The sequence below is a fragment of the Carassius gibelio genome, chromosome A18, assembly GCF_023724105.1.
Source record: "Carassius gibelio isolate Cgi1373 ecotype wild population from Czech Republic chromosome A18, carGib1.2-hapl.c, whole genome shotgun sequence".
Taxonomy (NCBI): Eukaryota; Metazoa; Chordata; class Actinopteri; order Cypriniformes; family Cyprinidae; genus Carassius; species Carassius gibelio.
The window spans coordinates 5880177-5952265 of record NC_068388.1 but is presented as its reverse complement, the minus strand read 5'-3'; the positions used below and the strand labels follow the sequence as shown (position 1 = coordinate 5952265).

The window sequence follows — 72089 nt, the reverse complement described above, 5'->3', positions numbered from 1 at the left end:
AGATTCAGCGTATATTTATGATCCAGAATCAGATCCAGAGGCTGAAATTGAACAAGAGCAGCATCAGCAATCAGTCTCTATGTGGTATGTACTGAAACTGTATATATTTGCTTAGCGGTTTTGGAAAAGTTCCACTTTGTCATCTTTTTTTTTTTTTTAAGCTGGAAAGTGGAAAGTGCAGTTTGATGACAACATCGCATGTTGTTTACATGATGTGCTTATGCGCCGATAGCTAAGTTAATAACACAGAGATATTTTAAGCAGTTTACTCACCGCATGCGGTTGCAACACACGATCGTGACCCTTTTTCCTTGGGACTGCATTATCCTTAAGAAATAAACGATGTGCAAATCTGGCGTCAAACTGGACCTTGTTTGTAAAACAAGCATCTTCGAAATGCAGGGAACAAATAAAAACACTTGCACAACTCCGTTGATGCTCTGTAAAAATAAACTCCATCCACTGGTCCCTTAATGCTGTTTCTCTTTTGGTAATCTGTGCAGGGTTGTCTTGCCCTGGCAACCAAAAACACACTCCTTTTGTGACATTTTGTGACGCTCTCGCTCTGATCAATGAATGCCTGTTGTGCTCTCATTGCTCTGCTATACGGGAGCGTGCGCTCTTCCGGGAGAAGTGCCCTCAGGACCCATATAAGGAAATTCCGCTCCATCTAACGTCACACAGAGCCATACTCGAAAAAAACATTCCGAAACTTGTGACAAACCGGAAGTAGTATTTTTGGAACAGAAATACTCCTTCAAACGTACAACTTAATTTTTTTAACTTTGTCCATGTTTAGCATGGGAATTCAAACTTTTTAACAGTGTAAAAAACTCAGTATGCATGAAATAGCATTTCACCCCCCCCCCCCCCCCCCTTTAATATATATATTTAACTTACCATTCATTTCAAGTATCGAAAATGTGTGTGCTGTTTTGGGTTTTTAGTTTTAGTTTATGTTTTACTTTTAGTTGATACCACTGCAACAAATACTCGCAACTTTATTCTTGATGTGAAAAGACCATACAGCTGGAGTTTTTGGTTGTCCTTACAGCAGAACTATAGCAGACTTCACACAAGGAACCTATCAACTCAATGAGTCAAATTAGAGTCTCTGTAGCCAATCAGGCAGCATGTAAGTTGGATAGAAAAAAAAAGTTCACATTAACTTAACTAGAGCTATGTATATACTCATCCGAGAAGTACAAAATTAGGAACCTCTTGCAGACTGACAGCTCGGAAAAGCCATCCAGAACAACAGCAGTGTATATTATGTAAACAGATTGGCAGCTCAATCTAGTTTTGGCCTTGCATAAGAAAGTTATAAACAACCAATTTATTCTGCCGCAGCCCAAGACATGTCGCCCACCAACTCCTATAAAGATTCATTTCCTCCGAGTTTATGTATAATCTGCCAAAATCTTTGTGTTTCCAAAATATTTCTTTTTCCATCGTTTTTTGGCTGCTCTCAGCAGCTGTCTGTATCTAAAGAATATTCATGTTGTTCTCGACCTCACAACACCTTTGATGAGCACACAGGTAGAATTACAATATTAACCTACAGCATGACTTGTGAATGAGCTGTGGGTCAAAAGCCACAATCCATCACAACTAAAATTCAATAATATGTGTGGAGACTCTGGTTTGAGGTTGTTGGTGACATATTAGTTTTTCTTTCCCAGCAAATGTCAAAATATTCAGCTCACTGCTTATTTAGTACAGTGAACATAGAGCAGGGGTATCCAATCATGCTCCTGAAGAGGACACTGTCCTGCAGAGTTTAGCTCCAACCCCAATTAAACACAGCAGCTAATCAAACTCTAACCAGGCATACTAGAAACATCCAGGAAGGTGTGTTGAGGCAAGCTGGAGCTAAACTCAGTGGCCCTCCATGACCAAGTTTGGACACCTCTGACATAAACCCCTTTCACATTGCATACTTGTCCTGGAAAATTGTGTGTCGTTGTGATGACACGTTATCGTGCAACTCTTTTACCGGGTGTTTTGAAAGCAGGTCAAGGTTCACAAAGAGTGTCAGTTTCCCAAAATGAAATCTTCTTGAATAGGCATTTACCTCCAACCCACAAACACTGCTACCACACTGAGTATCTCACTGGCTCCTATAAAAAATGACAGGGAATAACAACATTAGTTTGAAAAAATTGAGTTTGAGTTTGGTTAATTCTGAATATATAGATTTTTTGCAGAAAAAAAAAAATAATAATTTCAAAAAATTACATTTCACATTAAACTAATCATTTAGTTTTAGTTTTTGTTTGTTTGTTTGTTGTTGTTTTTTTTTACAGTAAATGAGAGCTAGTCCTCTCCTAAGTTATTCAGAGTCCCCGGCTCAACTTGAGTACAAACATCAATTGAAGCGTGGAAAGCAAACAAGTCTCAGCCAAACATTTGTTTTCACTTTAGCCTTTTAGTTTTTTTTTTCAGTGTTAAAATACTTTCACATATAGAGTCAACTATAAAGCATTTGCAGGTTGGTTTCTTGAAGAAGTGTAGCTGGTTATGTAACTACAATGGTTTGTGTGCAGGACTAACTGTTTGTCTGACCAGTGGAAAACTGGCAGGCATTATTTTCTGTAATTCCATTTGGTAACGCTAGTGGAAAGGAAAATTTATTTTTATTCCATTTAATTCACAAGTATGCCACATAATGGGGGAAAATATGGTTGCAAATACTGTTTCATAATTACTTCTCCCTTAATATTCATTCAATTCATTCAGTAAACCAACAGAAGTCATTTAAATACAATTTAAAGACAAAAACTAAATAAATTTTAATGGTCAAAGAGGAGGAGGAAAATGGCAATGGGTAATGTTGTATAAGTATACATTTGTATCTTCATATCAATACTGCCAAAAGATTATGTTATGAGTCCTTGTGTGATACCCTTATACTGCATTATCGGTACCACATAATAAAATCAGGCCAAAATCAAACAATGGTAAAATAATGAAGCTTTGCATTTTAATGAACCTCATTTTATTCATTTGCAATCCTCTGAATATATCTTCTTGTCATTTATGGACCACATAACCATCTCCAAGACACCATTAGTAATATGGACAGAAACTGTAAAAGAACTAAAAACTAAATTTGAAGCGTCATATTCTCCATCAAGCTCTCTGCAGAAATCTGTGTGAGTTACAGCCCATGTCTTGACATTTACAGAGTCATCCCCTGAATCCAAAATTTACTAGGTCCAATTGTTTAAAATTTTCTTTAAAGGTTGCACTAAGACAAAAGACCAGTAATCTAAATCAAGATTGGTGTAAGAGCAAGAAATGCTTGAGTAAATTAATAATAATAATTAAAAAAAAATCATCAGTTTGAGTGGTGTGTTTATTGTATTGTTCTTACTCCTGAAATATTTCACTCATGACAAAGCAAATACTGTATATGGCCACAAGCTTTTGTCTGAGCTGCAGCCTTGAGAACAGCTTTGACGCTGACGTTACCCTGGACCACAAAACCAGTCTTAAGTGTCAAGTTTTCGAAATTGAGATTAAAACATTTTCTGAAAGCTGCATAAATAAGCGTTCAATTGATGTATGATTTAATAGGATCGGGCAATATTTGGCCAAAATACAACTATTTGAATATCTGGAACCTGAGGGTGCAAAAAAGTCTAAATACTGGGAAAATCTGAAAAGTTGTCCAAATGAATTCCTAGCAATGCATATTACTAATTAGAAATATTTTTTATATATATTTATGCTAGGAAATTTACAAAATATCTTCATGGAACATGATCTATACTTAATATCTTAATGTTGTTGTTTTTTTGCTTTTTTTTTGGCTATTGCTAAAAATATATCCCAGCAACAGTTTTAAAATAACATTTCTACTATTATTTTTTCAGCAGTCATCTCAGTCTTCAGTGTCACGTGATTCTTCAGAAATCATTCTAAAATGCTGTTTGCTGCTTAATAATTATTTCTTCTTATTGTTGAAAACAGCTGCTTAATATATATATATGCACATAAAGAGATATGTATTAGAAATCTGTTGACTTATCGTAACACAAAATCCACTGCAAAATAACTACAGTATATACAGAAATATAGGCTAGGATGACATGGCAGTTTTTCATGGACGTCACTTGTTTGCAAAGTCTGTGCTAACTGGGTTACTGTACTTCAGTGATAATCCTCACAACCTTAAACAAGGTCACTCCTAAATGTCTGCTGGGCTCTAAATCATAAGGGGTATTTCCACTTCTGTCTGAATGACAGCCTGGCGTTCACCAACCTCGAACCAAAACAGGGATTTCAATGGATCGTGGTGTCTGACTGTCAGCAAAACCAGGGAGTTTACCCATGCCACCCATACTACTAGCAATGCCTACTCAGCACAGCTCTGGGTGGTCCACCATTATCTGGACAACCTTGAATCAAGCTCTAAGATGCCTCAAAGCAAGAACCACATTTAGAGCAAGCGCTTGGTACAATGAGACAACCTGAACATTAGGCCTAGGCTTTAAATGCCACTTGGATTACGTGAAACAGCAACATGCTTTCAGCCCAGACACAGACCTAAAGCCTGTGATGGAAAGAATTGTTTCAATCTGAGAAAGAGAGAGAGAGAGAGAAGACCTAGACATTAAACAGCCATCACCCACCCTCAGTTTCTGGGGAGATACACTTCTCAACACACTTGCACTTCGTTAGGTTTTAGCAAGACTCAAAACCTTTTGTGACACTGAGGAATCCGACTGAATTTAATACCTCCAGGAGGTGAACGAAAGCACAATTTACCACTTCTGGCAAGGAAAATAGAAGGCGCAGGAGTAAGATGAACCACAGCATAAATGCTGGCCAATAGTTATTGCCCTCAGAGAGCAAGAGGGGAAAAAGACAAATGAAAATAAAATAAAAATGGCAAAGATTATGGCTTGAGGGGAGACAGAGAGAAACAGTGGAACAAAACAGTGGCTTACATTCCAGCAGCAACCAAGAATCCAAAATATGTTTTGTGCTCCTGAAGTTTTTCCCTTGCATCAGTGCTGTCAATCATGATGTCTGCACACTAGAAATAAAGGGGAAGTCGTGGCCTAGTGGTTAGAGAGTTTGACTTCTAACCCTAAGGTTGCGGGTTCGACTCTCGGGCCAGCAATACCATAACTGAGATGCACTTAAGCAAGGTACGAACCCCCAACTGCTCCCCAGGTGCCGCAGAATAAATGGCTGCCCACTGCTCCGTGTGTGTGTGCACATTGTATGGGTTAAATTTGGAGTATGGGTCACCAAACTTGGCTGTATGTCACTCATAAAATGTTCCAATTTAATATTTTACTCTAAAGGTGCTGTATGTAAGTTTTTGACTCTACTAAAGCATAACAATACCATAATATGTTTGCAGAAAATGTGCCAGAATGTCGGTCTCTGTTTTGGTTTGTGAAACCCGACCAGCCTGTTTATCCACTTGTATTTCCGCATCCCGGGTTGCCAGTTGGTGGAAAACACAGCATATTTTTTATTTCATTCACTGTCAAATGTGCTCATTTCTGTTGGTGTCGAAAATCTGGCAACCTGTGTGTGTCAAGTCTGAGGAAATGGGACTGGGTGAAAAAAAACCCTCTCCAATATTTTGAATTTGGACTGCAATATCTAGTTCAACCACTGGTGTCAATCCTACATGCAGCACCTTTAAAGTTGAAGTGAATATTTTTTGGTGTTAAAGCAAGCAATAGTTCACCCAAAAACGAAAATTCTGTCATCATTCACTCAGCCCATTGATGTCCCAAATCTGTATGGCTTTCTTTCTTCTACTGAACACAATGTAGACTTAAATAGTTTATATTTAGCTTGGTGATTACAGAATGACCTGATGATGTCTGCACATTAGATCAGTCATGGTGCTCTGCTCCAAAAGAATCCTCATGTTGACCACCTGATGCTTGAATACGGATATATGAGCCCATTTATTATCCAACACTCAACTGTTAGAAGTGCATTCCTGAGGAAAAATAAACTCAGTTATGGTCATTCAAGGCAAAAGAAAAGTGATTTTCAAGATGGTGTACAGTATATATATACAGACCAAAAGTTTGGACACATGAAAATTGTAGATTCACACTGAAGGCATCAAGGGCTATTTGACCAAGAAGGAGAGTGATGGGGTGCTGCGCCAGATGACCTGGCCTCCACAGTCACCGGACCTGAACCCAATCCAGATGGTTTAGGGGTAAGCTGGACCGCAGACAGAAGGCAAAAGGGCCAACAAGTGCTAAGCATCTCTCGGGGAACTCCTTCAAGACTGTTGGAAGATAATTTCAGGTGACTACCTCTTGAAGCTCATCAAGAGAATGCCAAGAGTGTGCAAAGCAGGAATCAAAGCAAAAGGTGGCTACTTTGAAGAACCTAGAATATGACATATTTTCAGTTGTTTCACACTTTTTTGTTATGTATATAATTCCATTTATATTCCACATGTGTTAATTCATAGTTTTGATGCCTTCAGCGTGAATCTACAATTTTCATAGTCATGACAATAAAGAAAACTCCTTGAATGAGTTTTATATATATATAAATGCAAGGCAGAGCTCAGTTTTACAGTAATGAACATTGAGAGCTGCTCAATTTTTCCTGTGTGGCTCAAAGATCACCAGCTGAGAGATGAATTCTTTTTTAAGTTTTGCGTTACAGCTGTCAGGTGTATCTACGAAACAGATGATATTTGGACACAAACTCTATCATTCATAATAAATCTGATTGTTTAAAAATTCATAAACTGTACAAAATTATTAGTGAAAGGGGATCTCTAAGACCATTAAATAGAACACGGACTCACAGAATTGCAGAAGCTATTATGGCTAAACGTTTGAGTATTCTCTCACATCTGGTCTTAACACCTCTAAACCAGGATGCATATGCAGTTGTCCGTGTACTTATTTGGTTGCTAGGTTACATTGGTTGAACTATATTTAGAGGTTTCAATTATATTCATAGCCAGGACATTAACTAATTTAGAAACTAATTATAATGTGAGCATGATATCACATAAGTTTGATGGTTGAAATGCGCCTCTTCTCTGTGATTACGATTCATTTAAGGACTAAACTATCATGTCAAGAGCCTTATTATACTGAAACTGTTCTCCTTTTGGTTCGATTGCAGTCTCTTTCACAAACAACTATGTAATCTTTGGTCACACCATAGCAGTGTGTGTCATTTGGTGACTCAGCCACCAATAAAAACAACATTAATACATCAGCATACGCAGTTCAATGCAGATTTTCAGCCGTAAAACCAGACTCAGCAGTGGCACAAGGGACTTAAGCTTTTAATTTGGCCTGGGTTCTGCTGATAAATAAGTTCTAAATCTGGATAAATCTGGATGGCTGACATTGGCGGCAACAAGCACACGCAAGGTAGTGATTACTTTTGCATTGTTGAACCAAATCCGCTGGAAAACAAACTGCCCTTGCATCTGACCTGCAGTGACCATAAACAAATATCACGAAAAAAACACTTCAGCAAATGCTGGCCTTATTTACACACACACATTGTGGCTTTTGTAAGTCTCCACAGCCATTTTTTTTTTATTGATAGAAAAAAAGATAAGATAATATCAATTTAATGCTCAAAAAATATAATTCTGTATATTACTGAAAAACTGTATCATTTTAATAAATCATAAAATGGCAAATATGTTTTTTTCTGTTGTTATGCTTCTCATTATATGGTTTATAATATCATTTCTCAATAATTTGTCTCTTTTTTAAGCAAAATATATAATGGTGGGTCAAAAATAATACACAGTAAATACAAATCTGCAATGGTCTTTTGTAGTCGGTGCTATTGATGATGGATGTTTAAAAGAAACTGCTTAATTTTGCGTAAAAATTGTGTCATTTGGAAAGAATTGGCAATATGGCTTTCACACTTTGAAGATTGGCAGCACAGCTTGACAGATAGACGACATACTGTGACTGCTTTTAGCTGCTCATCAGAGTGTCATCTGACTTTCTGTGGTAAGCAATAATGGCACTGACTCTCACTCCTGATGAATTTGCACAGTCACTTCCACTGCCATGGGTGAATGCCTCACAAAATGAAAGAAGACTGAGGTGTCTGACACATTTGAATTCACAATCTCATTCCGAATTATTCACAATAACAATAGGTTTGAAAAAAAATATCATGCCAATTTACTGAGGAAATGTTATATATGCAATGTGCAACAAATGAAATAAAATACAATGTTGTGTTACATTCCTAATTGATGGTCTTTTGTGGTTCTTTTTTTTTTGCTTTTTCTTGCATTGCCTCAAAAAATTGTGGTTGGGAGTTTTTTCAATTATGGACGCTTTTATGTCCTCTTTTATGAGGATTATTCAAACTACAGAAAAAGAAAAGGAAACTTTTCTCCATGCTACATAAAGGTTATATAAAACTTGTTCTTGGACACTTTTTAATGTGCCGTCATCGTTTATTACTACTTATCAAATGCTATCAAATGCACAGATTGCATTGTTACACCCTCTTCCTGTAGACTTTCAAGATGAAAATATGAAAATTGCATATTAAACAAACCAATTACTGTGTGAAGAAGAATTACATTTTTACACAAATTAACTTTTAATGTAATTTCAACCGCAACCAATTTTGCTTCAGTTTTAAGTGAAAAGCTATTTTGTCTATTTTATTCCAAAAATGTTTAAGATGCCGTTGCCAAAAATATAGTTCAAATTATTCTCTTAGGTTCAATTGAAAATAAGCACTTACTGTTTTTCTGTAAAGCACATTGATTAACATGCAAACTAGATTATCTTGAACCTAAATGATACTTACTGTGTACAAAAATCAATCAAGATTCATGTTGACGCAAATATACTTTCACTGCTGAGATTGATTCATAATTTCATTCAAAGATCTTCATATCCAGGCAGCTTCCCTCCAAGTTAAATATTGTCTCTCAGACCAAGTAATGAACTGAAGAAAAATATAATTAAAATGACATTTAAAGGCCAAGCTGACTAAAACATGTTGATAAATCAATCTATTTTTTATTGCAGGCATATATTATGTCTGAAAATTAATTTCCATTTTGGAACAGCTTGTGAAAATCAAAGGCAGCGCACCTGTCCTGGGGGATTTGAAGAATTATAGGTCAGATTAGCCAAATATTTTAGCTGTCCTGGTCAGTAGTTTAAATGACACCATGAAATATTACTAAACATTTCAAATGTGAATGACCAAGAAAAAAAAATCTTTAGAACAACATTAAATTGAATGTTCTTTGCCCTAGTGTACGTGCATTGGTGTATTGCACATTTTTTAATTAAGATATATTATTATATAAATACCTACAGTAGATGGTTCAGTGTTAAATTATTTATACATTTGTAATTGAAACTAATATGAAGACAAGTAGAAAAATAATAAAGTCTGGAGTTTCACCTGATGTCATTTACTTTATTTAGAGAGCCAAAACACAGACAGCAGTCTGAATGGTTTAGCAAAAGCTTTAAATAGTAATCTAAAAATATAGACAGTGGATTCATTAAAATATTATAACTACTATTAATTTATATTTGTAACGTTTATATTTATATATTCTCTTTCCTTGGGCTCTGTCTATATAAATGCATTATTCATTCATTTATTCATTCATTCCACCAACCACATATCTACTATATTTCTTCAAATAAGATGATGAGTGAAAATTTTGCAGCCTTAATGGACACTGCAGAAGGGTATGGAAGCCGGGTTTTGCCATGGAAAAATTAATTAATTTAAAAGGTATTTACAAATTGTTACATCACAATTCTATTTTTCCCCCTCATGATATTTTATCTCAGAATTAAGAGAATTAGTTTAAGTCTCAGAATTAAGAGGGAAAAAAGTTAAAGCTGTGAGACGTTAATCTGAAATTCACCTTTGCCATATATATATATATATATATATACATTTTTTTTCTCTCTGAATTCTGATAAGAAAAGTCAGAGTTGTGTGATACAGAATAAACATGAAATTGCACGAACAAAATTGAGATAAAAAGTTGCAATTAACTTATATATAATAAACTTATATATAATTATAGAATAGTTCGTTTATAGCAAACAATTCTGCCTTTTTTTTTCTTATAATGGCAAGTTTATGTCTTGAAAAAAAAAAAAAACAGTGTGAAAAAGACAAGCAACTCCAGTCTTAAAAATTCAACATCCATGGAACTGTTCCATTCCACAAAAGGTTCTTTACTGGAAAAAGGTGGTTTAGGTTATTATTATTATTACTAAGAATGATTGCATGGGAAACCAAAATGCTTCTTCTATCTTTTCTTTTCTCTTTTACCAAATGTCTAGGCTACTCTGCATTAAAAATAAAAATTGCCTTAAAATTATCATTGCATTCTTACGTCACATTAAAATATATATTTTAAAAAATACTCTTTTTCAATTGCAAGCAGCTAAAAAAATACTGTTGGCCTGATCTTTAAAATAAAAAGTGCCTTTCAATCACAAGGCAGGCTAATTAATTATAAGTAAAAAGCCTGTGCTAATCTCAATTGGAAGCAGGCAAGGTTTTGGACCTCTGACAGCTGGTTGGGGCAACTCAGACTTCTTATCATAGAATGATCTGGCAACCCGCCCTAACTCCAGCTTGCCTGAAAATGGGGCGTATAATTACCTTGTCCAGCGCTGTGAGGCAGGACACACTTAGATAGTAAGTGACAGCATCACCAAGAAAAAATTAAAAAATTAAAAAAAAATAAATAAATCCTTACAAAAGATTACATATTTTATTCTTTCAAAATGTTATGGCATTCTGCTCCATAAAAGTATTAATGTCTACAACTGCAGACAAATGCATAAGCATCAACTCACGTGGTCTTGCCCACATTTTCCACTTAAAGGTTATTTACAGGTAATTTCTTTACAGCATAACACTTCATACACATTACTCAGGTCGGGCTTATATAGATATCATTATCATACATGGAACATATTTCAAGTTTTGCAGACCTGAAATCAGAGCAGACTCAGGGATACACACGGCTTGGCATAAGACTTGGCATTCTGTAAGATAAAACACTGCAAATACAAATATCAAAAAATATAATTATAATATAAAAAAGGCTTCATAAAATTTCACAGAGAAAATATTTTCAAAAAGACAGAGATTGATCCCATAGTTAAATCAATATGTAACTACAGGTAGACAGGTACAGGTAGATAGATAGATAGATAGATAGATAGATAGATAGATAGATAGATAGATAGATAGATAGATAGATAGATAGATAGATAGATAGATAGATAGATAGATAGATAGATAGATAGATAGATAGATAGATAGATAGATAGATAGATAAAATACCCTTCATGATAAATGATATTTAAATGATGGACGTGATCTATCACTCTCAGGTAGATCTTTGCCACATCAGAAAAGCAATAATGACTTTCCCTTATCTGAGATTAGCTGTCATCATGGAAATAAAGTACAGAAAACTGGGAATGTTTCTTCTGTTCAAGCCCATCAGGACATTTGATTGGTTCTGAACTCACTAGGCATATCAGACAAATATAAGCACTCATTCACCATTCAATACACAGTCAAGGTCTCACATGAGGCATTTCTAACACAGATGTAGATTTTCCTGATAATAAAACAAACGACTGGAAATCTGACTTCAGATGGCGTCCAATCGGAAATGCCTTTCTCAAAACTCAGATGCCGAACTCTGTATGCATTTCATGTGGTTTTTGCTGATCAGACTGCAGACAACCAAACAGACTAAAGTTGAATAAACAAAAAGAAACAATTTTTGTGGCCTGTCTGATCAAAGGCAAAGAAACCAATCTATTTTCTCAGAAGGACAGACCAATGACTTGTTACAGACGACTCCTTTGCTCCCATGCAGTCTGATTGCTTTCGCTCTTTCTTCTTCTCATTGTTTCCATGCTGTTCCTGAGCTTCTAGGTTTGTGGAAACTGCTCCCATGGGCACCGTTTCACTCTTCTGAACTGTTGGGTGTTGGTGCTGGAAACAGCGACAGTTACTGAGCTTGTTTAAAAGCATAGATGAAGAAAAAAAAAAACTTTTAAATAAACCATTGCTTTACATTTGTATATTTCACAAAGCAACATGTGATTCATGAAGTAAACCAATGCTTTTATGTGAGATGATTGCTATTATGTTGAGACTGAATCGACTGGCACACTGCATCTTTTGATGAAAGGTAAACATTTCTTTCTGTCAAACTAAATCAGTGGTTTTCATCGTATTGCTACCAATAACATCTGAGGAGCTGATCCACCCTTAGCTCTGAGCAGCTTGTCAGTAAACATCTGCAAGCGTTTTCTTGCAAATCCACATTTGAATGATCTAGTCATGTGGCGCCACCAAGCGGAGGGCTGATGTAAGCTCAAGTTTAATTCTTAAAGGTATAGTTCACTCAAAACTGAAGAGGCTGTCGTCATTCAAGACTTGTCCAAATAGCCACAAAGCGGTCTTTGCACTTTATCACTTGACTACTTATATGACGTATTTCCTGTATTTGGCCCAAGTGTTTAAGTTAGCATGAAGACCACAGGTGTGTGTACAACTTTTCATTACCTGATGGGACACACTTTAATTCCTGGTGCTTCTAATTAAGTGATAAAAAGCAGTTGCAAATGATGTATAAAATCAATATAGGCTACTCACCTTTGCACCAATAAAACATGTAGCACTTTGTTTTACTACCAAATTATTTGTAATATCTAATTATTATTCAATATTAAACTTACATTGGAAAGGTTTCTGTGACTTCTCGGGATCTTGGCAAAAAGTTGCACGATTTATTTCCACAACACGATGCATCATGGAATACAATTGCCAACACTTGCGGTCTTGGCCACTTGAGAGAGCGTGCGGGCGACAGGAAGTAAGTGTGCAAGACTGTCCAGATCTTAAAAATGCCAAAGCACAGTGCCCTTAACGCACACTAAATCCACACTATCTTGAATACTGCTCCAGAGCGCCATTCAAGGCTTTGTGTATCCCATCATGCATCATGTTGTGGAAAATAAATCGTGAGACTTTTCGCCAAGATTGCGAGAGGTCACGGAAACTTTCCAATGTAAGTTAAATATTAATAATAACTAGATATTACATATCATTTGGTAGTAAAACAAAGTGCTAAAAATTTTTATTGCTGCATGGATTAGTATATTAATTTTGTTCAACATTTGGAACTGCTTTTTGACACTTAATTAGAAGCACCACAAATTAAAATTGTCATGTTATAGGGACTACTGAACAGAAATTTAAATAAAATTAAAATAAAGCTATGTAAACACTTGCATTTTTACAATACTATAAGTGTGTCCCATCAGGTAATGGAAAGTTTGCCACACACTTGAGGTCCTTATGCTCACTTGAACACTTGGGCCAAATACAGGAAATATGTCATATAAGTAGTCAAGTAGTCAAGAGCAAACACCGCAAGTGTGGGTATATGGACAAGGTTAATAAGCCTCGAATACCGATCTGGAGTGGGCAATGCGCTTTGTTGTTTTTAAGATCTGGACTGTCTTGCACACTTACTTCCTGTCGCGGGCACACACTCTCAAGTGGCAGACCGCAAGTGTGGGTGTATTTGGATGAGGCATTACTCATCCTTACGTTGCAAACAAGAAGATTTCTGAAGAATGGTTTTCGTTAACACAGTGAATGTGGGGTCCAAAACACTATTTGACCATTGAACATTTCTGGTTACTTAACATAAAATAAATGTTAATTGACAAACTTATTAAAATTATATATTTATATATTCCGGCTAGTTGCCAGTTTAGCAACTTTTGTCCTTTTTATTTAGTTTAACCTGATGTACAGTACTAGCTAAAACTGAAATAAAAATGTATAAAAACTATAAAGATATATTTAAATAATAAAAAAGTATTAAATCTGAAAATATAAAATACAATCTTTGAAAATATAACAAATATTATAGTACCTCAATTATGCTACAATATAATTAACAACAACAATACTAGAGAAAAATGTCCAGAAATAAAATTCCTAAATTTGCATACTATTTTCTGACATAACCCAATCAAAATAATCTGAACAGCAAGAGAATCCAATCAATTAAAATGAAAAGAGTCACAAACAGATGTCCAATGTACAATGTACAATTTATTCTGATCGCAGTGCATGCTGGGAACTCAAGTAGGCTTATGGCATAATATTTGATTTGCATTATTAAAATCACTACAGTTTATTTGTGATTAAACTAATGAAAGTCACTCTGTCTATTGAGAATGCACAACCACAGCTGCATGTGCATATGCAACTGCGAAATTACTATTGTCAAGAAAGTAGTTCATAGAAACCATGCCATGGGTAGAAGGGAAACATTTGCATTTTTGTGTTCAGACACAAAATGCTGGCTTATATGCTAAGACGATCTCAGTTGTACTGAAACATGTGGTGCAGGTAAGCAGCTCTGATGCATGCTGGCCACACGTACTGTATAGAAGGGTCTGTTTTTCCAGAAAGGGAACCAAACATGGCCCTGTCACTGAAACACTACTGCTAAATGAACTAATGTGTTCATGCATTAAACATGAATGTAGAGTCCAAACTTTCAGGGCCTATTAGCACACAAGCATCTGTAACACCTAAAAAACAGACATACTATTTCTCAGTTACAATATCAGCAATTTTAACAATATTAGCTCAACACAGAAGTATTTTTTTCTAATTGACCTTACCTTCAAACTGTGTCATAGCCTATGTAAATTATTAATGTCTGCTGATTGCCTTGTGAATCTGCTTTAAAAAAAAAAAAAAAAAAAAAAAACACTAGATGGCACTGCGCATTACAAAAATAAAAACATTTAAATGTATATATTATATTTCTATTATTTTAACAATTCTTGTTTTTGTATACTGTTTTGTAACATTGGAAAACATATTTTAAACCTACTTTAAATAACATGCTAAATTACAAGCAGGTGTAAAATGTATATATTTTAAGAGACATATTAATGTGTTCTCATATTATTATTATTTAATTGTTTAAATGTATTTTAACTTCGTTTTGATTCATTTGAAAATTATTATTATTATTATTATTCCACCATGCGTCCATTTAAATTAATTCACATAACTACATTTATTAATTATTGATGTATAATACTCTTTGTCTTCGTATTTAGTGTTTGTATGTTTGTTTGTTTTCTATTTTAATTTTACATGTTCACCTTGTTGTTGTTATTCGTTATTTCACATACTCTAAACTGTACAACCATGGCTTATATCTGACTCGTTCTTTTTGGATTGTACTTTTTTGTGATTAAAAAAAAAATCTAAATCTAACTTCCGCATGCGTTCTTCGGTTGCTATAGAAACAGACGGATGCAGGTCCACGTGGACGCGAGTCCCTCTCTGTGAACGCGCACAAGTGAGTGTTTGATCAAACTTGTCGGCAGCTTTCTGTAGTCATGAGACCTTAACGCGAGCAGCTCCAGCTTCAGAATCTTCTGCACGTTCAGTTAATCTTCAGTCTTAGTCTTTGCTTGAACTTAATGTCCAATTGTGGAGAGTTTCACGCTTAACAGTACTTTTCAACAAGAGTTTGTCGCTTAATGGGTGGACTTTATGAAGTAACATCAGCAGCTGCCTATTTAAAGGTACAGTAAAGGTTGTTATTTTTTACCTTGATCTGCCTGTTTAACTTGACCATTTCTGTGTTTTGTGCTTTGGCAACTGAGAGCAGGAAGTGTGAAAGAAAGTGTGTGAATGAGTCTCCTATTGAGAGGAGGAAACAAGTGTTCCTGTTTTCATCAGCTGCTACAAGTTGCATGCATATTGTTTGTTTTCATGTAGTACATGACTTTTCTTTTCACTATGGTCCCTCTGTGAAAGTGTATTGCCTTTGTTTTTGTCCCAGACATTACATTTCACTTTAAGGGACTTTCAAGAACAGTATATTTAGTGACGCAATAGATGTTTTGTTCTCTTTTTTTAAATTTAGAAACTATTCAAGAGTTGATTCACTAAGCAAAGAAGCATTGTCTTTGACTATTGTAGATGCAGTCTAACTGGACTGACAAGAAATGCTTTCCATTTGGGTTTTGATACAACAAAATGTTTGCATAGTGTAAGAACTTTGTTGAATCTACAGTGACACACAAACTACTGTTTGCACTAAACTTCAGAATCACAGATAGCATTCCAGTAGGTTTAGTGTTAAATAGATCCAGCCGTTCGCCAAACCGCTTATCCTCTGTAGGGTTGTGAGGATGATGGAGCCTTCACTGGTTATATACCTCAAATGTATTCAATGCTGCTTAAAAACATCTGCCAAATGCTTTAAATGTAAATGTTTGCATGAGGTCATGCTTTTTGCTGTAATATTCTGGGATAGCCTGTGTATTTTTAGTAGAAGTAGAAACCTAAGAGACTTCTTGTCAGATCAAATACATTGCAAAATGTCTAGTTAGAAAAGGTTAGGCTGAATCAGAAGTGCAAATGGTGCCTATTTGTAAAAGTGTTCTTGTACATATTTTATTTTAAATGCATTTATGTGAAGCTAGTAAGTCTGTCCATGCACCCAAACAGTTTGAACATCGTGGCACACTGCACTGTTCTCTTTATTGACTTGGCAGCAAAGATAAAGGTTTCATGCAAAACAGTAGTGATATTCCTTCTGAAGGTCGTTCACAGAGGGAGGATTAGGTCAGGCTAGTGCAATACAGTATTGTATTTTCCTGTAATGTAGTAAAGAATTTACAAATAATTTGAAATAATCCTTATTTCAGAGAAAGAGAGAGAGAGATGTTTGAGACTGCAAACTTGTGCCTTTCCCGGTCAATACCCAGAGGAAATGTGCATCACTACTCTCATATATGTGGCATGGCTTGTCAGCTCCCATCAATCCCATCAACTTTTAACTTGTGGTCACTGCACAAATAACATCTGTATTCCACTAAATAAGAGAGACGTGCTCTCTAGTATTCCAGTCCACTAGTTTCTGCTATTCTCAACGGACGAGGACTTAAAGGGGTCAGTAACTGAGAAGTCAAAATTCCCTTAATCTTTTGACATATAAGAGGTCACTATAACTTTTTGTTGTTGTTGTAAAATTCACATTTTGCTGAAAAATGGTGTCATGCTTTTTAAAATAAAGGATAGTTTCACTTGTCACCGTTTCACTGCTCGTGTGACAGTTTATAGGAAAAACAAATATTCAATCGATATGGAACCTAGATAACTTATCATGAGACTTTGACCACCGTGAAAATATAAGGAAAGAAACATTTTTGCCTGCGCATTTTTAAACACAAACACATAATTGTAGGATATAGCCGACTGCGTTCCAAATATTACAGCCAATTAACTCGATTTGTAGCAATCAAAGAGCTGTTGTCAGTGAGATGTGATGCTTTGCGGTCTAATGGGCTTTACAAACTTTGAAATTACTTTTGTGCAGCAGGAATGCCAAGTTCGTTCGATTTTTCTTCTTAGACAAAGGAAATCAATATTGCACCCATTCAGGCTTTTATGACATGTAAACAAAAAGTTTAATCAACACATCTGCCTAGAAACCCAAAGCTGCGATCATTATCATGGATTTATTTATTTCTTCTGTTTCATCTGCTTGTTTCATTTTGCATCAAAGTTTCTTACCAAGCTGATTAGCATTTTTAGTTGTTAGTAAGTTGTTAGTAAGAACACACTAAAGTGGCTAAGACTTAGAGAAATCATTCTTCTTACAATGATTCAAATATGATATTTGAGAGTACATCGATGTCGGGGGGGGTCAAACTCAATTCCTGGAGGGCCGGAGCCCTGCAGAGTTTAGATTGATACCTGATCCAACTAGTCAAGTCCTTCAGGGTTATTTGAAAACTACATGGTACAGTATGTGTGTTGGAGCAGGGCTCCGGCCCTCCAGGAATTGAGTTTGGCACCTCTGATCTACGGTCACCGTTGGCTTTATCCTACTAGCTGTCTAAGGACCGAGACATAGTAGGGACTAGAATATCATGTTGAGGTGGGATTATTTGACTTGGCCCAGTAAACTACAGCATGGTGACATGTTACAGTGGGGGAAATATTTATTTGATCCCCTGCTGATTTAGTAAGTTTGCCCACTTATAAAGAAATAACGGGTCTGTAATTTGAATGGTACGTAGGTTTATTTTAACATATAGAGACAGAAAACTAACCAACCAACAAAAAAAAGAAAAAAAAGAAAAAGATTCAGGTTGTACGGGGCTCACGCGATATAACCTATTTACACACTAAACATGTTAATATAGCAGGATATTCTACAAATTACTTATTGCAAATAGTGGCAATCATCTGAACCTCAACTTTGTAATACATTGTAAAATTATTTAAAAAATATATATAAAAAAAATCAAATTATTAAATAGATGCCTCCTAACTGGAACAAAGAGGCCTAGACCTACATTAACCCTACCCGATACTTTATTTTTAACTTTTTGATATTTTCCTAATTTTTTATAAAAAAATTTGAAAAGGGAGAAAAAAAGTTAGCCGAAAGACAGATTCGAACCTGGGTCAATTGCGTCAAAAAGAGCATGACTCACACATTATCATCTACACCACTGAATCTGATGATTCATAAACGTCTTTTGTAATCTTGACCAGCCCAATCACACATTGGTGGGTGCAGCTGGTGTCTGCCAACAAGGCGACCTCTTAGCACTTAATGTAAATAGACACCTCACACTTTTTTATTATTTCCAACAGTTAAACAGTTGCCCACAGAAAAAAAGGGGGTGCTGCAGCACCCTCAGCACCCCCACTTCCTGCGCCTATGACTCAATGTGGTGAAGTCGTCCTGTACCCTTAGCAGAAAAACAGCCCGAAAGCATAATGTTTCCACCTCCGTACTTGACTGTAGGGATGTTGTTCTTGGGGTCATAGTCAGCAATACTCTCCCTCCAAACACAGCGAGTCGAGTTAATGCCAAAGATCTCAATTTTGGTCTCATCTGACAACAGCAGTTTCTGCCCAGCCTTCTCGCAATAATTTAGATGTTCTTTGGCAAACTTTAAACAGGCCTGTACATGTGCCTTCTTGTTCAGGGACCTTGCGGACGCTGCAGGGTTTCAGTCCACTGCAGCGTAGTGGGTTACCTTGTTGGTTTGCTTGGTGGCTATGGTCCCAACTGCCTTAAGATCATTAACAAGCTCCTCCCATGTAGATCGGGGCTGATCCCTTTTTCATGATCATCTTTACCCCATGAGACGAGATCTTGATGGTTGTTTTGTATTTCTTCCATTTCCAAATAAGCTCACCAATAGTTGTCTCCTTCTTACCAAGCTTCTTGCTGATGGTCTTGTAGCCCATTCAAGCCTTGTGCAGATCTACAATCTTGTCTCTGACATCCTCTGACAGCTCTTTGGTATAGCGCATGGTGGTGGGATAAGTTGGAATGGAAGATACAGATTGTGTGGACAGGTGTCTTATATACACCTATTGAGCTGACATTAGGAGTAACTGGCAGGACAAATCTTTTATATAATGTTTAATCTTTTTTTACTTTTTTTATTTTTTTTTTATTTTATATATATATATTCTGTCTGTATCCATTAAAATAAACCTACCATAAAACTTACACACCCTGTAGTTTTTCAATTCTCTGTAAGTGGGCAAACTTACAAAATCAGCAGGGGATCAAACAAATATTCCCCCCACTGTACCAGTCACACTTTAGACATTAGCAACTACATAGAAACACCCTGGTAACCAGTTTTACCTATCATTTGTTTTTGAAAGAAGTTTCATAAGTGCCAATATGTATAAATAAATAAATAATAACAGTAATATAATTTTTTGATGAATAGAAAAAGCTTTTTTTTTTTTTTTTTAGTAAAATTCTTTACTGTCACTTTTGATCAGTTTAATTCACTTTTGCTGAATAATAGCAAAAGTTTTGATTTCTTAAAAAAAAAAAAAAAAAAATCAAGATTATAATGACTCCAAACTTTTGAACAGTAGTGTATATTCCTATCCCTAGCAGATCTCAATGTGGTTTAAAGAGGTGGTTGCTAATTAAAGAGGTGGTTGCTAAGAGATGTCTAAGAGGATGTGATGTGGTGTAACTCAAAAGCGTTCTCTCTTCTCTTCTGTCAAGGGCTGACCCATGTGAGGAGAGTGGAGTTCACACATACACATACACACACACACATGGACGGCATGGCGTCTTTCTCCAGCACCTGTGGCTCTACGGTGGACCGGGCATCCCACCGTAGAGGAGAAGACAGACAGGGGACACCCAATGACAGTGACTGCAGTGCTGTGCTTGAGAAGACCAGAGAGTTCTTCCAGATTTGTGACATCGAGGGCAAAGGCTTCATTACACGACGCGACATGCAGGTAAGGATGTTGGGAAGGGCATTCATGTGATTTGTCATTAGGCAAGGAGTTTTATTGGTGAAGAAGTATGAAAACCCCAGGAAATGTCTCTAGTCATCTGGTCGTCCTGGCATTGTATCATCTACAAACCATGGGCTAATTGAGCTAATTTGTGTTTGATCACCCTTATAACTTGTTTACTTACAACAGAAGACAAGCAGTAATCTGAATAAAGTAATTAGCTTACAAAAAATTACATGCCTCTGTTATTAAGCGCTATTCTTTTTTTTCCCACACTGTCGTGAAAAACCTGAAAATATTAGGAAAATATTATATATATATTATATATATATTATTGAAATGTTTAGTAAAAAAAAAAAAAAACTAAATAGTCAATAAATATTTTCTAATTATTTTAAGGTCTAAAATATTTGATCATCTAAATATATATATATATATATATATGTATGTGATCACTCTTATTTTGTTAAAATGAATAACATTTAGCTGTTTCTGCAAGGTCTATGTAAACTAACAGAACCGTATGGTATGTTTTATCTTTTTCTTGCAAAATGAATAAAACTGTATATATATGTATATGTTTTTTATTTAATTACAGTTTTTGTTATTTTTCTGTGGACTTGTAAAGTAGTCATGCAAATACGTACATACATTACTATAGTAATAATTCAGTAGCCTCATATACTTTCTTTTAAAATATCATGATATGGCATCAGATACCATCATTGTACCATGGTACCACCACCATGTTTTATTTATTTATTTTCAGTTACACCAATTGGTCATAGTGTGTGTGATCCATCAGTCGTCCATAAATGTGGTTGATTTATATAAAATGTTCATTTTCAGTACAGCCTCTTTTCGTGGAGTGTCACAATTGGAGGCGCTTGTGAGATCATCCTAAAATTGTGGTGGGCATTTTGAAACCACCCCTTCAGTTGTATTATTGTGCAGATTCGATCACCTCTTAGATTTTCCATTCATTGCACAGGTTTCCTTTGAAGTCTGGCTCTCGGGCCTTTCTCTGAAGAGCCTTTTTCAAAAGCATCACACCTTTGATCCAGTGTCTGTAGAAAAAGCATTAATAAACATTGGTTCCTAATCTATATTTAAATGATGCCTTTTGTTATTTCAACCCATTTGGATTAAATAGATCCTATAAATTCATACATATTTAAATCTTAAGTGATTGTATATATGATATTGTGAAGACCGTGACAAAACATTTGCATGAGTAACTTGCAAGTAACTTGCATCATGGGTCCACCACATGTTGGTCTGGCTGAAAATGCTGACAAAACTATTGGGGTTTCAAAGTGCTGCATTTTCTAAACCTTCGGCTGTTAAAAAAGCCACAGGAGGAGTTTTATTGCTGTTTTGAGAAGCTGTCACTTTGGTTTACCCAAGGAACTGGGTGATGGTCTTGCAGTTTGTGCTCATTTTTACGCAAAGGTTTTCACATGTCCGTTAGCTTTTACAACTGACTTTTACAAGTACAGAAATGCCAAAAGTCCATGCTAAAGTCGCACATAGAATTATACAGTATGAAGTGTTTTATGGGACATTTCTGAGCAAACATGTGTCAGGTTCCCACACAGGGTGTGTTGTTTGCTCTCTAAGAGTAGTAGCGTTCTTACTGTGTGTTTTAAAGTTGTCAAACGTCACTGAAATCTACAGTCAGCGTCATTTTAAAAGTGTCAAAACATAGTTTGAGACCCTACTCTTGACACAAATAACCTGGCAAAATATGTATGTAAAGATAGTTATATAGATATATAGATAGATATATTACACACACTTACACTCACTATATATACATACACTTTATATGTACATACATACATACATACATTCATATATATATATATATATATACACACACACACATATTTATAACTATGTATGTTTGCTTGTGTGTAATATATATACAGTATGTTTGTTCGTTTGTTTGTTTGTAATATATAGTATATACAGTGTGTGTGTGTGTGTATAATTTGCTTATTTCCAGGTGATGTAATATGCTTTTCATAACATGTCTGTATCATTTGTCATTTGTTGTAGAGGTTAAATGGAGAGCTTCCTTTCAGTTCTGATGAACTTGAGAACGTCTTTGATACTCTGGACGCAGATGCCAACGGATATCTGACCTTCGAGGAGTTCTCCTCCGGCTTTAGTGTGTTTGCATTTGAATCTATACAGCATATAGAAACCATTAATAACAATAGATAGATAGATAGATAGATAGATAGATAGATAGATAGATTATTGTATCTTTCAAAAGTTTGCTAATGTATTTATGTCTCCCATTCAGGTGAATTTATGTTTGGTCCAGGTGTGGTGTCAGTAGATCCACATGCAGATGAGAAGCCGGTCTCAGGAACGACTCCGGAAGTGCTCTATGAAAGCCAATGGGAGGAGAGACTCAGCAGGGGAGAGGATGACGAGGAGAAGCACTTCTGCATGCTAATGGATAACCTGGGGGCAAGCAACATCTTTGAAGAGTGAGACTCATTCCAGTCAGCCACACTATTACAAACCGATAGTGTGATTGTGGTGCACTTCCATGCAAGAATATTTCCACTAATGTATAAATTCATTTTTAGGTTGTTATACATTTCAGTTGTATGATTTGTACATTCTTAGAAGTATTCTTGCATGGAACTACAACAAGATGCTGTTTTCATGCTATAAAGCACAATATATTAAAATATCATTTAGATTTCATTTAAATGCGACACAAAATGGAAAAGGCATGAGAATTTAATCAGCTATGTGTACAATACAAATATCACCAAAACCAATCGATAGTCAAAGACGCCATACTCTTTTCTTCTTCTCCTGAGAAAAATGTAGGTTTTCTATCAAGTATCAAATTGTTAAAGCTTATTTAGTTTAGATATTTCTAGAAAAAATATTATTACATTTTTATACAGTATATATGTATATACATACACTTACACAGTATATAATAGTTTCATTTAGTAAATTTTGATTGTTATTATGATTATCTTACGATCTACTTTAAGTTTGCCAATAAAATAATGTTGCTGCTGATATGGTGTTAAATAAATAAATTAATTAGACAGAGCACATTCCCAAAGGAAGACACAACATTTTTGATAAGACCAAAGGAGTTTGATAAAGATCTGTTCTTGTCATCTCATTGACCATATGGTGTGTTAAGCCCATTTTTGTAACACATGACCAGATGCACTTTCAGTAAATACCGCCACTCCTAAAAGGCAAACGGTGATGGTGGAAGCCATCAGTTATAAATGTTCATCCTTCTGACGGAATGTAATCCTTATGTACGGTTAATGCTTTTTCAAAGGGGATAGTGTGGATTAGATTCTGGTTCCATCTTTTATACAGTCAGTTTCATTTTGCTGTGTGATAAAAGCAGCATTGTTGTTGTTTTTTTCTTCTACTGTATTTCCACAAAATCATGATGTGCAATTTTCATCTTCTTTCAGGAGACCTATTGCAACAGAAAATTACCAAGACCTGTGTTACTGTACTGAAAGTATTTTTTGTAAAAACTAAATTTTTGAATTCATCAGACTGTGGCCAGACATTTATAGTTGTTTTTAACAGTGGAGCACATTTTTGTGGAGTTTTTTTTTTTTCTCTTTTTTTTTCGCAAACTATAATTTGGTGAACTAAATGATGCTGTTCTTGTGTTTTGATGTCTCAGACCAGGAGAGGTGCGGAGTCTTTGGGTGCAGCTTAGAAAAGATGAGCCTCACCTCCTGTCCAATTTTGAGGAGTTTCTTGCCAGGGTCACTTATCAAATCAAAGAGGCCAACCAGGAGAAGAAAGAGATGGAGACGGCCCTTAAAAGGTCAGATGCCAATTAAGACGCTAAACTTAATAAATAAATGTTTGTACCATTTAAGGTCAGTAAGATATTATTCTTATAATTTTAATTCAGCAAGGATCCATTCAAATTGACCAAAAGTAATGGTAGAGACAACTAGAATATTACAAAAATCACAAAATCAGAAAGCATTTCAATACTTTTTGCAACCTTTCTTTTGGCTGATTTTTATAGTGTTCCTGTAGCTCAACTGGTAGAGTATTGCGTTAGCAAGCGCAAGGTTGGGGGTTTGAATCCCTGGGAACACGTTAGGAGAAAATTGTTAGCTTGAATGCAATGTAAGTCACTTTGGATAAAAGCATCTGCTAAATGCATAAATAAATATATAAAATATTTTATCTATTCTGTGACATTCATACATTTTTGAGTGTCAGCCCACTATATGAATCCCATTTTGCTTGTCTACTGTGCCTTTGCCACTTGATTTGTTATGCAAGTTTAATAAGAAAACTTAAAATGTCTCCTAGCAAACCAAAAAAAAAAAAGCATTGGAGTAAGTTAACAAAAGATAAATCACTTCTGAAACAACTGGCAAAGAATAAATGCTTTTTGAATGACGTCTGTTCCATTGACCCAATGAATAGTGTTTCATTCTTTCATTTGACTAAGTGACTAAAAAGCTTTTTGAGTGATCCTGACGTCTTTCGTAGGAAAGCGGCGACACATGATGATGAAATCCAGAGGCTGTATGAAGAAATGGAGCAACAGATCAAGAATGAGAAAGACAGGATACTTTTAGAGGTGAAACAATTATTGCAGTTGGTCATTTGAACAAATTCCAAACCTTGAGTGTTACCTTAAGTTGTGTACTTAATTAAACCTAATGAAGACTATAAAAAGATAACTCTTTTACATATGACTTTCATTAAAAGTCATATGTAGAGACCAGAATATAATCCAAATTTGGGAAAAGGGATCTTTTTTGTTGGGTCAAGAAAGAATCACCCAGAACACCCACTGTCAATATCAAACTAAAACAAAATAAATAAATAAAAAACAGTTCTGAAAGGTTCTTAGACTAGCAATCCCAATATGTGATTGATCATTTATGATTTTACAGTAGAAACACTAACTGTTGCTATGTACCAGGGTAAATTGTATGGGTCGTGTGATCTGTGTATTCTCCAGGATTCTGAGCGGTTCTTGTCTCGCAGTCAGGACATGGAGCATCAGCTTTCCACCAAAGAGAAAGAGCTGGAAATTCTTTCTAACAAACAGAAACGGGTGGGTCACAAGTTCCTTTGCTTGTCGCTAAACCAGTTTAACTAGTAATAATTATGAAGACATTGCACACCTAGTAACTATTTTAATAATGCATTTTGTATATAATAATACATCTAAGGAAATGACAATCTACCGCAGACCTCCAACATGTACACATTTTGCATAGCAGACACGCATTTTGTCCTCAAAGTACGCTGGTATGATTTGTCACTCTAAACTACGCAAAAATCTAGTGACTCCTCTGTCCACGCGCATTATTCAAAACAAGCAACACAAAAAGATGAAGAGTGCAACCAATCAGAGCATTTTTATTTCTTTTTTTTTTTTTGCATTAAAATAATTTCTGCGTTTCATTTCTCTCTTAATAGCCTATAGTTTATAGTAGTATAGGCTCGCGCTCGGGCTATAATTACTTTCTTTTTTTTACTTTTAAAGGATAATTTTAGTTTTTAGATTGCAATGTTACATTTAGAATGTAATATGATTTATTATACCAAGATATATAGGCTATAATATTCCACACATTTTAGCTCCTATTGCCCAGCGTTATTGCTCATAATACCCCTTTGATTTATTTTAAAGATGTTTGGATAAGAATTATACAGATGGGTAGATTATTTCCTGTAAGGGTTTAAGTCCTAGTGAAAGATCAAGAAAAGGCTGTAACTTGAGCTCAAGAACAAGCTAACATTGACTTTTTAAGGACTTTTACTCAAATATAAGTCTTAATGCTCAGAAGTTTCTCTTGTATTACTCTGATTGTTTAACATAATCGCCAGGTGTTGATCATTTGGTGGAAATTTGTGTTCAAGTTTTAGAAAACCACACCTGATTGTGCTGACGCACACAAAAATAGATGCTGATCTATACACACAATAGACACAACCCAGCAAAACCTTTCCGTGCTAATGAATTAACAGGAAGTAACAAAGTCTTAATGCCTCATTTGCCTCTGTCATTAAAAGCTTCATTTTCTTCTCTTCTCATTTGTGAACAGCTAAAGCATATTCGTTCTATTATTGGTTATGCAGCGTTGTGCAAAAGCAAGCAGAACTGCTTTTCTGCTGTGAAGAGCTGAAGTGTGGTGCTGTATGTTTGCTCCTGTTTTTGTCTATATTTAGCAACATAGCATGAGTGTTAGAGCTTTCTTATCAATTCTTTCTCTCACAAAGTCCCAGCCAAACACTCACAATAACACTTCCAAGGCCATCCTTCCAAGGACAGTGGTGTTAATATACATGGCTGGTATGAAGGCCACACATTTGTGTAAAACCTGATGGTCATGTTATCCAGCACGATTTGATTGTTTCATTAGTACATGTGTGTTTGTGTGATGTCGGTCAGCTGGAGCATCAGTGTCGAGAGCTGCACAGCGAGCAGCGGGAGACGGCCGTGGAGAATGTTAAACTAAAGCAGTATAATGAGGACTTGGGCCGTGAGCTGGAGCACACCACCCAGGAGCTGAGTCTGGCCCAGGAGCAACTCATGCTGCTGCAGGAACAGGCCTCGCGCCTGAACGAGGAGAGAGAGATGTGAGGAAGATATATATATATATATATATTGCATATATGCATGTTTTGGACATAGTGTATAAACGTAATCAATCTCAAAAAGTGAAATTTTTTAATTTTAATTTTTTTTACATGAGATAAGCGTCTTCCTTTTTTTTTCTTTTTTTTTGTGAAACTTTTTTTTTTTTATATATATAATATAAAATGTAATACAATGCAATTTAATATAATATAATTTAATATTTTTTATTTCTAAAACATGAATTTTACACTGTTCAACGCATATCAGGGTCACATCTCCACATTTTGCACATGAGAATATATATATATATATAAAATTTAATTTAACCTGTTAAATGTCATCCCGTCCCGTATACGGGACGCCTACGTTGACTATACTATATTACAATCAAATTTAATCTAATCTTGACAAACTATATATCGTTGGAAAGGTCTAAGACTCCCAAATATATATTATACCAATATTTTTTGTTAAAAATTATGTAGGAAAAGTAATAGATTAATTTATGACAAGAGTGCACCCTCAGAAATCTACATTACAAAAGGAGCTTTGACCTTTGTTTAAATATAAGACTTCCTCTTTGCCTTTTTCTCTATCACATTTTAGAAATCATCAGAAGTTATATATCACTTGAAAACATAAAATCTCAAAATTCATCCTTCAAAACCCATTTTAAAATCAGACATTGCATTACCATGTAAATGGCACATCAAAATCATGTTACAAAATGTTTTCAAACATGAAATATAAAAATTTAGGTGTGTATCATGCACATTCAAGTCTATCTTCAAAAAGTGAGTGACAGTTATCAGGTTAAAAATTAAATGTATGCATTTAGCAGACGCTTTTATCCAAAGCGGCTTACAGTCCATCCAGGCTAACAATTTTTACCTATCATATATTGCATAAAGAGAATTAAGTCTATCTTATATCATTACTTTCACGACTGTATTTAAAATCATTACTCACAATTAATGTTATGTTTTTGTTTTGTTTTTTTTGTCATTATTTATTTTTCATTATTTTTGTAATTGTCATTATTTTGTCCCTTATTCACATTAGTGTATTTGATACAAAATGTAAAAAAAAATCATAAGTAATATATCATCATTTATTTCACATTAAAATGTATTAGAAGTACAAATGTAATAATGTATTTTTTAGTTTTTGGAAAGCTGGTGTTTCATAATGGCCACTTAGTGAAATAGTACATTTTGTCCCTTGTTTGATGTGTTGTTAGTACTGCACACAGTATCATTAAAAAAGTACTAAACACATTATCATTAAAAGAGTTTGTGTTTTCTCCAGGGAGATTTATAGAGTTACAGAAAGCCTACATAGAGAGAGGGCAAGTCTTCTTAAGCAGCTTGATTTGCTACGGTAAGAAATAACTACAGTACAATATAAAGAAAGGTGCATGTCTTTGTGTCATCCCAGATTTTACATGTGTTCTGTTTTATTCCTCCTAGAGAAATGAACAAACACTTACGAGATGAAAGAGACATGTGCTATCAAGTAGGTTCTTGTGGACGTTGTATTAGACATTGTTGTAAATACTGATCCTGCATTTGAACGATTTCAGTCAATTTCAAATCATCGTTTTCTGTCTTTCAGAAACCAAATACTTCTGCTGCAAAACTCTCATGGAAACAGAGGTCTGAATCAATTACTATGAAGCACTCTGAGCGGAAGCAGTCATTTAAGAGGTAAGGCTGTGTGAAAATGTCATCTGTACACTCCTCAAGATGAAAAGATACAATGAATCTGCAAAATCTAAAAGGTCTGATTCTCCTAAGATAAAAGAGGTAGTCATTTTAGACTTGAGTTTAATCAAAGCTTATTGTGATGACCACAATGAGATGTTTTCTTATTTATTTTTGGGATGAGTAATCTAAAAAGGTATTATGTGGTTGTTGTCTTCTCAAGCGATGAGGATGAAGAGGTTCTGCCGCAGTCGAAGCGGAAGAACGTGATTGGCGTAAATGGCCACAGTATGGACCTGGAGGACATGGTAGATGCACGACCTCCATCAAAACACAAGCTCCAGAGGATCATCTCCATCGAGGAGGACCATCTTCCTCAACTCCTTCAACAGGGTTATCAGGCCCAACTCCGAGAATGGAGTGAAGATGAAGAGTTGGAAGAGGGCATGGACCTCCAAATGAGCAACATTTACCCCACAACCAGCACTCCGACCTCCGTTTCACCTCCTCCAGGAGTCGCACCCACACCCACCTCGCCCAGAGGACAGCCTGTGGGCAAAGAGACAGTGCAGTCGGTGAGAAAACAGCTCGATTTGGTCTGAACCTCAGAAATTTGTTGAGGTTTCAAAATGAGTACACTCTGAAAGTAATGGTTCTTGATTGGCATCAATGAGGGACCTCGAACACCCATGGAACATTTTCATTGCGCAAAAGGTTCTTTATAGTGCAATAAAGTTCACTATTGAAATACTTCTGCACACTAAGATCAAAAATAGTTATTTTAAGAGCTGTTCACAGAAAGGCTTTTGGGGAACCTAAAATGAACAATTTGGAACTTTAGTATAAAATATAAGCATTTGGGACACATGTATCCTACAGACTTATGCTTTTTTCCTCTTTCCTTAATCATAGTATCTTTTTGTCTTTTTCTAGGAGGAAGGGGCCAGTTCAGGTCCAGATCGTCTGTTCAAGATTGTTATGGTGGGGAATTCTAGTGTGGGAAAAACATCTCTTCTACGTCGCTTCTGTGACAACTGTTTCCACTCTGGTACATGTGCTACTGTAGGTAAGTAGCCTTTCTTTACATATTTACTAGTGTCTAGGGGTATTTTTCATTTAACCTGATTAGCCTCAGTTTTAAGGCAATTTGTTAACCCAAAATGAACATTTTCATCATGCTCCTCCAAAGCTACTGTATGTCTTTGAGTGTGAGTTCACAGGTTGATCACAGTTTGACGGTCTGTTCTTGGGTCTGTTATTTACTGATTGTAAACATTTATCAATAACTTGGTATTGACTGATACCACAAATCAACTCCGTCTGGCCTTTAGTCAGGTCTTGTATGTATGGAGCTTCTTCTGGGATGGAATCAAAAGCAGGAAAACATTAAATGGCAGAAACTTATTTCCTCCTTCAGACTGACTTTCTTGTCTTGACGTATGCAGGTATTGACTACAGTGTGAAGACTCTGACAGTGGACAGTAGCCAGGTAGCCTTGCAAATGTGGGACACAGCAGGACAGGAAAGGTGAGTGATGTTTTTATTGGATTTCTATTAATAGTCTTAATGTGTGTTGATTGATTGCTTCGTTGCGTCTTCTAACTGCTAAAAGAAGGGAATGCTGAAGATGGTTTCATTCTGGGGATTGCAGGTATCGCAGCATCACTAAGCAGTTTTTTCGTAAGGCTGATGGTGTGGTAGTGGTGTATGACATCACTAATGAGCAGACGTTCACAGCAGTGAGACAGTGGCTGGTCAGCGTGCAGGCGAGTGATTCATATCCACTTTCCTTCTGAGTAAATGATCATATTTAGACATATGTACACATACACCTAAATATTTCATATTTATGTGTTTTAAATTGATCAAAAGTGTAAAGACATTTATAATGTTACAATAAATATCTACTAATTATATTCATCAAGAGATCCTAAAAAAGGTGTCATGATTCCACAAAGCTAAGAAAAAGCACACAGGTCTTCAACATTGATTATAATGAGAAATGTTTCTTGAGCACCAAACAGCATATCTGAATGATTTTTGTTTGTAGCAATAGCCAAAAAAAAAATTAAATGGGTCAAAATTATCGTTTTTTCTTTTATAGCAAAAATCATTAGGATAGTAAGTAAGGATCATGTTCCATGAAGATATTTTGTAAATTTGTAAATATAATTTTTGATTAGTAATATGCATTTGCTAAGAATTCATTTGCACAACTTTAAAGGTGATTTTCTCAGTATTTGGATTTTTTTTGCACCCTCAGATTACAGATTTTCAAATATTTGTATCTCAGCCAAATATGGTCCTATCCTAATAAACTATATATTGGAATATTATATAATGGAAATATGATTTATTCAGCTTTCAGATGATGAATAAATCTCAATTTCGAAAAATTGACACTTAAGACTGGTTTTGTGGTCCAGGGTCATAAATTAGATATATCTACCGTATTTTTTGGACTATAAGTCGCACCTGAGTATAAGTCGCATCAGTCCAAAAATACGCCATGACGAGGAAAAAAACATATATAAGTTGCACTGGACTTTAAGTCGCATTTATTTAGAGCAAGAGCCAAGAGAAAACATTACCGTCTACAGCCACAAGAGGGCGCTCTATGTCTTCAGTGGTAGACTACAGGAGCACTGAGCAGCATAGAGCGCCCTCTGGCGGCTGTAGACGATAATGTTTTCTCTTGGTTCAGGTCTCTTAGTTCATTGCTCTTGGTTCATGTCAAATTAATTTTGATAAATAAATCGAACCTGACTATAAGTCGCAGGACCAGCCAAACTATGAAAAAAAGTGTGACTTATAGTCCGAAAAGTATGGTATTTGTATACAGTGCATTAGTTTTAATGGGAAGTCTTTCTCTTTCTCCATCTTACAGGAGGGAGCAGGTGAGGACATTCCCATCATGCTCCTGGGGAACAAGACTGATCTAGATGGACAGAGAGAGGTTCCATTGGGATTGGCTGAGAAGTTAGCCAAGGTGAGTGAATCTGGGCCCTGGAGTGGCACTAATCGATCACCAATAAACATTTTAAGCATGGCGGTCTTGAAACGAACAAGTTAAAGAACTGACTCAGGGCTGAATGAGTATTCGGCTGTGACGGGCATTCTGTGGAAGTTTTCTGTCCTTTACGTGTGTAGTTACAATGAAGATGCAATATGTGGCTTCCTGTCCGTTACTGTTGCAAGAACTCAGCAGATAAAAAAACCCACACTGAATGACAAAGTAAGAATTACTCGTTATTCTAAAAGTACCTTATTTTGACATTTTCTTGTCACTCTTTCAGGACTTTCAGTTAATTTTCTATGAGTGCAGTGCTTTTTCAAGCAACAATGTGACCGAGTCCATGATCCACATGGCAAGGTAAGAGGTGGTTAACCAATTTATTTTCTGCTGAGTATACAAAAGAATGCTTTTGAACACAGGCACACCAGATTTTTGCCAACAAGTATAAAAGTATATATGTGACCCTGGACCACAAGTCTTAAGTCGTTGGGTTATATTTTTAGCAATAGCCAAAAAAAAAAAAAACATTGTACAGGTAAAAATTATTGATAGTTTTTTTTTAAATGCCAAAAATCATTAGGATATTAAGTAAAGATCATGTTCCATGAAGATATTTTGTAAATTTCCTATGGTAAATATATCAAAACTTAATTTTTGTTTAGTAATATGTATTGCTTAGAATTAATTTGTATTTTCTCAGTATTTTGACTTTTTTGCACCCTCAGATTCCAGATATTCAAACAGTTGTATCTCAGACAAATATTATCAGATCCTAATAAATCATACATCGATCTTATCAAGCTTATTTATGCATCTTTCAGATTATGTATGAATCTAAATTTCGAAAAATTGACACTTAAGACTGGTTTTGTGGTCCAGGGTGACATATGTTGGTCCACTTTGCAGTTTAATCTGGCCAAGAACTGCATTGCTGTAATTCCTTAAAACTCAATATCTTTCAAGCATTCTATGCCACCAACCTTACTTTGCAAGTGCATTTTTAATTACTATTGTAGTAGCTTGTACTTTGTAAGCACATCTGTTCTTGTGTTGTTATTAAAGGGGTCATGTGACATTATTTTGTGTATTTGGTGTAATGGAATGTTTTGGGGTTTTTTTATGTTTTTTTTTCCTACATACTGTATATTATTGTTGCTCCTCTATGCCCCGCCTTTTTAAAATGCTTCAATTTTTACAAAGCTCATCGTTATGAAAAGCATGGTGTGCTCTGATTGGCCAGCTGTCTAATGCATTGTGATTGGCCGAATACCTCAAGTTTGTGACGGAAATGTTACGCCTTTAAAACTGCTTTTAACACTCCAAAGACAAAAGAAAACATGAAATTGCTTCATATGAACCCTTTAGCTAAATCTCTTCAAAATCTTTTATTTCGGTAATTGAAATAAAGCTGGAATAAAATATAAACTACGATATATAAGATGAATGTAGTGTTGGCTTGGCAATAACTGAAATAAGTTCCACCTGAGACTAAAATTACTACAACTAAAATGAATAAATGTAAGCGATTATATATACTAAGAATTACAAAAGCATAAAATATTACTAAAACTAAAAACAACACATTTAAAATAATGAAACTATTGTAATATAGTATTTGAACTTTATAACTATAACACAATAAAAAACAATAACCCTGACTATTATGTGTTAGTTCAGGCAGTATTATTGTAAGTTTTTAAATAACATTTCACCATTGTATTCCAGTTTTGAGTGCAATATGCACATGAATTGACTTCTGGCATAACAAATTGTACTATCAGTGCATATCCAGTCACATTAACAGCCAGGTATTCTCTGTACAATTTTATTTTGGTTGTACTGCAACTTATAAGTGCTACTCTTTTCTCTCTGTTAGAGTTCTGAAAGACCGAGAGGACAGAGAAAAAGAGAAAACCGTGTCACTAGTAGATAGCCACGCTAAGAAGAAGTCCTGCTGCTAGTAGAAAGTCACCCATAAACACTACAGATCTTTCCAACCTTTTTTGCTTCTGCATTTTAGTATGGTTTGGTGTTAATGCTGATCTGTCCCCCCCCCCCCATTCTCTTTTTGTATGTCCACTGTGGAGTTCAAATTGTTTGTTCTTTTTATATACCAGTACCGGTACCTCTTTACAGTGTGAAACAGACAATTTTTACAATATCAATTAGGTATAGGGCTTTAAGTAGAGCACTATAGTTTTGTATATTACTACAGTTGTCAAACGTTTCCCTGTTAAGGTCATTTAAATCAGCCATCACACTATTGAAGTAAACAAACCTTTATTTTTGTATTGACAGTTGTTGTAATTTATCTTTTTAATATGAAGGTCTAAGAAAGTATGTTTTAAATGAGCAAAATAAGCTCCTACATGCTAGTTTGTTTACAGCACAGTCATTTGCACAAATGTGTTATTTATTACTTATGATGAATTGACTTATTCCTTTATTATTCCTAGCAAGAAGACATATTCTGAAAAATGGCTCTAATTGCTGTAATCAGCATGAATATTTTTAATACACTGCCATGCAACCAACATAAGGTTTGCATAAGGATTCGGTTTTAACAGGATTCAGTGTTGTTCGCTTTACAGTACTGAATAAACCAATGATCTGTATAAATAGATTTAGTCTAATATTGATTTCAGATTACTTTTTGTATTTTATGTATTGTGGCAACAGTAATGTGTGTTTGTGTATGTATATATATATATATATATATATATATATATATATAATATATTAGTCTGTATTTAGTATTTAATGTATTCAGTGTTAAATCAGTTCAAAATGTCTCACAGCAGTTGATGTTCATCGTTAATCTAAATTATTAGAAATGCATTAATTGTAATTGAGAGTGGATTTATGCACATTTGAGATAAAGGCTATGATGTGTTTTCTCAAGTTTTTCAGTAATCACAATATGATTCTTGATCTGTAACTTGAGATTTCATATTGATTCACACATAACCTATCACAACTACTGTATGACACCTGGGCAGAATAACACTAGATTTAAGCACAGTTTTTCCACTCTGTCATTTAGTCTTATATATGATCCTGCTTTGTTATGTACATGTGTAATGTGTAAATACTAAATAGAAATGTATTTTGAGTGAAATGTTATTAAAATAAAGAATACTTTGTTTGCATTAATTCCAGTTTGTGCTTTCAGGGAAATTGCAAGAGGAGACATTGCATTCCAGCTAACAATATATTATATATTATATTCAGATATTTAAGGCTTTGTTCTGAATGCTCAGACTGAGGTTCAACAGGTTTTGTCAGTGTTTAAAATGCAATGGAAAAAACATTTAATCTTTTTCTTCTTGAACAGAAACGTAATATTTCAAGAGTGATGAATGATCTAAAAGTAATATCAACTGCTTTTTTAAAATCTCTTTTTAGTCTGATTATTTGATTGAACACGCAAAATGGGATTAGAAATGCAACATTACTGTATTTATTTCTTAAATTATATTTGACTTGCTAGATAAAAGAAAATATTCAATGTGATGAGGTCATGTGCCAATATATTTGAAACATTTAGCACTGCATATCACACTCTATTATTTACTAACAAATTTACCGTAAGCATTCTGTGAAAAATGGAGTAACCAAAACAGTATTCCATTTTAAACACAGCTAGTCTGTCCAATTTTTCATAATATTTTCAAGTGGCACTACATTAAGAGCACTATTAAGTATTTTTACACCACACTTTAATGAACAAATGACTTCTATTTGCTTTACCAACTTACATCACCAACGTTTCAGAAATGTTCACTCTTTTTTTGTTTCACTTTCATGTTTTATCACAACAGCAACAGGTCTTTAAAAACCACAAAATATGCTTCCATCATTCTTTGTTTTAATTATTTTTAAGCATTTGTGTTTACTGTCATCTTGATAGATGCTCAAATCAAGGCAGAATAATCATATTAAAACATTTTTAACATGTAAACCTCAAATTTCAATACTAAACACCCTATCAATATTGGATGAGGAAAACCATTCCTTGCACAAAGATAGTTATTCACATTTCCCAATCCACAATAATCCACTAAGATATCAGATAAATATCTAATAGTAAAAACAATGAACTATAAATGTAACACAGGACAAGGAAAATGTGCTTTGCAAGTGGACTGAATGTCTTTGGTGAGGACTTGAACAGCATAATCAGCAGTGACTCGGGGGTCACCGGGACCGGGACGATCCCAGTCATGGCCTTGGCGAAGACTCTGATAAGAGCACGGGTGAAGAGCAGCAGGTGCCATCTGAGTCCAGCTCATCAAGATCTCACCGCAGACCAAGCCAGCATTTCACTTGCCATCTATATTTTGATATGTATTGAGCGGTTTCTCTTTTTCTATTTTCATCTCTGTGCTCAACGTGGAAATGTAATTATCACACATCTAGAATCATAATTAATACTACCACTACATATTATGATATGATATTGCAGTCTCATCAAGTTACTAGAAAAAACACATTTACAATTATAACACATCACTGTTTTGCAATCACACTTTTTTTTTCTCTCTCTTGGAATTTCCATTAGTAGCATCTGAGTCGGTTTCCTCTGATATTCATGGGCAAGAAACTGTTTAGAACTGTTTACGATGCCCCAAATCTTAATTTTATGATATATATATATATATATATATATATATATATATATATATATATATATATGGGTCATATAAAATATATTCTATTATTAGCCATGATATTTAAGTATGCAGTGGATTATGTAGTATTTCAATAAAACTAAAATATATATTATACATTATTTTAACAAATAACTGTGCCATTTTCTGAGAATGACCTGGATTTCTTTAAAACATAATTTTAAATCTATGAGGTCACTTACTTTTCTGAATTGAAATAGTTAAAGTCCTGCAGTGATTAAATTTGAATGAATTATTACTATGTCCTTGGAGTTATTCTCTTAATACGATACATTAAATAAAAATATTCTTAATGCCTGGGACTTGGAAACACAACCTTCAATATTAAATATCTATATTATTATTAGATCTATGTGTATATATTAAATAACTCACACCCCTAATGTAAAAGCAAAGTAGCAATAAACTAACACTTAACATTCATAAGAGCATGACAATCTTTTGTTTGCAGTGGGGTGTAGTCAGAGTTGGCCCGTGAACAGTCAGAGAGTTGGTAAAGACATGGCCACCCTGCTCCAAATACGCTGGCAAGACTCCCAGAGATAGCAGCGTCTGTCCTGGTCTTTCTCTCTGCCTTTGTCTCTGTCTCTGTCTCTTCCCAGCAGCAGGGCTGTGATCCAGAGCCTCTTCTTCTCTGAGTGCTGTCAGAACCGTCTCTGGCCACTGCTGGCCACTTAGCGCATCTTGTAGTCATGAGCGATAGCTGCCTCACATAGCTGACCTTTAAAATCCAGCTCGAAGGTAAAGTCCAGATCACGCTGGGTAGATAAACAAGAAGCCGAAATGTTAAATTGTGTTATAAAAATATATAAGAAAGTTGCATTGAATTATACAGTACCATTCAAAAGTTAGGGGGAATTTTTATTAGTATTTATATATATATATATATATATATATATATTTTTTTTTAAAGAAGGTATTTCTTAAGTATTCAGTGGGGAGGTATTTAAAAGACTCATTACATTATATCGAAATTCAGTTTCAGAAGAAAAAAAAAATTGCAGGTTTCCACAAAAATATTAAGCAGCACAAATGTTTTCAACATTGATAATAAAAAATATATAATATATTTCTCCAGCACCAAATCAGCATATTGCAATGATTTCCGGAGGATCCTGTGGCACTGAAGACTGGTTGCTGAAAATTCAGCGTCATTATCACAGGAATAAATTACATTTTAAATATATTCAAATAGAAAACAGCTATTTTAAATGCTAATTATGTTTCACAAAATATTTTTTATCTACTAAATCCAGCTTTGGCAAGCAAAAGAAACTTGTTTCCAAAATATTAGAAAATCTTACTGACCCAAAACTTTTGACTGGCAAGGTATAAATATAAATATTTTTCCTTATACGTATATTAACCAACTGACTATTGTTTTGAATGATTAATTAGGTGGGTTCTTACTGCGTTCTTCTCGTTTGGCTTCATGCTGACAGTGCCGACTATCTCCTCTCCTCTTTTCACAGTTAAATATTCCTCCAGATAAAACACTGTCTGCTTCCAGTGTGTGTACGGGGCATCTGGTGCTATGGAAGAGTAAAAATAAAACTATTTATAAAATGCATCCATCAAAATATTAAAGCTATAACACATCGTTACGTGGCTCTCTGAAATGCTTGATTCTGTTTGCTGGATTGTGAGGTCAAATATAATGACCTGGAAACACCTGGGAATCACGTGTAATGTTAAAACATCAATATATGTAACTGGTTTTCATTTCAGAAATCTGTTCACCTTATTCTTGGTGCCTGTTTTGGTTTAATTCAGTGTCTTTGGAAGTGCTGTGTCAAAACCGAGCCACTAGAGAGCAGACATCAACCACAAAGTACACATTCACACACACTGGGATCCGAGAAGCAGAAGGTAGAGAGGTTTTTAAACAGGACACCTGTAGAGAAGCCCGTCTTTTTATGACACTTGGTGAATTCGATATTGAAGTAGGTGACCAGAGCGTGGACATAATCGTTCCTCTGGATCTGCAGACAGAAGGAGGAGCTGAAGGACAGTTCCTCTGGCTTCACCGTGTAGATGTCCACTTCCTGAGAAAAGACGAGGAAAGCTTAAAGTTGTGATTTCCTGGTCTAAGGAACTTAATGACATTCTCACCTCGGTTTCTTCTAAAGTTAGCGTTTAGCCAACTATTTCTGAAAATTTACTCACCATCCACCATCAAGGCATTTTAACATTAAACCACTGCTTTTAACCAAAATATGAATTTTCCTCCATTGGAAAAGTCCATCCCTTGTTGTCCCCTCACATCAAAATCCACTTCTATTTTGTTAGAGAAAGCAATATTATGAATAGAGGAAACAATTTTTAGAAGTTAAAATGTCAAAATGACACAGCTTTTCACTTTATAAGTTGCTAAATGATAGACTGTAGTCATGTGGATTATTGTTTTTATCATCTGATTAGACTCTCATTCCGATGGCACCCATTCACTGCAGTTAATACATTAGTGAGCAAGAGACGTAATGCTAAATCTCTCCAAATCCATTCCAGTGGTGAATCAAACTTATCAGATTTTCCTTTTTCAGTAAATGCTCATTTTTGGGGATCAAACCATTACTTGAATTATGTCTCAGAATTTTCTTCTAACATTCCAAATTAGACAATTGCTCAAATATGGTACAAATATGGAGCTATAACATTGATACGGATAGCATAACTCTGATCATTTGATCTTAGAAATGTTTGAGTTCATACTGAGGTCTCTGAGTTTTGATTGCAGATGTTTTTATCTTCTGAGCACAGTGTGTGACATTAGAGGATATGCATGTGAAAATACTGGGGTCTTTTCTAGAGATAAGTCTGAGCAGCTGGAAACTTCTACATTTAGTCTCCATTTAATCTCTGTGTTGTCTAGATTAAATGAAGACTAAATGTAGAAGTTTCCATAAGAAACATGAATATTAAAGAGATCTCTTTAGTAATTTCTCTTTACTGTGGGAGAGAGTAAAAAGCGTGATCATTTCTCTCTCTCTCTATCTCTTCTTCTGAAATGTCATCCTGGACTGCTATCAGGTTAGGATGTTATTACTGCTCTTGGATCAGTATGTTCAGACAGCTGTTTCAGATTCTAACATTTCCTGACAGTAAACTAAGCTCTGCCTCCAGAACTGATATATTTACCTGAAAAACAATAGGAAACTGTTACTTAAATGTGTACCTTTCTCTCTTTTCTCTCTGTGGTTTTATATTCCTCTCACTCTCACTTCCATTAGACATCAAGTCTCCCTTTTGTAAACATGTCCAATCTACTTTAGATCAAGTTACAAAGCATAAAGTCTGAAATGGAGTATTAATCACTGTATCAAACAAACCAACAGTGTGTGCGCCACACTTCCATTCACCACTTAATTTAAGTGACTTCATCCATTATCTCCCAGCTAATAAATAAATAAACATTACCTTGCCTTGCCTAAAGAGTTGCTCCTCGTGACAAAATTGGAAGAAAATTCTTAGAATAGTTAGCATTTTCCCTTCAAATTAAAGAGCAGATCCTAGTAAAGGTAAAAGTTATCCAAAAAGGCCCTTAAACCTTAAAAGAGCTAATAAGGTCAAAAAGTGTTAGGAGTAGGGAGGATTACTTTCAAGAAGCTTGAGATTTTCTTTAGCAGAGGAGAAAATAACTTAAAGATGAAGAGGGAGAAGAAATGGATGACAGTGACTAAATAAGACTCTATTAGATCATCCAGGAATCATGTTTGACACCAATCTTATTAGAGACATATATATATATATATATATATATATATATATATATATATATATATATATATATATATATATATATATATATATATATATAGTTATATAAAAACATATTAGTTAAAATCATATATATATAAGTTTTTTTTGCTAAAATATAATTATTGTTGGGATTTAAAAATAAATAGCACAAAGGGTTAATCAGAAACAGAGTATCATGTTACCATGTTATCATGTTATCATGATTTTGAACAGTCAGAGACTGTGGAAAGGTACACAAAAACAATGCCAGCAAGAATACAAGCTCTTATCAAGACCAAAGGAGGCCATACAAAATAAAAATGACTATTTAATTGTTTCAGTTTATTTGTCCAATAAATAACAATAACATTTTTAGTTTACTTATTTTTTTTGACAGATTCCTAAAATATTTGTAATACTTGTTAATATACTGTTTGCTTTCTGACAGGTGGTCTAATAAAAGAAAATATTAAATACATAAATAAATACATTTATGCATATTGTATACACAGTTTATATATATATTTTTTATTTTATTTTATTTAAATTTATTAGACCACCTGTCAGAACTCCAACAGTTTTACCATTTATATCACTCTGCTTGCAATATTTCTCACAGTGTCATGGCGGACGTATTAGATGCAGGTAATCACACTCTCAGTCCATCTCTCTCTCATAATACTCGACTCTACATAATACAGTGAGGTTATAATACAGTAATACAATAAGCTTTTTATAAAGCAATTAAAGTTCTGTTGTTACTGGTTCTAAAGTGACATTTTAGGATTAGTAACGAAGGCTTGAGTTCAGCTGTCAAACTGGCAAACTGAGATTTGCAATTGTATTTCTTGGACGACCAATCACAGTCTTTTAAAGAATGTGTCGTACCTACTCTAGCAACGGGGTCAGCCCCGCTCCTCACTATGATTAAAGGTTTTGTCTTTTCCTTTTCAGGGTAGAAACAGGAATCACAGAGTTAAATTTAAAACCTTTTAAGACCTTTTAAGGACTCTTTCCATATGTTTTATGACCTCATCACCACTCCAAGTTTTAACTGGTTAAATCGGCAACACTTTAACTTACATTTACAATACTGTTTGTAAGATAGCACAACTAAACAGACTTACTTTGTGATAAATCCTTATCAATACAACATAATTCAGAAAGGGTGAAAAACCAATGCGACCAAATAAACAAGAATTAGACCAATAAACATAACAACTGACAAAATGACTTTGCACAGTATATTCAAAAGATGTATTTGAAACATCAACATAATAACTGTCTGCAAACCATAGCTGTTTTGTGGAACACTTCTCATGACAAACATCTTACTGTTCGGACAGTTTACCTGTGATTACGGATTGCTTGATTTGATGCAGACTTGAAGAAGAGTGTCAGTAATTCTGCACCCGATCGTGTCTGAATGATCATTGAAGGTAAAATAATGATCACAACTATTATTATCGATCTACTATTAACTGTGCATCCCAAGCCCATGCCAGTTAAAAACAGCCCAAAATAGCGCAATTACTATGTCCCAAATATAAAAATGTAATTTCCATCCCTAAAATACAGATTTTACAATCACATTAATATGATTTATAAATGTAACACAATATACTGTATTATTGAATATTCTATTAGTCTTTAAATAAACCATCAATACCATGTTTATAAGTGTAACATAATAACATTTCTAAATGCATATGTTTTTCATTTGATACATCATAATGTAGTGATGTCAAAATTCACTTGTAGCAAATGAAATGTTTGATTTTACTTGAGAAAATTCCTTTATGTACGGTAGACTGCTATAAATCGAATTATTTTCCAGCTCTAATTTGCATCAACGTTTTAAATTGGATTAGTTGTGACAGAGGTGCTAAATTTATATATATAAAAAATAGCTGAAAAGCCTTTTGTTTTTAAATATATTTATTTCATATTATCTTTTAGCAGTTAAAATGAGAACTTTGCAGACTTCACAGTCCATCTGTGCAGCAATAAACTTTCCCGACTTCATGATTCCGATTCAGCCAATAATCATCTCATCAGCACCTTCTCCAGTGGTTTATAATGAAATGAAATTACATTTCAACAGATCATTATGTAACTGTCACACTGAGTGATAGAGCTAATGATCAGTTACATGCTAATGCAGCTGTATTCTCTGTGGAACTCACTTGATCTTCTCGTCTCCCACGCATGCGGTGAGAAACACGCACATACATGATTTCTGTGAAGTGTTTTAATGACTGACCTTGATCAGGCTCGCATTGGATACCATTTGTTTCGAGTCCACGATGTCCACCAGTGGTTCTTTCATAGCTACGTTCCTGATGCAGGTCATATCAAAACCATAAACGTTCTCCCACCCTGTTGAAACATAAAATCATTCGAAAAATTTTAATTTACATGTGCATAAAGTTGAATACATCTCAGAAAGTATTCAGAATCACCTGCATAAGTGCATGAAATATGAGTTGTAGAATGCATTAGCATAAACTCTCCTTATACACTTTAACAGCTCTAACCAAGTAAGATCTAAAATTTTTGTTACTTTTCATCTACCATCTATTCAAACAAAACAAACATTTTTTTCATATATTTTTAGTTAGTTTACTGAAAGAAATTAGTGCTACATTTCACCAAGGATTAATTAAATTGATCCAAAGTAATAGTAAAGACGTCCACACCACAGACTTATAAAATATTTGTCTTTCAAATAAATGCAGTTCTTTTGACCTTAAATAAATAGTGCTGAAAAATTATCGCCACAAAAATAATAAAGCTAGGGTAGGCAATTTACTTCTAGATACATATATACATAAAAAATATAAATAGTATAAGTAGTAATAGTATAAATAGTAGTGCAGTTCACAATAAAAATTCTCAAAAGAAAAAGTGCATATTAAATACTCAGATGATGCACTTAAATAACAGAAGAAAAAAAACAAAGTGTGGAATGTTGGACACTTCATGCACTCAACTTTCCCAGCTTTAATCGCATAGCAAAGGGGGAGGGGTCCCGATTACGAATATATATAATTCAAACACTTGGTTGATTACACAGTGCATACAGTAAGTACATAGTGTACAGTGCATCATTTGGGATGCAGCTACTGAGACGGACAACAAGGTAAGACAATGGTAAACACTGGCAGTGTAAGATGGAGGAACTTGATGGAATGTTTGGGTTTTAATCGATAAGACAAACTTGTGGAGTTTCTTCTCGACAGGTAAGATAAACTTAAAGTTAAAAGCATTCCTAAAATGTTGGACCTTTTATTGAAAGTAGCTTACTTTTACCTGTTGAGACATGCCTTCACTTTTCTAGAGCTGTAGGAGCTCTGTTTGTGATGCTTGAGTTGGTGGAAGTATGATGTGTTTGAAAGCGTGCTTTCATAGAACATTCTCCCTATGGCCAATCACGTTTTACTTTACATACATTTAGGGCAGTTTCACCCTGAAATAAATTCATTCAAAATTAAGCAAGACAAATATACACTTTTAAGATAGTATTGTAGACCTGTTTAAGTGTAGCATCTAAGAAACTTGTAAACATGACTGTATAGATGTGTGTTTTGAGACTCACAGTGAATCTTGAAGTCCTTGTACTGCCTGTCTTCAATGGCCACCACATATAGAGCAGCCCTGTCTGGGAACATCAGACCTCCAGGTTTCTAATGATGAAGAACACAGAGTGTTTGCTCATGCTGTAGAGCCATTGGCTGTTTATACACTACACACACTCACGTGTGCGTTCTTTACTACACAAACACACATAAACACTGACCAGCCACTTATCTCTGGCATAGATGACTGTGTTGAGCATGGACTCATAAAAAAGGCAGTAACCCATCCACTCTGAAATGATAATGTCCACCTGATCTACCGGCAGCTCCGTCTCTTCCACTTTCCCTTTAAAGATGGTTATAACTGGAACACACAGACAGGATAAGGCCACAGAGACACTTGACAGATCTTTTTTATTCTTTGAATTTTTAAGGTCAGTTAAAAGATGCGGGTCAAACCATGTGTGCAGAGAGAGAGAGCGTCCGTCCGGCTAATATTGTTAAATCACCTTTAGTTGAGCTAATATATATATATTGGGGTGGTGTTGGCACAGTGAATAAGACACATGCCTTTGGTGTGAGAGACCTGGGTTTGAATCCACTGTGAGACACTAATGTGTCTCTGAGCAAGACACTTAACCCCTAGTTGCTCAGAAAGTGTCTCTTCCGTGGCTCATCAACCGTGGCTCGTGCTATCAACGGTTTTTTTTTTTTGTTGTTTTTTTTTGTCTCATTTAAGACACATGTAGAAAATCTTACTGACCCAAAAACATTGGTGTATAAATACCAAAAAAAAATATATAGAAGGCATATTTTTGGCTAAACTTATATTAACAATTGTACTGCTTTATTTGTGCCATGCTAAGCATAAAAGACTTCTTTAAAAAGAAAAAAAAAGAACAAAAAAATCTTTGAATGGTGATGTATTTTTTTTTTTCTGGAAAACCAAAACAAAATAATTATTAATGTTTTTTGGGGGGGACAGTGTCCTTGATAGTAAATTTATCATTTATGTTTATTATAAGACATTCTGAACATTTACAATTTAAATTCTTAATATTAAAATACTGCTGAGGTTTAAAATTATGTATAATTAGGAGGCTGAATAGAAGAACGCTATTTATCCTGTCAATATCTCATCCTATTTGTCATTCTGTTTTTCTCACACACCCACATAACCAAGCTAACTACACAGCAACAAACACACATACAATATCTACACACATTAAATCTGCTCACCACTGTCCAGATGATTGGCCTTGATGATTTTCTCAGAGTGTTCTGATATACTTGAGCATTCAATCTGAGGAAGGGCAGAAAACAAAAACGGCAAAATATGAGGATTTAAACTTTCCTGTTGGTTGATTCTGGTTTAGCTGACAGTAGCGACACCAGTTCAGCCAATGGCATGAGTTTGCGGTGGGACTTTTTTGCTTTTCAGACCAATGTCACTAATTGTGCTTGTTTTTAATGGGTTACATTATTTAGAGTCTTTCAACATTGAGAGCTTCTGATTCTTGTACCCTGCAGTCATGCCCATTAGACATGTTCCTCTGATCAGCTTCCAGCCACCCGAAGAGCCCTTTTTAGCATTCACAAACGGTCCAGATTTCTGTCCCATTGTCAGACAGAAATATATGTAAACAAGCACACAGAGTGATGGGCTGTCAGTGGCCCGAGGCTAAAGGGAAGAGGAGAGATTAAGTAGGAAGCCGTCAGCTGTATAAATGAGAGACTGATTCCAGACAGCACAGATCCTTTTTGCTCGTGATGTCCCTTGTGTTTACCCCAGCCATCGTTAGTGTCCACAGCGATCGCCATCAACAGTGTAGCACATGGAGTCAGTAAGCATCGCTTCAACTGACAATTAATCAGAACCGTTGCTTTCTCCTACATGGCAGCCCCACCTGTTTCTGGAAAAGATTCACATACTGCTGTGGATCAGAGAAGACCATAACACAGTCAGCACATTTCCACTCTCAGAAGAAAAGTGCTTGATGTACATGAAGAGGAAAGTGCCAGGACCTGAGCTACAGTAAACAGAGATCATGGGCTAAACTTTGCAAACAAATTTGTATGATTTTATCTTTTTTTTTTTTTTTCATTCACAGTTTGAGTAGTTTAGTGAAAATATCCAATTTTGTGATTCAGCAGCTCCTAGCATGCTTTATATGTTAATTCCAAAATAGTTTGCTAAGCATTAATGGATTTTTCCTGGCTCAGTAATGGTGTTTGCATCAGCATACATGTTCAAATAGATACGGTTTCAAAAGTATAGCCGTAAAGGCTAGTCCACACCGGGACGAATATCGCGTGCGATTTTCGCCGACGTTTAACACCTCGTGACTAAATAAAGGGTGCCAATGTGAGTGTGTGTAGATCTGCTGGTCTCATTAGTGTCTGAACACAAAGGCCTTTATGACAAACACTACAGCAACTACAAAAATCTCGATAAGGAGTTGTTATGGAGAGGAATTGCACATTCAGATTGTTTTAGGCATAAGGAGGGCCGCCCTCTTACCCCATACACGTGCTTGGCTCCGGCCTTAGCAGCAAACATGGAGAGGATGCCAGTACCACTCCCCACATCCAGCACAATCTTGTCCTTGAAGATGTGTTTGTTATGGTACATGGAGTTCCTGTACGTCAACGTCCTCACTTCGTCCTTCAGCATTTCCTGTACATTCACACACAGATATACACACATGGTCACACTTTATTTTATGCTCCAATTCTCACTATTAACTAACTATTAACAACAACTTTTGCCTTAACAAACTCCTAATTTACTGCTTATTGATAGTTAGTAAGGTAGTTGTTAAGTTTAGGTATGGGGTAGGATTAACCTGTTAACTGTCACCCATCCCCTTGGTGGGACGCCTATGTAACAGAGGCCAACGAGTAGGTGCTGTGCAGGTAAAACCTCACTCCACGATCTCAAGAGATGTACTAGCGACCGACGGATACCATTCTACAGCATGCTATATATAAACAATACCATGGTATTACTAATAGATCACTATAGCATGGGTTTGCTAGTTCTTTTTTGTAGGGCATATACAATGTTGTCTAGGTAGGCAGCTCACTTTTTGTATTGAAGCACACCCAATTATTCAGTCTTCGCCTTTAAGCAAAAATGTACCATGGTGTTGTTTTTGGACATGGACATATCTTGGTATAACTTGATAAAATATACAGTCTCAATAGATACAGTATCACTCAGTTAAAAACACAGCCAACTAATTATTCAGTATAGTTTTAAAGATGTTTAACCATTTAAAGGCTTCTGTATCATATTTGATACACACACATTTCTAAGTGCTCTAAATGATCAACATTTAAATGTCATCTTACTGTGACATTATTAGGAGATATAGGGTGACAAATAATGTTTATATGCATGTTATGTAAGTAGTCTGCTATACTGTTTTAAAGATCTCATTGATTTACATATACAGGGTCATCTAATCAATGAAAATTCAATACCTAGTGATCTGTCTATCTAGGTGACTATTTAGGGCATTATAAGTGCGTTAAAAAAAACATACTGACAAAGCATAATGTATTATCTTGTTTTTTTAAGAACTTTGCATTAAAAATATGTAATTATTTAGTTTGCAGTATCATAAAACATATATTAATCAGGTAATCATTTCACAACCACGGTTATTATTACAGATCTCTGACAACCTGTGAGAATGAAAAACTTGCTGTCACCATTACATGTCTCCTCAGATCTATGCAGCATTTTGGGTATACGCCTCTGTCACATGGAGAGGAAGGAATGGGAAAATAGATCTGACCTATATACTAAAAAAGAGTAGGAACAAAATTAATCTTGCAGGTCTCATCTGAACCTCATGTATTCCGTGCTCTCTCATCCTATAATTCAGTGACACCCCCAACCCGTCTCTCTCCTGCTCCATTTCTCTGCTTACTCTGCATTATACATAACATCCAGCATAAATCAACATGAGTGATGTCGATAACCATGAGTGCTTATATCCTACATACCATGTCTCAGCATCTCTGTTAAATGCAAGCATACCTCATGAATGCCAAAGTGGGCGTACGAGTCAAAATAGTAATCCCTGGAGGTCATCTCGTCGGGGTTGAGGAACTTGGCCATCTTTCCTCTGCCAGGGCAGCTGGGTAAGTTGGCAGAATGAGGAGTGTGTGGCGCATGGGATGGGTGTGTGGGCCGCTGGGCATGATGGACCGATGACACTGGTTTGGGCAGAGGAGATGGCTGGACCGACTGAGACGGGGCGGCACTCAGAGGCTGTTGCTAAAACAGGAAAACACCAAACAAATATTCTGATGCTTAAACCATTCTAAACAGTGTATTAATGTCTAACAAAATATTGAACTATGAAATAAATATATTAATGAAGTAATTAAAATAAAATTAAAATTAAAGGGGGGGGGGGGGTGAAATGCTCGTTTTCACTCAATATCCTGTTAATCTTGAGTACCTATAGAGTAGTACTACATCCTTCATAACTCCAAAAAGTCTTTAGTTTTATTATATTCATAAGAGAAAGATAGTCTGTACCGATTTTTCCCGGAAAAACACGACCGGCTGGAGGCGTGACGTGTGGGCGGAGCTAAAGAATCACGAGCGCGAACGCTTTTGTGTTGAAAGCGTTTGGAAGCTGTGAGATTACCGTGAGGAATAAAACATCCAAAACAAACCATGGCTAACAGTCAGATTCAGCCGTTTATTTATGACCCAGAATCAGATCCAGAGGCTGAAACTGAACGAGAGCAGCAGCAGCAACGACTCGCTCCGAGCGGGGCTCGAACCCGGGTCTCAGCATGGGAGGGGACGCACTAACAAGAAGGCAGAGATATTTTAAGCAGTTTTACTCACCGCCTGCGGTTCCAACACACGATCGTGACCCTATTTCGTTGGGATTGCATCATCCTTAAGAAATAAACGATACGCAAATCCGTCGTCAAACTGGGGACTGAACGACGTTTGTAAAACAAGCATCTTCGAAATGCAGGGAACAAACAAAAACACTTGCACAACTCCGTTGTCTTGCCCTGGCAACCAAAAATACAATTCTTTTGTGACATTTCCCGACGCTCTCGCTCTGATCAGTGAATGTCTGTTGTGCTCTCAGTGCGCTGCTATACGGGAGCGCGCACTCTTCCGGCAGAAGTGCCTTAGGACCCATATAAGGAAATTCCGCTCCATCTAACGTCACACAGAGCCATACTCGAAAAAAACTTTTCGAAACTTGTGACAAACCGGAAGGAGTATTTTTGGAACAGAAATACTCCTTCAAACGTACAACTTAATTTTTGAAACTTTTTCATGTTTAGCATGGGAATCCAACTCTTTAACTGTGTAAAAAACTCAGTATGCATGAAATAGCATTTCACCCCCCCCCCCCCTTTAACAAAAATGTAAATTATTATGGAAGGCTATTTCCAGCATGAAATAAAAAATAAAGTTAATTGTGGAATTTTATCTTACATTTTAGACTTGTTTTCTCACAATTCTGAGCATATAATACTCAAAGATAAAAAGAATTGTGAGATGTAAAGTCAGTTTTGCAAGATATAAACTCAAAATTGTGAGAGAAAAAAAATGATATCACCCCAACTGACAGATCCATGTGGTGTATGATCCTTCAAAAACAAAACTAGGCCCTTCATCTGACTCGCAGAGAAAATACGGATAAACCATTATACCACATTACAGAAAAACAAACGGGTATGAAAATGCCATTTGAGCCACTGAAAGCTTTGACATATGTATAATATACATTTTCTTTGATAAAAATAAATAAATAAAATAATATATTGAATATAATATTACAATTATTATTTTTACATAGAAATATATATTTGAAATGTATTGTATAATTTATATTTTTAATATACAATAAAATTAAATTTTATAAAATGTTTTTTTTTAAAGGGTCCTGGAATTAATTCATTGGCCCACGGCTTTGTCAAGTTTATAAACAACTTATCTAGAACACTTTTGTCAAATAGCTAGAAGCATGAAACTCTTAAATATGGGCCCTAATATCCTATCTCATATGCTGTTTTGCAATTTTGTGATATTGAAGATATGTGGGCCTGTATTTGTATTTGCGTAAGTGTACCTATTTTTGCCTGTGTGTGTGCAGCCTCTCAGCTCAGGGGATTTAAAATAATGTCAGCAGAGGGGAAGAGGATATGTATCAAGAGGGATAAAGGTGTTGGGATTGCATCTATTAGAATGATGGGAGGGAAAACACATGTCCTTGCCCCTCCAGTCAGCTAACAAATCTCATTCACATTTTATTTTTAACCTCAATAAAAATGGCACTTTTCGGCAACACTCCACCTTAGAGCAATGCTCTTGAGAACTATAATAGTTTTTGTGACATAACTGGATTGATGTGCGTGAGAGGAAAAATAGGTGCTCTTGGGATTTCTTCACAAATAAAACAGAGTTTTTTTTTACTAGTGTAGGTTTATAACAGGGAACAACTTAATAGTTTTAGAGTTGTTTTGCATTGCATATCTAAATCATTAATGTGTTCCGCTCTTATGAATTTTGCAGATTTACGGGCAGCACTCTCTGCTCTGGCTGGACATAGTTTAATAAAGCTGCAGCTGACAGTGAATATACCAAAAAGATTGGATTACACAGTATATAGTCAAAATAGTCATCCATGGCATTTAATGTTTGGCTTTCATTACTATTTCTGTTTATGTAACAAAATCAAAAAATTTAGCTGAGCAAGTTTGTAAAGTATGAATGATTTGACATGAAAAGACTTAATTACTAAATGGGGGTATTTAACGGGGTAGTTAATCTATTATAAACTGTATATTAAAATGTCTAGAACAACATGTGGGTGAGATCACATAATTATCATTTTTGGGTGATCTTTTCCATACACTTATAAAAATAAAAGTTCTTAATTGGCATTGGGGTTCAATTAAGAACGTCAACATCCATAAAACCTTTCCATTACACAAAAGACTCTTATAGTGGGGAAAAAAGCTTCTTCGGATTATTAAAATGTTCTTCACACTAAGAAAACAAATGGCTCTTTCAAGAACTGTTCACTGAAAAATTGTTTAGGTAACCAAAGGTTCCTCAGTCATTGCTGTGAAAACCTCTTTGGGAACCTTTAGTTTTAAGAGTGTAGTTCCATCTACTCCCAGTGGAAGCCTGTTTGACAGACTAACAGTCCTAGTGCAGAGCAGTCTTGCTATTTTAGGAGACGTTTCAGAGGTCAGGCAGCATCCATCAGAGGAGTTTTAAAGATCCCTTGACATTATACAGTGACCTACTGCTGCGCTGAACTTTGAGGAACAATTATAGCTTCCTTATATAAAGCCCTTTCTTTATCCTTTAAAGAACATGGATTAGATTTCATACTTCATGACTATGTCAATACATTCCAGCTGGTTAATCACTCATGAAGTGAAGCGAAGTGACATTCAGCCAAGTATGGTGACCCATACTCAGAATTTGTGCTCTGCATTTAACCCATCCGAAATGCACACACACAGAGCAGTGAACACACACACACACACTGTGAGCACACACCCGGAGCAGTGGGCAGCCATTTATGCTGCGGCGCCCGGGGAGCAGTTGGGGGTTCAATGCCTTGCTCAAGGGCACCTAAGTCGTGGTATTGAAGGTGGAGAGAGAGCTGTTCGTGCACTATCCCCACCCACAATTCCGTTCCGTCCCATGATTGTTTCCACTTCTTGATAGTCCTGAGATATAAACCAGCAGCTATGTGGATGATGACTCAGATCTATATAAACAGACTTCAATGGCCTTTGCTGCCCTCCAATAAAATAATGGCCTCACGCTGATATGGGACACTCAAGTAGAGCAGAAGTGCTTGCAAGATTGGGACCAGGGCCAATTCCGATATGAAGATGTCTTCATCTGTATGATAACACAAAGTGATTCCAAAGCTTTGATAGTTCCCAGGCTAGCTATCACATAGTGCATGTGATCTCAGAAATGAGACACAATATAATACAATATTTGAATAAAACAATAATTATTTGCAACAACTGATGGAGTGCTGACGCATTTTTAGAGCTTTCTATATTACATAAATATAAATATACTTCAAATACTGTGTTTCCCCTTTTTTTTTATAAAATAAAACAGCTTCTCTCCCAGACGCAGGTGCAGCACCAAGGACAGCGACCAGCCTCTACAGCCCCTGAACCAAAGATCACAGAACATTAGCAGCTTTACCCAAGACACTAATTACGTATCAATCACTAACTAGGCATTTCGCTTAAGCTTTATACAAAGAAACATTTACAGGGGCAGTCCTCTGGAGCAGAGTTTAAGTTGTGTGTGTTAACCTTCGCAGAATTTGAACCTACTGAAACCTTTTGGTTACAAGCCCAGACTTTAACCATTTATCCGCCCCAAAGCAGCGTTTAAATACACAACCGTTCTCGGACAGATCATATGATAGTAAAGCAACCACCTTGAATTCGCACGCGATTGGGTTTTTATACCAGGGGCAAAGTAAGCTAAACGGTAGACAGTAGGAAAGGCGCTTACACTTGGGAAGGTAACCATTTTATGTATTATAGGTTTACATTTCAAGAAAAAAAAAATGAGATGGCATATGAACTGTGCTGTGTGGTTTGCGCGAGAGAACCTTCAACAAAGCCGCGAAAAATACAGTTTCGACCAACGTCAAAATTCAGTAGCCGATATAATTGTTAGCACACTTGTAGAAACTTCGAAAACTCAAAAAATTCGAGATGATTTTAAATGCAAAATATGATCTAGGCTTCTGGATTCAAAATGATAATATTATATGTAATGTCTCGTTTATTTGATCTGTTAATCCACGTTGCTTACCTCAGCGCTCTCCACATCCGCCATTTTTCTCCTGAGGAGCAAACAGCGGGAAGAGTGTTTAATTCCCATGAGAGCCGATGTGATCTGCTCCGGACCGTGCGATAAATTAATGAAAAAACCCTCTTTAAAAAGTCTTCAGAAATCCTGCAGCCTTTGCGTAATTAGCTAACGTTACTTCACGAAACCGCAGAATAAATTCCAGAAGATAAACGAGCCCTAAAACTTGTTGAAAGCCCTCCTGGATCCATGGTATAAAAGTTACCTACAGCAGCAAACCCCAAAGGAGCGCATGGCGAACTCTCCATATCGTGGGGGGAAAAAAATATTATGTAGGCCTACTTATAAAAAAGCACCCCGTCGTTCCATGACTGGAGTAATGCGAGATCAGCTGGTCAGTAAAAGTGTTAATCATTCATATATCAGTTCTTTGGATCTGGAATAAAGCCCCTAAGTACCCCTTTAAAATCTTATGGAGATCCCACGTGCACCACATAAATATCTGTCTTCATTTCAGAGAGGCAAGATATATTGCTATTTGCTGCTCTGAAATCGCTCTTCGATCACTGATGAGATTCTCAGGCTGTATATAAAAGTAGCTCAAAGACGTTGCTCCACGCTCCGAATCTGATCTTCAAAGATTTATGGTCCCTTTCGGAAAATAGCGAACGTTTATAGTTCCTCTTAGGAGATGCTGAAGGATCTAAAAGGACAAACCAGGTGGATTCCTTTAAATGGAGCAGCGGGAGCCAATGAGAAGTGTTTTGAGCTCTCCTCCATCCTCTGCGCGGCTGAACGTGACGAGGAGCTGAGCAGGTCCCTGTGCTGCTGTCATCCGGAAGCCCACACACTCGTGAAACTTCAATTAGTAAGCTACACAAATAATAATCTACTTAAATTAGTGAAAGAAAACTCATCAGGAGTTGTTTATCCGTTTGCTTTCCTTTGCAATTAAATATGCAACATATATGTCATTTGAGACATATTATTAAAATGTTTACAATCACATAATCTAAAAACCCCTATATGTTGATCTTCTGAAATACGTTTTTCTTTTTCTTTTTTGTGCGCTGTATATTGACATCAGTATTTTTATTTTCATTTGTTGTTTTTTTTTTTCGTTCATTTTTTTATTACTTATTAAAGATTATTTATCTGTTTATTACAATGAAAAATATATAGGCTACATAACGAAACGATTAGCACTTTTGAGACATACTTTATTTATTTATTTATTTTTATTTTGCACTGCTGTGTATAATTTTATTTTCATGTATTTCATTTATATTCTTAATTTGTCATTATTAATTGTTAATTATTATTATTATTATCGTAATTATTAACTTGTCATTATTAATGAATACATTATTATTTATTTGTTTATCTTTGTGCTTTATCAGTGTCTGTCAGTAATCTCTTTTATTCCTTTTTAGTATCAGAGCACAAAATACTGCTGGGCTCCTTTTTGGTTCAAAGAGCTAATGACAGCAGGGTGGATGTAACATCCACTCTCCCTTTGTACTACGTTGAAGAGCTGCTGTTAGCTGTGATGTACTTTGAATTACCTCTCTTGGCCTTATCAGATCACTCTCATCTTACAAAGTGCAGTAATTTAAGATATGGCCCTCTCATCTCCTAGCATAGGATAGGTAGTGAACAAGCAACAGTTCACTGGATGGTGAACGAATGATAATGGTAGCCTCAACAAAAGATCTCTTCATGTTTGACCTTGAAGTAAGTGTTGGATACATTATTCTGTAACCGCTGAATATCTAGAATGCATTGATTTTATTATGCAACATGTTGTTGAATGCTATTTTAAACTTCTTTTTAATTGCCTTTGCTACATTTAGGATAACTAAATATAGAAATGAAGTGTGGGAAATGTGTGTGGGTTTTTCAGACTTTAATTATAAAAGTAAAAGGATTATTGTAAATCACTTGAATATAATCTGGCTTTTCTTTTAGTTGAATAAGGATTGCGGCAGCCACAGATTTTGAGCGGAGCATGAGGGAATATTCTGCACGCTTCTGAGAGCTGTGGGTGTTCTGGTGCTAGAGCAGGAGCATGGGCTTGTGGGTGTTTCAGGAAGATTAAGCCAAACTGTGAAGTAAGTGGGTGGACAGGCATGGATATGCCAGGTTTTTATACAGTCTCAGACATTACTGACTGCAGCCATGTGAGCTGAAAGAAAAATAGTTTGTGTTTAGGTGCAAAAATGCAGGATGCATTTTGGTTTGTCTTTATGAGTTTTAGTGAAGAGGCAGGACTATATGTTGTTTAATGGTAATTAAATGCAATTATTTATTTATTTATTTATTCGTGCATTTATTTATTTATTGTCATTTGTGGATTTGTGTTGTGTTGTACATGTAGAAAGTCATGATGCTGGATCATGGGGTTAATCTCACACTTCTCATGAGCGCCCCCTGTTGTTTAGCAACTCCAATGGCATGTATGTAGCAAACAACAATTTGCTGCTGATGAAAAGTTCACATATATTTAATTATACATTTTAAAATGGAAAAAAATATATAATATAAAATTAAATTGTATAATATTATATAGATTATTATTAGATACTAAGGGAGCAAGAATATTCTTGCTAATATATTTAGCAAGATATTTGATTCTTTATATGCACCAATTAATGAATATGCCAAAATATGCTCATCAGTATTAACCAGTGGTGATCATTTTTACTCATATCCAGTTGTGACTCCTGCTAACCCACAACTGAGCCATCATTCTGAGCCCATGAGAGCTCTTATAATTGAATGATTGTGAGGTGGATATGGTATGCTGCCTGTTTGTAAGGAACTAATCCATCATTAAGGCATTTTAAACTGTTTTGGCCTGTAAATGGTGCTTGATTTGTGCATATTCCTCTCCTGATTCAGACAAGAAAACTTTTTCACTGAAGAAAGCAATATCATTGTTAGAGAAATTGTATTTTAGCCAATGCTTTGAAGACGCATCTTTTCACAAGCTGTTCATTTATGAATTAGAGATGTGTGGATTACCTGTGGAGGATCCATTGGTGAACAAGTGCTAAATTTCCCAAAATTATTCTGATGAAAAGACAAACTCATCGTCATTTTTGGGTGAACTATTCCTTTAAATAAAAGGACTAGTTAATTCTCTGGAAAAGTAAGGCAGTACTGATAAAACATTCTGTGTTTTGACAAATCTAGTCCATGCATGGAAAAACAACTACAAATGTACAAATCTTTCACAGTTTCAGCAAGGTTGTTGTGACACTAGGTCATAATGAGTAAAGAGTAAAAAAAAGTTGCAACAGATTGTTTTAGAAATGTTTTGTATTCTCTGCACTTTCTAATGTTATAATGAATCTATACTGTATGCAATCAACTGCCACAAAACTTAAATAACAATTCAGCTTATTAGCAATTTGGCTTGGTGTTAATAATGTGAAATGTCAGATACTTTTGAAGAACACCTTTTCACACTAGGGCAAGCTGCTCTTGTTTGCAGTAATTGACTCTTCTGCGCACACTTCTCTTTGAGCTGCTGCAATAGTGTTTCCCTTTCATATTTGCATACTTTGTGCTTTTATCTTCTGAATGTTTGAGTGTTTGAAATGGTTCGTCTGTTCTTTTGACAAGCAGGAATGGGTACAGTGGCTTACAGTGCAAAGAAACATCTTGAAACCAACTGAGCTTTTGTTTTTAACATGACAAATGAATCAATGTCATCAGAAATTGAACTTTTTTCACAGGAATGTTGCACTGTGGAGATGTAAACTCGAAATGCATTAGCAATTGTGCACATCCACTCAGTACAAGAGGATAATTGTCACACGGAAAATCTTGGCAGAGTGGATGGGATCCATTTGCCCCATAATGGCAAGCTGTGACTTTGAGAAATATCATTGCCTCTCCATCTCTACAATATATTAAATCTGGCAGCACAGGGCGAGGAGCCATACTGACAGTGACTAATCTGAATCCCTGAAGGAGGAGCCAGCTGAGTGTGTGTGTATGATGTAAAGGCCATCTAGTCTAGTATTTTTATCCATAGACATTAAGGTCTTTCCAAAAGGTATATATCTTCAAAGCAGTAAATATGTTTCCACTTCGCTACTGTTCTGTTGTTTATCTTTGTAAACACGCTAGTTGGACATCTTTGACCATCTCGAGTCTTTTGTGTTTTGCACATGACACGGCCTTCTAAAAACACAATGCTCATGTTAAAATAATTTCAACATTTAAACCATTTTCCACCCATGCCACAGCGTGTGTTCTGTGTGAATAGGCGCTAAGATGTATTAAAATTATTTTCAGTAAAGATTAAAAAGACGCTAATGTCAAGACCTGATGAAATTAGTCTCTTGTCTGTTTTGCACAACACACACTTTCTGTTTCGTCTTCTAGAGAGTTTCGCACGTGAGATATTCTTGAAGACTGTCAGTAGTCTGCAGGAGGAAGATGTTAGTGCTACTTTGAGGGATTTTGCTGTTCTATCTGATTTGTCTTTTGCTACACATGCACAGATATAATACAAATGATACTTGTCAGAGATTGTCATTGGTATTCTGAATGATTTCTGTGCAGCAGGAAAAAAAAATGTCTTGTCAAAATAGGATGACATCTTAATTTTGATGCCAAAATATTTTTATTGCAAAATAATGTTCAGACATACTGCAGCAGGAACTCTGTTAGTGTTAACAGGGCTTTAGGAAACCTGCCTATTTAGGCAGTAGACAGCAAGGTACTGTAGCTCACCAGGATTTGAAACGCAGCCAAAGACAAAATGCAAGCTCATTGTTCAAAGTCCTATATGGATCTGCATCAATGCGCATCCTGCTTTGTGTGTCATTTGATGAATGGAGTCCAAGTTGCATGTTACTCTCAGGTTAATTAGACTGCTGTTGTGTCATATTTAGCAGTTTGTGAGTGTGCAAGCCTGCGTGCATATTGTGAGTCTGTGTGTGTGTGTGTGTGTGTGTGTGCACCCACACTGGAGTGTGGCATTGTGGCATTGACATTGTGATGTATCTGACATATTTAGCATGAGGCATCTGGCCCTTAGAGAGAGAGGGCTGGGGATTGTGCAAAAAAAAAAAAATCTCTGCAGCTGGTGTTAGCCTGCAGTGCTGGTGCTTATCCAAACCTTATATACATGCAGAGAGTGTGCCTGGAATATTGGATTTAAAATCAGACCGGAGATCTCATGAGACTAAAGATGAGATGAGATGAATATGACATTTGGTTATTCTCTCCCCCCGTCTGTCTATTTTGGTATGTGACTTTTCCTCTCTTTACACTTTGACAGGGTGGGATTCATATTTAATGATCCATGAGAAATGGGTCACTGCAGAGCTAACCTGAGAAAAGAACAGCATTCTCTTCAATAATACAGTCTGCCTTTAGCCTTTTACAGTCAGGCAGGAAACCTGAGGTAACACAGCCACTGTAGATGTCAAATCTGTTTGACGGCTCTGAGCATATAAGTGAAGAGAAAAGTCAGGGCTTGGCTTTACGTTAAATGACCTCAGATTCCAAAACAGCATTAATACATCCTAAATTTGTCTTTGCTGCACAAGCATGGATATAATACAAATGATACTTGTCAGGAATCGTCAGTGGTATTATGGATGATTTCTCTGTGGCAAGAAAAACTTACTTTTTGATGCCAAAACATTTGTATTGCAAAATAATGTTCGGACATCCTGCAGCAGGAACACTGTAAGTGTTAATGGGGCTTTAGGAAACAGTTGCCATGTAAGCAGCAAGGTAGCTCACTAGGATTTGGAACAGCCACAGACAAAATGCAAGCTCTTCGTTTAAAGGGAATTTCCCAAAAATGCATTAATACATCCTAAATTTCTTGTAAGCATTGTTGTTTTGACAGCATGCTGATATTTCTGCACACTAAAGACAACTGCAATGTAAAACTGGGTTTGGTTTCCATTCAGTGGTTTTATTCTTTATGGTAAAAATTCATTTGTATGAACTACTGTGCAATGGGAACATATTCATAAAATAAATTTCTTCTGTGACTTTGCCTCAAGTCATATGTCTAAGTAATTTGCTCACTTGGCTATGATTATACAGATTGTTTCAATTTTAACTTTCCTCTGAATTGATTTTGTTTTCTTGAAATGGTTTTGGATTTTTTTTAGCTCCTTGTTCATTTTCATATTAAATATATTTTGATCAGATACAACCTTTAGCATTTACATGAAAACACCATAGTCCATGCATTTACATGTCTGTTTTAAATCAGTGCAGCATAGTTTTGCCAATGCGGTTGTCATAGTGACCTACTTGAGACTAGGACTTGAAAACTTCCCTAGTGAATGTAATGCCAGCAAGACAATTTCTTTTATAAAAAGTGTCACATTCTGGCGTCCGCCTACCGAGCCAGCAGATTTCTCCACCGATCCTTAGAGTGCACAGATCAGTTGCTTTACAATTTGTTCTTTCTTAGACAATTAATACAACTGCCTTTATTGAGGAAAAGCCCATCTAGTGTTTAAGAGTATGTGACCTCTCTGCTTACATTGTAAACCCATCCCTAGAATCATATATGAATGTTTTCTTGTTTTATTTGAAGAGCAGAATGTACTTAGCTTACACCATGCCATTGTTCATGTAACAACTCATCAGACAGGGAATCCATTTAGCAGGCTTTATTGAAAGACTCGAGGTCGTACAGGCGGGGATCAGGACCAGCAAACACAACAGTAGAGATAACCAGAATCGTCGTCAAACACAAGCAGAAGTTCAGGGGAAACAGGCAAGATTCAGAGTCCAATAAACAATCCAAGGTCAAGAGGCAGGCAGCAAAGGTTCAAGAGACGGTAAACAAAACAGTACTGGTAACAGGAAATCAAACACGGGAAATAACGCTTGGAAATGTTAGCCGGAGCAAAACAAGACTTCGCGTTTGGCTGATGGAGTTGTGCAGCTTATGTACCCGTGCCAATGAGCTCCACCTGTGTGATGATCAGAGTGAGATGTGCGGGGATGATGGGTAGTGTAGTGCGAATCAGTATAGGTGAGTGTGAGAGTCAGTATTCCGGGGATGGGACCCTCTGCTGGCCAGTAGAGGGAATCACGGGGTTCGTCTCCGTGACAGAGCCCCCTCCCTGCGAGCGACTCCTGGCGCGAGATGGTAGCCGACGTCGAGGTCTACCGCGTGGTCGAGGGGCCGGTTTCTCCGGGTGTAACCGATGGAACTCCGTGATGAGGTTGGGGTCTAGTATGTTGTCAGCGTTGACCCAAGATTGTTCTTCCGGACCGTACCCCTCCCAGTCGACCAGATACTGCAGGATGCGTCCTCGACGCCTGGAGTTAAGAAGCTCTCGCACCTGGTAAGTTTCCTCAGTCTCGATCTGGACGGGCTGGGGACTCTGCTCACGGGACCTCCCCTCTCCCTCCACTCCAGGGGCCACAGCGGGCTTGAGCAGAGATACATGAAAGGTGGGAGAGATGCGATAGGTGTCAGGTAATGCAAGACGGAATGAAACAGGAGTGATCTGATGTGTTATCTTGAAGGGACCCACGTACCTTGGACTTAGTTTCTTGCAGGGTAGTCGGAGACGGAGATCTCGGGTAGAGAGCCACACCCATTGTCCGGGTTGGTATATAGGCCCAGGACGACGACGGTGGTCGGCATGTTCTTTTTGATGGCGGATGGCTCGTTGAAGGTGTACGTGAGCTTGATTCCAAGTCTCCTCACTGCGTTGCAACCAGTCCGTGACGGCGGGTACATCGGTGGGTTCCCCGGACCAGGGAAACATGGGTGGTTGATAGCCTAGGATGCACTTAAAGGGAGTTATACCAGTAGCTGGTTTGACCAGGGAGTTTTGTGCGTACTCAGCCCAAAGGAGGAACCGTGCCCAATCTTCTTGGTTGGAGCTACAGTATGATCTCAGGAACCGGGTGATTTCCTGATTGAGCCTTTCGACCTGGCCGTTGGATTGAGGGTGGTAACCAGAGGTCAAGCTAACGTTTATATTGAGGGCTTGGAAGAAGGCTTTCCAGAGACGGGAGGTAAATTGGGGACCTCTATCGGAGACGATATCCTCCGGTAGTCCGTAGAGACGGAAGACCCAGTTACAGAGTAGTTCGGCAGTCTGTAGAGCAGCAGGCAATTTAGGTAGGGGAATTAGGCGACAGGCTTTGGAGAATCGATCAATTACAGTCAGAACAACAGTGTTACCCTGAGAGACAGGTAGATCAGTGATGAAGTCTATCGCCAGATGGGACCAGGGTCGTTGTGGGATGGGGAGAGGTTGCAGCAATCCGGCTGGCAATTGGCGGGGAGTCTTGTGTGCATTACAGGTCTGGCATTGTTGGATGAAAGTTACAGTGTCCTTGGGTAATGATTCCCACCAGAACCGGTTCTGAAGCAGGTGAATGGTAGCCGTGATACCTGGATGACCGGATGCGGGCAAGCAGTGCGTGTGGTTGAGAACTTGATCACGTAAGGTAGGTGGTACGTAAACTTTTCCAGGAGGACAAGCTGCTGGAGGTGCGTGTTGAGAGTTGTGTTGTTGGATAAGCGTCATGATGTCCCATTGTACTGGTGCAATGACTACTTTGAAGGGGAGTATGGACTCTGGTTCGGATGGAATCTGTTCATCTTCGTGAATACGGGATAGCGCATCTGCCTTGGTGTTCTTGGAGCCTGGACGGTAGGTAACTGAGAAGTCGAATCGAGAGAAGAACAGTGACCATCTGGCCTGCCGTGGATTGAGGCGCTTGGCTGAGCGCAAATACTCGAGGTTCTTATGATCGGTTAGTACGGTGAAAGGAAAGTTGGCCCCCTCCAGCCAGTGTCTCCACTCCTCGAAGGCTGCTTTCATAGCGAGAAGTTCACGGTCTCCCACGTCGTAGTTACGTTCCGCAGCATTGAGTTTGCGGGAGTAAAAGGCACATGGGTGGAGTTTACCGGTAGAACTCTGGCGTTGGGAGAGAATAGCCCCGATACCAGTGTTGGAGGCGTCCACCTCGACGAGAAACTGGAGATATGGGTCAGGATGATGGAGTATGGGGGCGGTCACAAACCTTCTCTTTAGTTCCTGGAAAGCTTGAAGAGCAGCTTCAGCCCAGTGTAGCCGATGGGCTCCTTTCTTGACCAGAGACGTGAGGGGACTAACCACAGAGCTGAAGTTCCTGATGAAACGGCGATAGAAATTAGCAAACCCCAGAAAGCGTTGAAGCTCCTTTAGTGTCCCTGGTACTGACCACTTGAGAATGGCATTGACTTTGCTCTCATCCATGGCGACCCCCTCTGGGCTGATGACGTACCCCAGGAAGGTGGTGGAGGTGGTATGAAATTCACACTTCTCCGCCTTAGCATAGAGTTGATGTTCAATGAGTCTTTGCAGTACAGCTCTCACATGTTGGACATGTTCCTCCAGGGTATCTGAATAGATTAAGATATCGTCAATGTATATGATAACAGTTCTATTTAGCATGTCTCTGAAGATGTCATTGACAAAGGATTGGAAAACCGAAGGACTATTGACCAGTCCAAACGGCATCACCCGGTATTCGTAGTGCCCATTGGTGGTTGAGAAAGCTGTCTTCCACTCGTCCCCCTCCCTAATGCGGATGAGGTTGTATGCGCAGCGCAGATCCAATTTGGTGTAGTACTGTGCAGTACGTAACTGTTCTAAAGCAGAGGGCACCAGTGGTAGAGGATAGCGAAACTTTACTGTTATTTCGTTGAGTCCACGATAATCGATGCAAGGGCGCAGACCTCCATCCCTCTTGCGGACAAAGAAGAAGCCAGCTGAAGCAGGAGAGGTGGATGGACGTATGAACCCCTTCTCCAGCTCCTCCTTGATGTACTTGGCCATAGCTTCTGACTCGGGTAATGATAACGGGAATATTCGACCCCGGGGTGGTGATGAACCTGGAATGAGATCAATGGCACAATCATAGCTGCGATGTGGTGGTAATGTGTTTGCCTGTACCTTGCTGAAGGCGGTGACGAGATCGTGATACTCCTTGGGCAGATTGGGAATGCTGGTGGTCTCCGAGTCTAATGTGACAACTTGTACCGTCATGGGAGAGATGGTCGAGAGGCATGATTTCTGACACTGGGTGCTCCATCTAAGAATTTGTCCTTCTCTCCACGACACCTGAGGATCATGCAGTCTGAGTCAGGGCAATCCCAAAATAACAGGGGTGTTAGATACAGGGAGCACGTAGAACTGAATGGTTTCTTGGTGTAGCAGGCCGGTTAACATTTGGAGATCTTGGGTGCGGTGAGTGATCAACCCAGACCCCAAAGATCGCCCATCTATTGTGGCTACAGACAGAGAATTAGTGCATGAAATTAAAGAGATGTTATTCCCTCTGGCAAATTCCTCAGAGATAAAATTCCCAGCTGCTCCTGAATCAAGTAAAGCAGTGGTGGCTATTTGAACCTTGTCGGTCTTGATTATCAGAGGGACTGACACACAGTTAAAAGGTAAACTCACCGATTTCGGAGTGTAAGAAGAGCGGCGATTGGGACAAGTGATTCGTAGATGTCCCGGAGCGCCACAGTAGAGACAGAGTCGGTTAACCCTGCGGCGGTGACGTTCCTCCTCAGTCAGATGATAGGAGTTTATCTGCATGGGCTCTGTAGTTTCTACGGGTCGCGTTACCGCAGCGGGGAAGAGGCATGGAGCACTGACACGGCGAGAGCGTTGCAGGTTATCAATGGTTATAGTAAGTGAAATAAGATCACTCAGAGTTCTCCCCTCATCACGGCAAGCGAGTTCGGTTTGCAGTTCGTGATTAAGCCCCTTGCGAAACAATACCTTCAGCGTGTCACTCACCCATGACGTCTGAGCAGCCAAAGTGCGAAAGTTCAAGGCATATTCCGCTGCTGTTAATCCTCCCTGCGATAATTCAAGCAACCGCTCACCCGCTCCTTTCCCCTCTCGGGGGTGATCAAACACCTCACGGAAACGTATCAGAAAGTCAGTGAAAGTGGTGAACGCCGTTCCATCCTCGCGCCATACAGCCGTTATCCATTCCAAAGCTCTTCCCGTTAATAATGAACACACGAAGGCGATCCTACCAGCATCAGTGGTGTAAAGGGTGGGTTGTTGTTCAACGAACAGCGAGCACTGTAGTAAGAAGCCCTTACACTTGGTAGAGTCCCCGTCAAATTTCTCCGGGTAAGCCAGTCGAGGATTAACGTGAGTTGGCGTTCCTGCCATGTGGGAAGCGGTGACCGCTGCAGGTGGGGTTGACGTCACGGCAGGGCTGTGGAGGTTTTGAACAGCCTTTACCAGTTCCTCCGTGATGGAAGTGAGACGATTCAATTGATGTTGATTAGCAGCGATCTGATTTGCCTGGGCTGCCATGGTAGCACACAGATGATCGTAAGCCGCTGGATTCGGTTGTGGCGAAGTCTTCTGTAACAACTCATCAGACAGGGAATCCATTTAGCAGGCTTTATTGAAAGACTCGAGGTCGTACAGGCGGGGATCAGGACCAGCAAACACAACAGTAGAGATAACCAGAATCGTCGTCAAACACAAGCAGAAGTTCAGGGGAAACAGGCAAGATTCAGAGTCCAATAAACAATCCAAGGTCAAGAGGCAGGCAGCAAAGGTTCAAGAGACGGTAAACAAAACAGTACTGGTAACAGGAAATCAAACACGGGAAATAACGCTTGGAAATGTTAGCCGGAGCAAAACAAGACTTCGCGTTTGGCTGATGGAGTTGTGCAGCTTATGTACCCGTGCCAATGAGCTCCACCTGTGTGATGATCAGAGTGAGATGTGCGGGGATGATGGGTAGTGTAGTGCGAATCAGTATAGGTGAGTGTGAGAGTCAGTATTCCGGGGATGGGACCCTCTGCTGGCCAGTAGAGGGAATCACGGGGTTCGTCTCCGTGACAGTTCAGAAGAATTTTCTTGAATTTTATCTTGCCTTCAAAGAGTTCTTGTAACAAAAAAAAGGTTGATTCTACCAGAGATAGATCTCATACAATCATCTTCCAAGTTCGAAGTCGTCAAGCTAAGTTCACAGCAAATTTGTGACGCCCCTTTCCTAATTATGATTCTCTTTATAATAAATCTCTTATCTGAGTGTTTTCATTTTAGGCACAGGATGTGTGGAAATTGATTGGGTTCTGTGCTGATATAGAGCCAGCTGTTTGTTTTGGATCCACTATCATCTTTGATCTTCATCTCATTAGCTAGAAAATGAGGCGAGGACAGATTAGTCCTATGTGCTCAGCTCGCTATTCCGTGAAAAGATCCACCTCCATCCATTCATGCTGGGAAAAATAATGGCGACTTCACAAAGAGATTTGGAAAAACGATATCTGTGGTGCTGTTTAGAAATGTGCATAGCATACTGTACATATAAAAAGTGAATATTACCTTCTATTTTTGTCTCCTTATTATCCATTAAAGCTAAAACAATCAGTGTAAGATGGAATCTCTTTATTAAGAAAACACAGCTGTGTTGAAATAATTACAACACAACAGCGTTAGCTAAGCAAATAAACAGCTAGTCTTCAACAGAACCACATTATGAAAACAAAACAGCTCTCTTTCAATTAAAGTTACTTCAGACACTGCAAGCGACAACAGTATAAATACACATTAATAGAAACCAAATGTTGGTTTTATGAAGCAACTTTCCTTAGATGACATGAAATTAAAGCTAGCAGAATAGAAATATATATTAATATAGAAATTAAAGTCTATCTTGTCTTCCTGTAGCTCAATTGGTAGAGCATTGTGCTATCAAGCGTTAGGGGTTTGATTCCCCGGGAACACATGATAGGTAAAAATTAATAGTCTGAATGCACTGTAAATCGCTTTGGATAAAAGCGTCTGCTAAATGCATAAAAATGTATATTATTAGAGTATACTAATACTAGTATAAAAAGAGTGATTACTGTGCCTAGCAGTAATCTAACCATGAGTATGTCTCTGGGAAACAGAGATTACTAAAGCTGATTTTTGTTGGCTTAATTGTTCCATGAACATGTATTGGAAAACTAATTGTCCAAGGTCTAGTCAGATCCGTGGGACTAACTGTGATCTAATTATGTAATCAGTAATTCACTAATTTTATTCCATTCATTTTATCGCAGAAAATTGTCTCTCTTGAGGATTTTCCTAACAAGTTTATGTGGCAGAGGAGTTTGTCTTTTTTATCCAGACTTCCATCCAGTACATTAAACGTTAAGTTAATTCAGTTTCCTGAGTGGTCCTGAGCATTTCTTTTATTTTGAGGCAATGCAGTTGTATTGTCATTAATATTGTAGTGCATAGAGTTTTTTCTCTCTCTATGAATATGAGAATATTTTAGAAATGTTGAATATCTGTAATTGATGGTGTTGTGTTGTGTTGTACTGCATGTGAAGTCAGACACTCTCATTGCAATTTGTTGTTATTTTACATTTGGCAAATTAGTGGGCAATTCATTTGATATCATTTGTTATAATATGATCTGTTTACTACCCATTGATGCCTATGTTTTGGAGTGAACCAAATCATTTTCAGTGTTTTCAAATGAAGCAAATTGTACGATTTAATACCAAATTGCCACCTTGTAAAATGTTTTTTTTTTTTTTTTTGTTACCAATGATGCTACTGATTGCCACTGACTTTTATGCTGCCCTTCTGACCTCTCAAAGTTGTTTCTGTTTAATAATAGGTAACATATTTTGTGCGTACCACCAGTATGATTTCACTTCACTTCACTTTTCACTTCACTTCATGGTTTTGATACATCAATAAATAACATAGGGTTTTCAGTGCATTCTTTTAGGTAACAAACTATTTTTTGCAACCCATGATAACTTCATTAGGTGACAATACATTACTTAAAAGGGTAGTTCTCCCAAAAACCAAACACAAAAGAAGATATTTTCAAGAATGTTGGTAACCACTGAATCCACTTCTTCATTAATGTGTATTCCTTTTGATAAAAGTGCTAACAGTATACAACCCACTGTGCTGTCTTTTACACCTTTTGACATTTACAGCAATTTAGCAACGATCAAGTTTGTCCTGATGCATGTGATGTTTTTTTTTTTTTTTTTTTTTTTTTTAAGGTAGTTGTATATTTAGTGCTCCCCATATCAGCCACAAAATCACAAACCATTAAAGTCATAGTGCTTGACAGGAACGATGAATAGCATCCGACAATGTTCAAAGTTCTTGCCCCTAAACATCCTTCCATACATATAAAATGAGTTCCCCTCATATTTCCTGCTCTACCTGTACTATCAGGTTTGTTTTCGACCATTCGATAGTTTCATATTCACAAATGACTTAAAAAGAGCCTATATTCATCCACAGTGTGACAAGTAGACAATAATTCAGGGAGCTCAGATGAGTTGCAAATCCATATTTGCCTTGATGGCACAGATGCAGGTATAGCCTTACTGGCTGTCAGACATTCTTGATGTTCTCGCCCACATCTTGGCTGTGGGAGACAACACAGTGAACAAGCTGAAGACTGAAGTAAATTGTAGTCTCATGTTCTTCCAGCTCTCTGTCCTATAGTGTATAGCTGCACTGGAATGAGACATGATTAATTGTCATCCCGGCCACAGGCAGACAAACACCGACTGTCGCTGACAGAGATAGATATTTCCAAATCCCAAAGACAAAACATATACAAGATTTATTGCATATAAACATTAGATAATCAGTAAACATAGCCAATAGCGGAATGAAGTGGCTGGGAGATAAAGATGTTTTCTGCATGTGCATTGTAAGAAATTTTGGTTCTGATTAAATAATTTTTCTACTTGGACTTATTTTTATTTTTTATAGGTCCTTCTTCTATGGCATCTTGAAGCACCTTTATTTTTAAGAGTGTATATTGATTTTATATTAATTATGGTTTCCTCATGGTTTTAACAGTTTTACTCTCAAACCACGTTTCCCATATAATCAGTTTACAGTTCTTGGAGCTCATTGTGCTAAACAATGAATTCATTTTGATGACATCAAAGTCTTTTCAAAATATCCATTACACAACTGAATGTTTCGAACAGGACTGCATCAGCCTATTTATTTATATATATTTTCATTTTTTGAGTCTTTGGATGTTTTTCCCCCAACTGTCCTCTGGACCTGAACTGGATTAACACCCCTGGGTGATTGTGTCAGTTAAGATGCACATGATTTCTCAGCCGTTTGTGATTTATTGCTGTGCTATTATCCATGGAGTGGCATTAACTGATGGTTGAAGCCTGTGAACTTCAGCTCGAGGCGAGATGAGTCCTATCTGGAACGCACTGATAAAAACCCTCAATCAGCTCTGCAAATCTGACACTTCTGTCAAACAATCTCTGGGACTCCGCCATCACCTAGCTAGCATGGACACCAGGAACAAAAAGACTAAGAATACCACCTGAAACGGCTAAAAATAAGTCCATCTGATGGCTAATATTTCTTGCCTTGTGACATTTTGAGGGCTGCGGAGTCTCGCTTGGAGAGCAGTGAGTTGAATTTGGCTCAGAGTGTGTAAAACGAGTGGAAAGGGCAAAGAATTTTAGGAAAATAACTGGACAACATTTAAATGTTTTATAAGTGTTCTCTGATACCATTTATCAACCAGGGTCATAAAAGTTATATCTCTCTCTCTCTCTCTCTCTCTCTCTCTCTCTGTGTGTGTGTGTGTGTGTGTGTGTGTGTGCGTGTGTAAAAGAAAATTAATAAATGGAAAGATAGAACAGTATAGAAGTGTATATATATATATATATATATATATATATATATATATATATATATAATGAGAATAACTGATTAATAACTGGTCTATTACATTTTTCTAGATATCTGAACCATATGGCATATTGCTTTCTTATCCTGAGAGAAGATTGTGAATTTGTTTTTGCATTTACAAAAACATTTAGCATATTTTGCATTATTATTATTATTATCTAAAACAAGTGATTTGTACATTTATTATGTTAACATACAGTCTATGTTAGCTGTGAAAAGTATCAAATTTATCCAGGTTAAATATTTAATATGTAATGGCAGCAATAAAATTGGTTTATTAATATGCATTATGGTCGGATGAACTTTCATTATAATTGAGTTCTGTTTGCACAGTATCCCTATTTTTGGTTTCTCGAAAATAATTGAAACTGAACAAAGATTGATTCTGGGAGGCAGGATTCTTATCAGTGAAATAATAAACTGCCAGCTGTGTTTGTTTTTGTGAGATGAGGGTTTGGATCCGTTACAGAGGCTGAGCAGAACGCAGGCCTTTATCGGGCTGTAGACATCGGTGTCATTACTCGCTACTGCTGCTCTCATGTGGCAGGCTGTGTATTGTGGTATCACATTTGATCACTTATGTTATCTTGATGGTATGAGGATGCTTGTGCAGATGGGACCTCCTATGCAGCTATACCATTCACAGCGGATGGCCTACATCAGTTATAGAAATGAAATTTGACTGCTCATATTCACAGAAAACCAGAGGAGAATTGCATATTTATTTCAAAAGAAAGTTCAATTAGATTTTTGTTTAGCAGGGTTATGTTTGCATACATTGGCCCCCCAAAAATGTGAAATGCATTTGCATTTGATAATATCAAGTGGCATATCTATTTTAAAGTGAGATTTCATGCAAAATATTTCACAAAAATCCATTTGAATGGCTTTATATTCAAGTTACTGAAGTATGGTGAGCGAATGCAAGTCTTACACATGCTTGACCTTTATGTATATTGGTTAGAAGTCATTGCAAAAACAGCTAAGAAAAGTAATGTTTTTGTTGTTGCTGTTGTTGTTTTTTAAGTCTAAATGTGATCAGTATTTGTGTGTCCCTAAATAATAATAAAACAGAAAACCCATCATACATCCATTGTGCCACAAGGCATGGTGTACCACTTAATTTCTCCAAGCAACATGAGTATGAGAGTGCTGCCATTTGGTAGAACCAAATGTGTTTATCTGGTTCTAATAACTGGAATATTTCTGCATTCTAGTGATGGGAAAGAAAAGCCACAGAGCTGTTTCACTGTCCGTCTATTCTTTCCTCTGGTGATGGTGGTTTGAACATGACAGTTCCCACAACTTTAAAGTGGTTGTTAGCTGCCCTCGGATACTTTGATTATGAAATACAAGGATATCCCTCTTGTGATACCTCCATAATGTGTGGTATAGTGTCACATACTCTTAAATTGCTTCTAACCTTTCCTGCATGTCCTCACTGACTTACCCCAAACTGGTTGGGAGGTTTGAACACATATCTCAACCCAATTTTTTATTTTTTTTTGCTAATTAAAAGCTTTCCAGCCCTGTAAAGATAGATTTATGAACATTCATGTAATGTTTCTTGTATTACTTTTCCTTTTCTGCAAAGGTTGCTTTTTCATAGCTCAGGAAATCTGATTGTGTACCCATTTATGTTGTTATTTAAATATGACTCAGATCAGGGGCGGAGCCAGAAGATGCAAACATTCGGGGCTTAGCCCAAACCTAGGGGGCTGCAGGGGTGTACTCCGCAGGGGAGATTTTTTTTTCCCACGTTTATGTCAGCTAAATGCACTATTTTTCAGGCTGTTTGAGATAACAGAATGCCTAAAAATCTATACACTATCTGGGAAAATGATGGTTACTCAGAAGAAAAAAAAATATTCACCCAGTAGAGCCTACAAACTATTTTGTATTTAATTGTTCTCCAGCTATATTTCTCAATTAATCTATCTTCTTATCCCACTAATGTGCCGAGAACAGTTGTAAAACATGCCCTGAAATAACTTAGCATTTGATACATTGGGATATATTGCTTTTGAATCTCTCTCTGGCCGGTGAGGTTTGCTGTTACGAGTTCCTTTTAAAAAAAATTGTTATGTCCATAATGCTAATTTCAGGCGGTTAGTCAGTGAGCTCGCTACGACGGCGGTGAAATAAAAAGCCCACCACCCCCTAATGACAACGACGAAGAAGATGATTTATATTCTTCTTCGTTAGTTTTTATCGGCAGTTGGCAAACAAGCGAAGTGATGCGTGATGCTTTACCGTCCGCCACAACGCACAGTAATAGAGCTTTTGTTTCTTTTTTTTGCCGCTCCAGTCTGAGAGACTGAGAGGAAATGAAACAAAGTTGAAGTTATTTTAAAAAAGCTAAAAGATTCGGGGCTTTTGACAAAACATTCGGGGCTTAAGCCCCATTAGCCACCCCCCCGCTCCGCCCCTGACTCAGATGTCTCAGAAGTGTCATTTGGAGGACAAAAAATTTTATTTGTGAGACAATTGTTAATTTACAATAAGAGTATAGAGTAAAAACGTAATGTATAGCGTCTGTTAAATCTACAGAAGCAAGCAGATAAAGTGCTAAAACAATCCCTTATACGTGTCTTCAGGAATCAGCTAAAACACATCTCTTCAATCTTAAAGTCTTCCTCAGATCCACAGAATTGTGTGTGCTGAAAGTATTCAGTGTTTTACAGATTTCTTCCCACCATGTTTAGATGTGCAAATGAGGAGTCACTACACAATGTGATTTTTTTGATTGTACAATTGAAAAATAGCTTTGCTGTTCTCAGTACTGCAATTGTAATGTACCATCTCCAGAATCACTTACTGTGTTGAGAGCAGTGGACCCTGTGCTACTCTCCCCCCAGCTAAATGGAGCCACTCACTGTATTTGACAGGGCCGTAATGAGTTCCCTGGGAGACGGGTCTACATATCAGACCAGCCTCATTAACATCTCATCATGCAGATGGGCATAGAAGTTCCATTCCTGTTCTCTTGCTGTCTGGAGGACATCTGCTGGAAGCTGCTCGAGGGCCAGACAGGTGGCATTCCGGGCCCCCGTGACATTTTGTTCACTGACATGTCATTTTGATGATGACACATCATTTCACTCGATCCCTCAGCTCCTCGCTTGAAAAATACAGTCCTCGGAAAACACTCCATTTGCTTCGACTTTTCCTGTCTGAGCAACATCTAGTCATTACCGTGAGGACAGAGAGAGGTTGTCTGGTGGTTCAGTGTGGTCTGCTGTGTTATCCTGTACTTTATTAGTGGGCATGTTTAGCTTTGGCTACTGCTCAAAAGCAGCTCTTCTTCCCTCATGTCTTTTACTTTTCAGCATATTTTCTTTTCAGCTTTTTCTGTATTACCTTTAGGATTGTGGTAATAGGCTCTTATATGATAAATTTTACATTTTACCTGACACTTTTATCTATAAGTCACAACAATTTACCTTATTTGTTTTTTAAATACACGTTTGTAGTCTTATTGTTCACAATCACAAAAAAATCTGTCTGAAAAATAATAACTTCTGATGTAACATTTTTGGTAAAACTTTACAATAAGGTCAAGTTTTTAACAATATTTAAAACAGAAGGTGTCATGAACAACGACGTTACATTGACCAATGCTATTTTTTTTATATTGTTTATTTGTTATTAATATTTTTATTTAGCATGATTTAATATGCATTACACTGATCAAAAGTGACAGTAAAGTAATTTATATTGTTACAAAAGATGTTCTTTTGCACTTTATATTCATATTTATATTCAACA

At 36.8% G+C, this 72089-nt stretch overlaps 2 protein-coding genes across 2 annotated transcripts; one reads left to right on the top strand and one right to left on the bottom strand.

The window, feature by feature from the left end:
* The first annotated feature begins 15402 nt into the window (after window positions 1-15402).
* LOC127934657 (EF-hand calcium-binding domain-containing protein 4B) lies at window positions 15403-34444 on the top strand. Its single transcript, XM_052532177.1, has 18 exons — window positions 15403-15644; window positions 20126-20367; window positions 22429-22540; window positions 22679-22868; window positions 24062-24208; window positions 24895-24985; window positions 25373-25468; window positions 26813-27000; window positions 28310-28381; window positions 28471-28516; window positions 28616-28707; window positions 28928-29279; window positions 29638-29770; window positions 30150-30231; window positions 30356-30470; window positions 31592-31693; window positions 32001-32077; window positions 33597-34444. The coding sequence occupies exons 2-18, from the start codon at window positions 20179-20181 to the stop codon at window positions 33679-33681; spliced, it is 2169 nt and encodes a 722-aa protein (XP_052388137.1). The 5' UTR covers window positions 15403-15644; window positions 20126-20178; the 3' UTR covers window positions 33682-34444.
* Window positions 34445-35438: 994 nt separating this feature from the next.
* On the bottom strand, window positions 35439-53342 carry LOC127934658 (protein arginine N-methyltransferase 8-B). The gene is made up of 10 exons (XM_052532178.1): window positions 52588-53342; window positions 47776-48015; window positions 46249-46404; window positions 44967-45030; window positions 43949-44091; window positions 43748-43835; window positions 42413-42528; window positions 38306-38456; window positions 37822-37943; window positions 35439-37169 (listed from the first exon to the last, which is right to left on the bottom strand). Exons 1-10 carry the CDS (start codon window positions 52654-52656, stop codon window positions 37086-37088), a joined length of 1233 nt encoding a protein of 410 aa, XP_052388138.1. The 5' UTR covers window positions 52657-53342; the 3' UTR covers window positions 35439-37085.
* Between the last annotated feature and the right edge of the window lie 18747 nt (window positions 53343-72089).

Excerpts from the sequence above, each read along its gene's own strand:
- LOC127934657 (XM_052532177.1), top strand. The coding sequence starts at position 20,179 with ATGGACGGCATGGCGTCTTTCTCCAGCACCTGTGGCTCTACGGTGGAC. Across the intron at positions 20,368-22,428 it reads TTACACGACGCGACATGCAG|AGGTTAAATGGAGAGCTTCC; the intron begins GTAAGGATGTTG and ends CATTTGTTGTAG. Across the intron at positions 28,708-28,927 it reads CGGAAGCAGTCATTTAAGAG|CGATGAGGATGAAGAGGTTC; the intron begins GTAAGGCTGTGT and ends TGTCTTCTCAAG.
- LOC127934658 (XM_052532178.1), bottom strand. The coding sequence starts at position 52,656 with ATGGGAATTAAACACTCTTCCCGCTGTTTGCTCCTCAGGAGAAAAATG. Across the intron at positions 48,016-52,587 it reads CGGATGTGGAGAGCGCTGAG|CAACAGCCTCTGAGTGCCGC; the intron begins GTAAGCAACGTG and ends TTCCTGTTTTAG. Across the intron at positions 46,405-47,775 it reads CCCACTTTGGCATTCATGAG|GAAATGCTGAAGGACGAAGT; the intron begins GTATGCTTGCAT and ends GTGAATGTACAG.